The 72,089-nt window shown below is 42.2% G+C and overlaps 2 protein-coding genes and 2 pseudogenes across 4 annotated transcripts; 2 read left to right on the top strand and 2 right to left on the bottom strand.

Annotated features, from left to right (window-relative positions):
- Window positions 1-5,206: 5,206 nt before the first annotated feature.
- Window positions 5,207-41,137, bottom strand: LOC120966774 (uncharacterized; annotated as a pseudogene).
- LOC109760460 (alpha/beta-gliadin A-II-like) lies at window positions 22,338-23,361 on the top strand (annotated as a pseudogene).
- Window positions 41,138-45,131: 3,994 nt separating the features above from the next.
- LOC123494310 (26S proteasome regulatory subunit 10B homolog A-like) lies at window positions 45,132-49,196 on the bottom strand. 3 transcript variants are annotated; one of them, XR_006664954.2, is made up of 5 exons: window positions 48,800-49,196; window positions 47,996-48,082; window positions 47,498-47,635; window positions 45,781-46,020; window positions 45,132-45,560 (listed from the first exon to the last, which is right to left on the bottom strand). XR_006664954.2 is itself a non-coding variant. In XM_045229585.2 (4 exons), exons 1-4 carry the CDS (start codon window positions 48,917-48,919, stop codon window positions 45,513-45,515), a joined length of 393 nt encoding a protein of 130 aa, XP_045085520.1. In that variant the 5' UTR covers window positions 48,920-49,196; the 3' UTR covers window positions 45,132-45,512. The 3 variants fall into 3 exon arrangements, 2 of the variants coding, with proteins under 2 accessions (XP_045085520.1, XP_045085521.1); XM_045229585.2 differs by lacking the exon at window positions 45,781-46,020; XM_045229586.2 differs by having other exon boundaries at window positions 45,132-46,020.
- Window positions 49,197-57,311: 8,115 nt separating this feature from the next.
- Window positions 57,312-58,520, top strand: LOC120971008 (alpha/beta-gliadin MM1). Its single transcript, XM_040397765.2, has one exon. It carries the CDS (start codon window positions 57,451-57,453, stop codon window positions 58,354-58,356), a length of 906 nt encoding a protein of 301 aa, XP_040253699.2. The 5' UTR covers window positions 57,312-57,450; the 3' UTR covers window positions 58,357-58,520.
- The last annotated feature ends 13,569 nt before the right edge of the window (window positions 58,521-72,089 follow it).

Raw genomic sequence — 72,089 nt, forward strand, 5'->3', positions numbered from 1 at the left:
ATAAATCACAAACGGTCTGCAGCACTTGTATGTGTGCGAAGAGGCTCCTGAACCGTTTGTGATAGAACATTATCGTAGACGATAATTGTTGGCAAACGTGTGCGAGGAGTCTAGCATGGCAGACAGGTTACGCAGAAAACTCGTGTGCGATGGGGCACAAATCGCACACAGTTCATATGTTGGCCCGTGTGCCTTACATACTATTTCCCAAACGGTTTGTTACGACAGACCGTATGGTTTCAGTGCGTCATTAGAAACGCTTAATCACCGATACCACACGTGCGAAAGAATTTAGTGTGTGCTTCATCGCACACGATTACATTTTGGAAGGCCTCTGGATCACTGCTCCATATCCCCGACGGTTTCTGGGTCGTGTGGGAAGTACACCCTATCGCACACACTCACTTGGCGACGGTTCCAAATGCCATCGCGGAAAGGGGTTGAAAACAGTTTGTTTAGAACCGACGCGTACCATTGTCTATCTATCTATCTAACTATCTATCTATCCATCTATCTATCTATCTATCTATCTATCCATCTATCTATCCACCTATCCATCTATCCATCTATCTATCTCTATCCATCTATCTATCTATCCATCTATCCATCTATCTATCCATCTATTTATCTATCTATCTATCTATCTATCTATCTATGTATCCATCGATCCATCTATCCATCCATCGATCCATCTATCCATCTATCCATCCATCTATCTATCCATGCATCCATGTATCCATCTATCGATCTATCCATCTATCCATATATCTATCCATCTATCCATCTATCCATCTATCGATCTTTCCATCTATCGATCTATCGATCTATCGATCTATCCATCTCTTCATCTACCCATCTATCCATCTATCCATCTACCGATCTATCTATCCATCTACCTATCTATCTATCCATCTATCTACCTACCTATCTATCTAGCTATCTAGCTATCTATCTATCTATCCATCCATCTATCTATCCATCCATCTGTCCATCCATCCATCTATCTACCTACCTACCTACCTACCTATCTATATATCTATCTATCTATCTATCTATCTATCTAAAGGAAATATGCCCTAGATGCAATAATAAAGTTGTTATTTATATTACTTAAACTAGCAGAGTCACCCGCGCATTTGCGCGGCTAGATTGACTACATATATTGTTATATTTGGGATTATTTTTCTATGCCAACTTTATGGCCTCTTACTCAGATATTATCTAATTTAATTTACCACCACCATATGTTATATCCATAGATTATAATTAAAAGGCAACTTGCGACGAAACATGGTCAGATTATTGAGTGCTCAGAAGACGGGCGCAATATCATATATAGACTTCTATACCAATCTTCATGGTTCCCATCTTTGATCCTCTCCTCGTCCCTTGGTATCTATCTTTGCACCCAATATGTCTTTGGAGTTCCAAGAATTGGATCTTAGCATGAATGGCTTCAAAGTGTACCAAATGTTCTCTTGTTCCTCCCAAATTAATTACTGGTTGCATTCTTAGTTGCTTTGACATTCTTGGTTAATGCAATGTCTTGCCTACCAATATATGCATCCACACACGATCATATTTATATGACCACTTACCTCTGTATTCTGGTATTTGTGCTTCAGAATTTTTCTCTCATTCAGTTTATTCATAGATTAGAAACGTCGATCGTTTCTTTATTGGTTTGCATTATCTTGTTTGCCGAATGTAAGCATCCACACATGCTCGTCATGATATGATTGGTCATCATTGTATATTTGTATTTGTGTGTTGATAGCTTAAGGATTTTCTCGGATTCACTTCATAGTTTAAGGATTTTCTCGCGTTCAATTTATTCTACCTTATTCATTTTCATGTTTCTTTATTGTATTCATATCCATTCTTACAATATATTTTCCAAGATATGAACTCAACTACTAATTACGTAGTTTTTCATGAAATTTTACATGTAAAAGTGGTACAAATGCATAAACCCAATTTTTTTTTTAAACACGTTGACTTACAAAAAGGACAATTCAAGCTGCATGTACGTCCGACTCATGTTTACCTGACAATGTCGATGTTGATTTCAGCAGTAAATGAGCTGTGTGTGACCTTTGCGCTTTCCGGTATTCTTCTAACCTGTGTGCTTTATGATCAGTTTGTTGTGCTTAGTACTGGACACTGGAGTATACTATCATATTTGATACAAATAAATCCGAACTGCTATAGTTATGATCCACTGTATAGTTAATGGTGGTGGTAATTAATATATGTGGTTAAATACTTGCGCTCCTTAGGTGGGGAGTTGGATTTGTATTTGCCTAAAATGAATTTCAGATTTCGTATCAGTGGTGAAGCCAGCCGGAAGAACCTCTGCGTCATTATTAATTTTGGTGATATTTTTCATCATAGTGTAGAATAATTTTAGTGCTTATTCCGCAAAAAAATGGCCTCAACTGACCCCATAGCTTGTATGTTGCGCCACCACTGTTTCGTATATCTTATTACATCCGTTGTTTTTAGATCTTGATGCATAACTTTGACAATTTTTAATAGATATGTGTCTGTATAAAAAATTATAAATGCTATGATAATTTGATTAATTATGATGAATAAAATGGTATTGCTTTGACTTGATCCCTCTAACAATTTATAGGAATGCTCTTAAATATTTCTGCTTCATTTGATCTCATTATAGCCTGCCTAAATTACATGGCTTAATCGCCTTTTTTCTTTTATCTTAGTTCATTTCCGTAAATTCATTTGTACTATATATGCTCCCGTAAATTCATTTTTTTAATTGCTCACATTTTTTTGAGGCATTTTGAGTTTCTCACGTACGCTCAAACGCCCAAGAAAACACATATAGTGTTCGCTACGCCCAAGAAAACACATTGAGGCAGTAATTTCTTCAGGCAAGATCGATCGGCAGCTAATTAAGTAGGCTGGATGGCATTGAGAAATCCAAAAACGATTTACATACACATGGTAGATCGTCTCTCTCTCTCCTTCCACCCCTTCCTTTCATGGCCATCGTAGACTGCACCATGTGGCATTCAAACTTTTATCAAGGGGAGAGTTTCCTCACACACACACACACACACATGCACATACGCAAGCACACGCACACACGTGTAGTACAAACTTAGAATTTTTGGAAATAATGGGAGGCCGAGCAACGGCCATGTGAAAATATGAGGTATATAGCTTGTGGATTTCCTTTCAGTGTACAAGGCCTGCATGAGGAATGGATAAAAAATTATATCTTTGATTCCCTTAGTTAAATCTTATCCTTCATCGTCAATTATGACTAAGCATACATAGTAACCGCTAGTTTCTCTTATATGCTTCCGAGAAGATAAGACTGGATATTTTAGTTGCTATTAATTGTTTCCCTTCTTTCGCTAAATAGTAGTCAAACATGTTATTAATGTATTTTGTAAGGATAAGGTCGAGCATCATGGCCACTATGTTCTATATATACTGAATTTGGTGTTCAGTATGACATAACAAACACATATTGTGAGAAGGAGTAGTGTACATTGTTCTCTAGTGCACTTTGTTCAGCAAGTTGGGTGAAAATGTTGAATAGAACCATCAAGTTTTCATACTTTTTTTCATGGCACAGGTTTGCCTTCTCATGATGATGGCCGCACCGTTTGCACAAGCTGCTGGGAGGCCTGTGGCCTCCTTACCATGGGTAGCGGGGTGTTGCCCGAGGAACTATTTGTGTTGTGGTGTTGGTGCCGTTGCCCCGACATCCCATGCATCACAGACCACCTCTGTACCTTGAGTTATGGTTTCGCCTGATCTCCTCTCATAACATAGTTGATATAACATAGTAGCATCACAAAGGTTGCATGGTTTCATTGATTCATCTATTTTCTACTCCTTCAAACTTGTGATGCCACTTTTGAACAATGTCATTGCTATGTCTTCTTATAACTAATAAAATGGGAGGATATTTTCATCTTATTTGAATTGTGTTGTAACATTACCTACTAATGTGGATGATCTGAGTGGGACTACATAGATCGGATCTTCTAAAGATGTAATCTAGGACTTTGCGAGATGATGAAATTGTCCTTTATCTTGGTCGACACCTTTTCGTAGAAGTGTTGGTCGGCCGTCTGTGTCTTTTTGCGGTGCATGCCGTAGAATCCTCCATGTTTTGTAGTTGTACAATAACCTTTGAGGCAACCGGGGGTGGTACGTCTGAGGAAGTCGGTGGCCCAGGAATATTCATAATAAGATCTTGACCATGGATGCCAAGTAATTTGCCCCGTGCTGATGTCGTCGGGCGACCCGCTCACTTATGTTTTGACTCAAGGAGTCGCTATGTTCACCGAGTCGCGAGACAGCGGGAGGAAGGAGACGAAGGTCCCAAACGTCAGACCAAAAAGGTGGACTAGGGCTCGCCCTAGTTGTGCTCTCGGGTATTTTCAGTTACTAGTAGGAGTAAGAAGCATTGCAAATTGCTCCCTCTGTTCAATCCGTATATATGTAGTCCATATTCATATATTCAAAATATTTTATATTTGTGAACGAAGGAAGTAATTAATTGTAATGCAACAATTTCAGGGGAGGCCAGTCAACAGCTAACTAAATGTGCTGGATGAGACTGGAGAAATGTATAAACGATTTACACATGATAGAACTACTCTTTTCTTGTTAAGAAATGGAAGAATGGATGATTTTATCCGTTCGGAACAAAACCCAATATTCATCCAGTTAGACGTTGTTCTGAATTGTGACGCTTTTGAAAGTTTTCTCGCAGAAATATGTGTGTATTCCAGTTGTATCATTAGCAAACCAAGGTTGTATATATTATAGCACAAAGAATGTTTGGTTGATTCGTTCAGGCGAATCAGGTTTGTTGCTGACTGCCAAAGTCAGGCCAACTCCAGCGCACGACCCCAAACGGACATCTGTTTTGCCTGGATTCTGCCCGTTTGGATAGGGCAATGGGGTCGTGTCCGGGCCTGTCCTGTGATGCGGTGGCCGTGCGCACAACGCGCGGACGCATCCTTTGGCCTCATCATGTCCGCCACGGCCAAAAATGCCCATATATTCATATTTCAATGTTCAAAACTAGTTTGCACGTCCAAATATTAATTGTCTGAAAATAAAAAAAGTTTTTACAACCCAATCAAAATTGTCTCTAATAAAATAGTTGTACAACCAAATCGAAATTGTCTTGAATGAACATAATGAACCAATACATCTATTGGTTGCCAATGTGATTCCACATGTGCTCAACCAAGTCATTTTGAAGATCCAAATGAGTGTGCCAATCATGCATTTCACGATGAAATTGGGCAAACTTCTCAAACGTGGCCGGTTCTTGGTGCAGGGGCTGAACATTTTCACCTTGAAAATCAAATCCTTGGTCGAAGATGCTGTTATCACGCTCGTCCTCGATGATTATGTTGTGCGTGATCACACAATCAGTCATCACCTCCCGAAGCTTCCCTTCATCACATGTCAATGCAGGGTTTCAAACGATACCCCATCGGGATTGAAGCAAACCAAAAGCACGTTCCACATCCTTCCTAGCACTCTCTTGCATTTGGGCAAATCTCTTTCTCTTCTCACCTTGGGGGTTCGAGATTGTCTTCACAAAAAGTTGACCACTGAGGATATATACCATCAGCTAGGTAGTATCCCTTGTTATACTGGTGGCCGTTGATCTCAAAGTTGCCAGGTGGGGAGTGGCCTTCTGCAAGCCTTGCGAAGACTGGAGAACGCGGCAGCACGTTGATATCATTGTGAGAACCTGCCATGTCGAAGAAAGAATGCCATATCCAAAGATCTTGCGAAGCCACCGCTTCTAATATGATAGTGCAAGCTTTAACACGCCCCTTGTACTGGCTCTGCCAAGAAAATGGACAGTTCTTCCACTCCCAGTGCATACAATCTATGCTACCAATCATGCCTGGAAAGCTCTAGCTGCGTTGGTCGCCAACAAGCTTTCTGTATCAGTGGCATTTGGCTGCTGAGGGAGTCCTGGATTAAGGGGTCCTCGGGCGTCTGGGCTGTGTAACATGGGCTGGACTAATGGGCCGCGAAGATACAAGATGGAAGGCTTTCCCCCCATGTCCGGATGGGACTCTCCTTGGCGTGGAAGGCAAGCTTGGCGTGCGGATATTAAAGATTCCTTTCCCTGTAAACCGAGTCTGTACAACCCTAGCCCCCTCCGATGTCTATATAAACCGGAGGGTTTAGTCCGTAGAGGCAAGGATAATCATACAGGCTAGATATCTAGGGTTTAGCCATTACGATCTCGAGGTAGATCAACTCTTGTAATCCCTATACTCATCAAAGTCAATCAAGCAGGAAGTAGGGTATTACCTCCATTAAGAGGGCCCGAACCTGGGTAAACATCGTGTCCCCTGCCTCCTGTTACCCTCTATCCTTAGACGCACAGTTCAGGCCCCCCTATCCGAGATCCGCCGGTTTTGACACCGACAGCTGCCTCAAGTACTCAGGGCCAAACACTGCCACCACAGCCTTGTAGAACTTGTAAAGTGACAACAGACATGTCGACTCACTCATGCGCATGTACTCATCCACCAGATCGCCTGGAATTCCATATGCAAGCATGCCGATGGCCGCGGTGCACTTCTGGTAAGAGGAGAATCCAAGCTTGCCAAGGGCATCCGTCTTGCACTCGAAGTATGGGTCATGAGCAAACACTCCCTCTCGGATACGATTGAACAGATGCCTTGCCATACGAAAACGGCGACGGAATTTATCCGGCTTGAAGAGCGAGGTATTCGCAAAGTAATCGGCATAGAGCAAGGCGTGGCCTCTCTCTCTATTGCGTTTCAGGTTGGGAGCACGGCCAGGGACTGACCCCATGTACCGAGGAAGCTGCCCAATGTGATCGTGAACGACCAGTGCAACCACCACCAGATCTTCGTCATCCGAGGACGAATCATCCGATGAATAAATGAAGTGGTGGAAGAAAAATTCATCTCCACTGTCCATACCTTTGTGGGCAAAGTGTCCAACACCTTGCGGTCGTGGTGGCAAAGAGGCCGCGATGATCATCTCGATGCAGCAGGGGTGGTTGGCGGCCGGCTACTGGCCGCTCTAGAGCACCCGGCGGAAGCTGCCGTGGTCCATATCCGTCGCCGGTGGTCGTATCCCCTCTGGCACCGGCTACAATGGCGACGGCCAAATCTCCTCCAAGCGATGGCCAGAACTCCTAGAAAGCGCGGGCGTTGTGGCGGCCGTGTCGAGACGTGGTTTGGTATGGATGGGCAGGGGGAGGGAGCAGTGAGGAGGCGGTCGGAGAATACTGGCGGCGCCGGTGGCGGGATGCGGCGGAGGAGAGCGGGTGGAGGCGTTGGAGGCAAATGGAGTGCTAGTGTCCCCGACAGGCGGGCCACGGGGAGGACAAGGGCGTGTGTCCAGCCCGTCCGCGTGATGTCCATTTCACCCCAAACTCGGCACAAGTTTGGGCCGGGAATGGATAAAAAACGGACGAAATCCGGACATTTGTCTATTTGAAGCCGCGCCTTGAGTCATGCTATTCGTCTGTTCTATCCTAAACGGACGCACCAGAACGGAATGGGGTCGCGTGCTGGAGTTAGCCTCACGGCCGTTTCTGCCTTTGGCGCAGACAAGAGATTCTACACTGTAAAGGAAAAAGCTGAAAGCTCTCTTGTCTCGTGTGTTTCTCTTCTCTTGCACCTTGTCGGAAAACAGTGTGCACCAGGGACGCTCGATTCCATGGCAGGCATCAGTTCAATCGATCATGCTACAGGGAACCGGCACTATCTTCTTTTTCTTTTTCTTTTTCTTTTAGGTCGTGAACGCAAGTCATTTGAGATATTCACATAGGACTTACATAATTGGTACGTTGTGACAAAACTGGACGCACACGATGAAATATATAAATATTCCTATGGTAGATTTATCAGCATCAGTGTGGAGCTAAAGTGTTTGATGTTTTGTATGAATGGTTTGGTCTGAACAATAAAGCCGACCACTCAGGACCTACTTTTGGGCTCTTTTTTTTTGTATTATTCTATACTAGCAAAAGGGCCCGTGCGCGGAGAAAAAAATTATAATCTTGAATGACCATGATCACATTTTTTTTCATCACCGAGATACACTATCACTTTCAACTTCGGGAAATCATGTACATTTTTTAAACTTGTGAACATTTTTCACATTCATGAACACTTTTACAAATTTGCAAACATATTCTAAAATCAAGAACATATTTTGAATTCATGAACATTTTATAGTATTTACAAACATTTTTAGAAATTACGTTTTTTAACAATTTTCTTGAATAGGCAAACAATTCTAAAATGGACGAACATTGTTTTAGAAATCGGTGGAATAATTTTTGAAATTCCCGAACATTTTCTTGATTTTACAAACATTTTTTGAAATGCATGATCATTTTTGTATAAACTATTTTGTATGTCACGAACAGTTTTTCAAATATTTGGTTATTTCCCCATTCATGAACATTTTTTGAATGGTGATATTTTCTTAAATTTCATTAACATTTTTTGTACACGAATTTTTAAAAAGTCATGGACGTATTTTGGTTTCATGAACATTTGTTTTCAAAATTTCAAACATTTTTCGAGCCAGATTCTTTAATAAAATTGCAAATATTTTTTGAATACATAAACATTTTATGATTTATTAAAACTTTATTTGGAAATTATTTTAATTTTGAAATATTTTTTGTATTCCGAATTTAATTAAAGTAGAAAAACGGAAAAAGATAAAAAAGGAAATGTTAAAAACAGGCTGCCCGGACATGGGCCGGCCCAAATGGGCGGGCCGCGCCTTATCCCTTCGCGCAGAGCCCAGTATGGCAGGTCGCTACTACATGGGCCAGTCCAGACGGGGATTCCCCTGTGTGAAACATTTATATCACTTATACGTGACATTTGGATCCCCTCTAGTTAGGGTTTTCTCTCCTCCCGGCGGCGCCTGGCACCGACGTGGAGACCGCGATCCCCTGCGTCTCCTAGACCACTGATCGCCGGCGGCTTCGGACGTCGGGCTCGTGTGCGCGCTGGGCGATCTGTCTAGGGTTCTCCCGCCCGCGGAAACCGACTTCTCGGGCAAGAGATCTGATGGAAGGCTCAACGTCAGCGTCAGCCGCAGCGATGAGCGACATGGAAGCTATGATGAAGGAATTGGGCCTGAAAGAAGATGATCTGGAGGATGTTGTGGTTCAGGATGGCGACATACCAGAGGAAGCGGCGCGGTGGATGGTGATCCTGCGGGTGCACATGGATAAGCCATACAGTCAGTATTGGTTTTTTCGTAACATGCGGGTTGCATGGGATCTAGCACAAGAAGTCAAGTTCCGCCCTCTAGAAGGCAACCTCTATACTCTGCAATTCTCCTACCTGGGTGATTGGGAGAGAGTCATGGAGGACGGCCCCTGGACATACAAAGGAAAAGCTGTCGTAATCGAGCCCTATGATGGTTTCACCAGACCATCGTCTATTGTTCTTAACAAGATTGAGATGTGGATCCAGATCCATGATCTCCCTGAACTGTTCTTCCACTTGATTAAATCGCTAGCATCTACTGTTGGTGACTTCATATTTGCTGAGCCCAAATCCCAGGACTTTGAGGGGAACTTTTTTAGGGTTCGGGTGAAAGTGGATGTCACAAAGCCGCTCAAGAACGCTGTATCGCTGGTGATCAAGAAGAGGAGAGAGATATTCAGGGTGAAATATGAGAGGCTACCAGATTGGTGTGCTGTCTGTGGGATGCTAGGTCATCAGTTCAAAGAGTGTGGCGATGGGATCCATCCCCAATCTGCGCTTGTGTTCAAAAATCTGAAAGCTGACTGGTTCAGGAGCCCAGGCCGTGGACCAGGTGCTGCAAGAGGCTTTGAAGGTGGTCGAGGGAGAGGTAATGGTCGTGCAGGTCATGGAGGCCGGGGCTCGGGTTGAACACAACAAGATAACTTTGACCAGGCTGTTGATCTGGATACAGACATGGAAGAAGGAGACGGGAACCGCAAGAGAGGAGCTCATGCAAACACACTCTTGCTTACTTCTTCATGGACCAACCCATCATCTTCGATGGAACCCCAAGCCCTCGCTACAGCCACCGTTCCACAGAGTCCCTCGTCGAAGCAAGACCTCAAAAGAACAAAGACCAACCCCCGTCAGTTGGAGAAGAACCCAGGGAAGAACAAGTCATCAAACATCCAAAACAATGCGCAAATGGCGGGCCCTATCAACGGGTCGCGCCTGGCGCAATGAGTTGCCTAGTTTAGAACTGTCGCGGGGCTGGCAGACCTGCGACAGTTCGTGAGCTTCGAGATCTATCGAAGCTACTTGCCCCCTCTATTGTATGCATTCTTGAAACCCAGATAGAGGGCTCGCGTGCCGAGAATCTGGTAGGAACTTTAGGTTATAATAAAAGCTTTGCTGTAAGCAGCTCCGGCAGGAGCAGTGGACTAGGCATTTTTTGGAATGAGGAAATAAAACTCAAAGTTATCGGTTATTCTGAGTACCACATAGATGTTCTTGTTGAGCAGATGGTAGAAACTAAAACCAGAATCACCTTTGTGTATGGTGAGGCCCAAACAAGTGAAAGGTACAAAACTTGGGACATGTTGCGCGGAATTGCTGGAACTAGCAACGACCCATGGGTAGTGATTGGAGACTTTAACGAAGTACTTCATGCCCATGAGCATGATGGAACCGGCCAACGAAGCCAGGCGCAGATGGACGCCTTCCGAGATGCTATTGACACATGCGGCTTATCAGATATTGGTTATAAGGGGCAAAGCTGGACTTTTGAAAAGAAGGTGATGGGCGGTACGTACACCAGGGTGCGCTTGGACCGGAGCGTGGCTAATCCTGCATGGGCTTTGGCCTTCCCAGATGCATCCCTTGAGCATCTCACCGCAGCTACTTCTGATCATGTCCCGTTGTTGCTTCGGCTTCAAGCAATGCATGCATGCAGAAGGGGACCACGGCCGTTTAAATACGAGTTGTGTTGGGAGCGCGACCCAACACTGGAGACAATGGTGCATGCGGGGTGGAATCAGCATCCTGGGGATTCGGTGGACCAGGTGAAGGCTAAACTCCAAACACTGTCGGGCGACCTGTCGACGTGGGATCGGCAACATTTTGGAAGCGTGCGCAGAGAGATAGCCGAATTAAAAAAAGGAACTACAGGTGTTGCGAGAATTTCCAGGAAGATCTGGCCCCTCTCGACGGGAGACAAAAATCTGCGACCGCCTGGTTGAATTGTTTCATCGCGAGGAGATCTTGTGGAGGCAGCGAGCTAGGATTGATTGGCTCATGCATGGCGACAAAAATACTTATTTCTTCCACATGAGAGCGAGTAGGCGTCGACGGAAAAACCAAATTAAATCCTTGCAGCGAGCTGACGGGCAGGTAACAGAGAATGAACTGGAGATGGAAAACATGACGACCTCCTTTTACAAGGACTTGTACACGACAGAAGGGGTTGGTGATATGGCACAGGTGCTAGAAACAGTACCATGCAAGGTTACGCATGCAATGAACGCCTCATTGAATGCCCCATATAGCCCGGAAGAAGTCAAGACTGCCCTTTTTCAAATGTTTCCCACCAAGGCACCGGGACCAGATGGCTTTCCCGCTCACTTCTTTCAGAGGCACTGGGAGACGTGCGGAGACGAAATCACCAGAGTCGTTCTTAAAATTGTTGAGGGCACAGAATCTGCAGCATGTATCAATGAGACAGTCTTGGTGCTAATCCCTAAGGTAAAAAAAACCCAACCCTCTTGAGCCAGTTCCGACCCATCAGCTTATGTAATGTTCTTTACAAAATAGCGTCCAAAGTGATCTCTAACAGGCTGAAGGTGATACTACCTGACATTATATCTGAGGAACAATCTGCCTTTGTCCCTGGTAGACTTATAACTGACAACATCATCACTGCCTACGAGTTCCTACACTTTATGAAAAGAAATAAAGCTAAAAAGCACCAGTCGTTTGCTCTGAAGCTAGACATGATGAAGGCTTATGACAGGGTGGAGTGGCTATACCTGAAAGCAATCATGGTGAAACTAGGGTTCACTGAGAGATGGGTGGACATAGTTATGGGACTGGTTACCACTGTTAAGTTTTCTGTCATGTTTAATGGGAAAAGATTGGAGGAATTCGAACCTTCACGAGGAATCAGACAAGGGGACCCAATATCTCCGTACTTGTTCTTACTAGCAGCAGAGGGCCTGTCGTGCCTGTTAAAATCAAAGAGTGAGTCATCCAATCTGGGTGGTGTGCAATGGCTCCTACGGCGCCGCCAGTTAGCCATCTATTATTCGCTGATGACAGCCTGCTGTTCTGTAAGGCAAATTGTGCGGGAGCTAATGAGGTGAACCTAGTACTGAATACATACTGCCAAGCATCCGGTCAGCGAGTAGCAAGGGAGTGCCGGAAGCTACGAGGACAGAAATAAAAGGTTTACTCAATATTCCCAATGAAACTTTAAATGAGAAGTATCTAGGGATGCCGTCAGATATTGGGAGTTCGAAGAACGGGGCCTTCAAATACGTCAAGGATCATTTATGGAGTAAGGTACAGGGCTGGGTGGAAAACACCATGTCATCCGCAGGCAAGGAGGTTTTGGTGAAATCAGTTGCCCAGTCCATACCTGTATTCTCAATGTCATGCTTTAAACATCCAAGGGGATTATGTGAACACCTTAATATGCTTATTAGGAAGTTCTGGTGGGGGAGCAAAGATGGCAAAAGGAAACCTCACTGGGTATCTTGGAAAAGTATGACACAGCCGAAGGGAATGGGAGGACTAGGGTTCAAAGATTTTGAACTCTTTAATATGGCGATGCTGGCAAGATAGGCTTGGAGATTAATCCAAACACCAGAGTCCCACGCTTGTTGAAGAGCATATACTTCCCTGATTCTACCGTCTTGGAGGAGACCTTGTGCAACCATCCCAATCAGATATGGCGAGCCATCATCGAAGGCAGAGATACACTCAAACAAGGTCTCATTCGTAGAATTGCCAATGGTCAATCTACTCGTATTTGGGAGGATCCGTGGCTGCCAAGAGATGAGATGTTACGGCCATATGGGAGCATTCACCCCAATCCACCAACCTTGGTTTCGGAACTGATCGATCACACTAGCGCTTCATGGAACAGTCAGCTAATCAACCAAGTGTTTATGCCCATGGATGCTTGTACCATTATGGGGATCCCGGTGTGCACTCGCAATCTCCATGACTTCTGGAGCTAGATCTTTGAAACGAGTGGCAACTTCACGGTCAAATCTGCTTACCGCATGCTTGTAGCGACAAGACAGCGCCGGGAGGCATGGCTTGAGGGCACTGCTGGAACATCAAACAGCACGTCGGAGGAGGGGGCTTAGAAAACGTTGTGGAAGACCCAGGTTCCTGCAATTCTATGGCGTTTATCAAAGCACTCTCTCCCAACGGAGGACGTCAGGGCTCATCGGCATATGGCAGATAACGCTACTTGCGGTTTATGTGGCTCGGCTGATTCGTGGAGACACTCTCTGGTTAACTGCACTAGCTCGAGATGGTGTGTGGGCTTTAGTTGATGAGGAGCTAGCACAAAACCTAGTCTCAACCACGGAACCCAACGCCAAGCAGTGGCTCTTCACCTTCATGCACTCGCTATCACACGATCAGTTTGTATTGCTTGCGGTCACTCTCTGGGCGATCTGGACAGCGCGGCACAAGGCTATTCATGAAGGAATAGTCCAATCACCTCAGGCAACTAACAACTTTCTCAGACGCTTCATAGCTGAACTAAACATGATTAAAGTGGAAAGGCCTATGAGGGGAGGAGCTCAATCTATGGGCCTGTCACGAGCTGCACGCCCCAAAGCTCCCCCGATCGGCTACGCCAAGATTCATGTGGACGCGGGAGTAAGAGCAAGGAAAGGTGGATCAGCAGCTGCTGTATGCCGGGACAGGCAAGGCAATTTCCTAGGCAGCTCCGCGTTGGTGATCGCCGGTCTAGAGGACCCAGCCATACTAGAGACTATCACTTGTAGAGAGGCATTGGCGCTGGCGGAAGACCTTAATCTGCATAATTTTGTCGTTGCATCTGATTCCAAGCAAACAGTGGCTGACATCTTAAGTGGAGGCAGAGGCAAGAGTGGTACTATTATCCAGGAGATAAACACTAGAGCAACTCTTTTTCATTGTAATTTTTCTTTTGAAGGCCGTGCTGTTAATGTCGAAGCACATAGACTAGACAAATATTCGCTTAATATCGGTCCGGGGCGCCACCTCTGGTTAGGTCAGCCCCATGACCCGAGTTGTATCCCACCCATTGTGGTCTTTGATGAATAAAATTTGGCTTTCCCCTCAAAAAAAAAAACTTATACGTGACATTTGTGGGTAATTTGTACGACGTGCCATAAGAAGAAATAGCCCCTTTATTATTATTAGCAAAAGTGTCCGTGCGTTGTAACGGGAGAAATAAAATCAAAATCTCCAATGACCATGACCATATTTTGTTGCATCACCAAGACGCCCCTATCACTCTCAATTTCGTGTAATCATGAATAATTTTTGAAATCACGAACATGTTTTAAAATTATTACACATATTTGAAATCGTGAACATTTTTCAAATTCATGAACACTTATACAAATTTCCGAACATTTTCTAAAATCAAGAACATTTTTGGAATTGATGAACATTTTATACTATTTGCAAACACTTTTTAAAGATTCCGAACATCTTTATAAACAATTTTCTTTAATCGAGGAACATTTTTATGGAAATTGATGGAACAATTTTCGAAATTCACAAACATTTTTTGATTTAACTAACAGTTTTTGAAATACATGATCATTTTTTGAATCAGTGGACATTTTCTGAATGACTAAACTATGTTGTAAGTCACGAAATAGTTTTTGAATTTTAGGATATTTCTCCATTCATGAACACTTTTTTAATTGGCTATTTTTTCAATTTCATTAACAATTTTTGATAGAAAAACTTTTTAAAAAATCATGAATTTTATTTGATTTCCCAAAAAATTGTTTTTAAAATTTTGAACATTTATTGTGTAAGCAATTGTTTTTTACAAAACAGCGACCATATTTTAAATCCACTAACATTTTATGATTTATGAAAATTTTATGTCAAAATACTCATTTTTTTAATTTTCGAAACTTTTTTGAAATCCCAAACTATTTATTGTAGAAAAGAACGAAAACAGGAAAGAAAAATGAAAATAGAAAACAAAATCAAAGAAACAGGCCAGCCTGAAATGGGCCGGCCCAAACATACGTGTAGCTTCTTCTCCCAGCGTGCAGAGAGCATTATAGGAGGTCCCAACTGCAGGGCCGGCCCAGATGGGGGAATTCCCCTGTGTGAATTTTTTGTATCACTTATATGTGGCATTGAACTCATGAAGCATGCGCTATCCCTTCCAGCTCGCCGCCATGTCTGGCTCGGACAACCAGATGGACTTTCTTTCGTCCCTGTAAACGTTATGACGATATAATAAAAAGCTTCGGAATTTGTCTAAAAAGACTTATAAGTGGCATTGGTGGGTAATATTTTGCAACTTTAGAGGTAATTCCATGACGTACCACCAGAAGCACAATAGCCCCTTTACTATTATTAGGTACTCTTTTTTCCTTGTGGAGCTTTGGAAATGAGAGAATTTGAATATAGTAACTCTCGGAAACTCTTATTGGATGAGAGAGATTTAATATGATATTGGCATGGGTTCTACCAACTAACGAAGAAGTATTTGACTGGATAAACAGACAATTTCCTTTAATGGACGAACATTTTTATGAAAATTGGTGGAATAACTTTGGAAATTCATAAATATTTTTTTAGTTAACGCACATTTTTTTAACTTAACGAACATTTTTTGAAATACATGACCATTTTTTTGAATCTGTGAACGTTGTATGAATGAATAAACTAGTTTGTAAGTCATGAGCAGTTTTTCAATTTTTAGGATATTTTTCCCTTCATGAACATTTTTTCAATTGGTGAAATTTTGTTCAATTTCGTTAACAATTTTTAGTGCACAAACCTTTTTAAAAAATCATGAACATGATTATTTACCAAAGAAGCAAATTGTTTTTTACACAATCGTGGACATTTTTTTAACCCAGAAACATTTTATGATTTATGAAACATTTTTTTCAATACACAATATTTTTAATTTTCGAATTTTTGTGAAATCCTAAATTATTTAAAGTAGAAAAATCAAAAACAGAAAAGAGAAAGGAATAATAGAAAACAAAGTTAAAGAATAGGCCGACCGAACATGGGCCGGCCCAAACGGGCGCACTGTATCTTCAGCCAGCGCCTAGAGCGCAGTATAGGAGGTCCCTACTGCATGGGCCGGCCCAAGCGGGAGATTTATGTATCTCCCCCCCCCCCCCCCCCCACCCACATGTTGTAGTTTTTTTACAAAAAATATCTGTCATTACACATTTAGATTTATGCATCAGTCCCCCCCCCCCCCCCCCCCCCCCCCAAAAGTTACATTTCATGGTGGAAAGTTTGTATTGTCTGATACTGAACACCAATGTTTTCCCGTAAAAGAAAATAATGCCTATGCATATGCTTTTATATTATTATTATTGTTTCAAATTTATTCATATATTATTTTCAATTGTACAACCATAATTTTTCTTATCTCTCTCGTTCCACTACATGCTCCTAGTCAAAGATTTTTTTTAATAATGGGTGTTTTTATTAACTCAAAATATAGCATCAAGCGGATACAAAACATAATGAGCCACACCCAGTCTATGCATAACTAAGATGCACACAGCCAAAAGCAGAAGTCTGACAAAAATAAGATAAGAAAATCGACATATCGACAACAGTGAGTCATATAGTACCGACACTATGCCTCTGTCGAAGGAGGTGGTGGAGCGATCTGGAGATTATGCTGCCATCCATGTTGAGTAAATATCTCCGTGGCCACTTGCTCCAACCGCATAGACGCCGCCATGAACAACGGTTGATACTCCATTCGGTGTAGCATACACCATACTAGAGGCTGGGGCGCCACCTGAGGCGGGCCTATGCACACTTATTTTGTCTGGGCAGTTCGGTTGTCATGTTTGGTCATCAGTATCACTTATGTACATCAATATGGGCGTATGTTGTATTGTTTGAGTTCATTAGGATCTATCAGTATCACATCAATCAAACTACATATACTATGTTATTTGAGTTCAGAACCATCATAGGCAATGATACGTCTAACAAGGATATATAACATTTAATTCGAAAGGAAAGACAAAGTAGAATTAAGTGCTTCAGTTTGGCCGAAGAAAGGAACCTCATGATGCCATGACCAAGGAACCAAATATAAAAGAGCACCTTTCAGAGTACTCCAGAGGTATGACATCATCCATTTCCACATCAGAATCATCGGAATTCTCCTGATCTTCATTTCGATGTACCCAACACAAATGCTACATGGATTTTAGTCAGCTGCACTCCCCACTACTTCTACACTTCCCCTTTTTCACACCGAGGAGCAGAGACTGATGCAAGTTGATCGAACACAGAACAACATATAATTGCCTAGAGATGCGCTAGGCCTGAACAACATATAATTTACAAAATTAAAGTAAATTGAAAAATAGGATAAAACATAAAAGGAAAGACAAAATAAATAAAAGCAAAAGGGGGCAACCCCTCGCTGGGCCTCGGCCTAGCTGGCCACTGGGCTAGCTAGGCCGGCCCAGCCGCCTCCCTTAACCCCCCACTCCCCATCGAACCCTGGCCCGATCGCCCCACTTCCCCCACACCCCGTTGTCAGCCTCCCCACCTGTCGATCCCATCTGGATCGGGGAGGGGATCGCCCCCATCAACCCCGTCGCCGTCTCCGGATCGCCCGCTCGCCCATCGCCCGCCGGAGTCGCCGGGCCTCCTCCCTGCCGCCCGTCTCCGACTCGCCTCCTCTCTCGCTCCTCTTCCCTGACCCAATCTGGATCGGGAAGGGGCAATGCGCCCGACGCCCCCCTTCACCGACGCCGTGCGCCAACACCGCCGCCCGAAGACCTCGCCGTCGCCGGACCTCGCGTCGCCTCCTCGTATCCCTCCCCGACTCGCCTCCTCAAGCCATGACGACCCCCTTCTCGGCAACGCTGTGAGCCGCCCCCGTTTCCCTCCTCCTCTTTCCACCGCGTTCACCGTGTCGCCCGCCGTGCCCCTCGCCGCGCGCTCGCCCACCACCGCGCCAGCCCCGGTCCGCGCCCTCTCCTGCATGCTGGCGTGCGCATGACCCTAGCCGCGCCTGCGCCGTGATCCCCTTATCCGCCCCGCCTTCGTCCCGCGCTCGCCGCGGTCCCCATGCTCCCCGGCGCCCTCTTTCGGGGGTGCCGTCTGCCCCTGTCCCGCTGCTCGCTGCCGCGCCTCCCTCCCCCGCGCCTCGCCACCGCTCTGCTACTACGCTACTACTGCGCTGTGGCCGCCGCCGCTTCCCGCTGCTCTGCCAGCGCCGAAGCTCCCTGTTGGCTCCGCCGCTGCTCGCGTTTAACCGCCGGCCTAAACGGCCTACCCCCCCCCCCTCGCTAATGAACCCCCACTGACCCGCTGACACCAAGACCCACATCCCCTAATTAACCATTTAATAAATTTAAACTCTTAAATTAACATTAGTGTATGACATGTGGGTCCCCTATTAATTAAACTAATTTAATTAAAATCTATTAACTTCAAGTCTATGACATATGGGCCCCACTGAACATTTGACCAGTCAACGGTCCAGTCAAATGCTGACTGGATAGTTGACCAGAGGGCCCCACCAGTCAGCCTCTGTGCTGTTCTCCTGGGTACCTTTCTGAGTACACCTAGCATTTTGCATTTACAATATTTGTTTTAAAATAAATTAGAATAATTTCAAAAAAATGATTGAAACTTTTAAAATTAAAAAAAAATATCCGTAACTCGGATGAAATTACTTTATACATGGAAGTTGCTCAAAAAATGAGACGAATCCTAATACACAGTCCGTTCTTCTGCCACACGTCCCTAGCATAGCGAACATGCAACCACCCCCCTCCGGTTTGACTGTTCGAAAATGTCAAACACCGGGAATACTTTTCCGGATGTTTCCCCTTCACTAGTAGCACCTAGTACCGCGTGAGGCATACCTAGCACCACTTATTGTAATGTCATGCATCGTCATGCATCTGTTTGAATTGTATTCATTGTTTCTTGCTCCTCTTCTCTCCGGTAGACTACGAGACTGACGCCGGTGCTGCCCCGGTCGACTACGGTGTCCATGACCCCTCCTTGTCAGCAGAGCTTCCAGGCAAGCAAACCCCCTTGATCATCCCGATATCGCCTACTCTTTCCTCTACTGCTTGCATTAGAGTATTTTTACTGTTTGTCGGTTTGATCCTATACTGCTGCATGGCCTGTCTTTGATACTACTTATGTGTTATTTGTTAGTACGCCTGGAGAAAATGCCTTTGATTAGGGCATCTTCAACAGCGACCAGTAAATTTCGTCCCGTGTTCGTCCACGAATAGGGGATCAGTCCGCGGACACGGATACAGGAATTGGCCATCCAACGCTGTCCGCATATATTTAAAACACTTAAAAAAATAGGATGAAATTCATGCAAACACAGTGGATTTCATACAAACCGGACAAAATGTTTACATTTTGGACATATTTTTTTTACTAAAAACTCTACAGCCGGCGCCGGCGAATATCCACTCCGGCAACATGGATACCCTTGACTAGTCTACTGCCGGCCGCAGCAGATCTCCAATGTCGTCCCCATGTTCGGCAGCTGTGAGCCCTAGAGGTATATGCTTCAGCGCAAAGAGCGGCTCGCCTCCTACCGCTCATCGGAGTGGAACAACCAGTTGATGCTTCTGCCGATGGGGAAGGGTCCCTACGCTACACGGATTAGAGTTGGTTTTGGGTTGGGAACGGTGGTGGCCTGTCAGAGGGCAAGACACCGACTGTGTACGCTGGTGTCACCTGGTGTGGCATTCATGGGACCCAAGCGGCAGCGCCTCCTCAATGATGGCAGCGAGCGCGGACGTGTTGGACACCACCTCGTCGATGTCCGTGCAGCCCGCTTCTTTCTCTGTAGGAAGGACGCGGTTACGCTCGTGTTGACATCGGATGACTCGGTCACATGCACGAGAGGGGCGGTACAACATGGCACCGTCAATGGCAGCCATGATGCCCGCGCCACCGTGGTCCCTCCCAGTGCCGACCTGGAGCAACTTGCCACTCCTCGGCTCGTGACCGGCGGGCTTTACGGGCCACCTAGCCATTTTTTATGCCAGCCAACTCTTCTTCCTGCTCGTCAGATGTCATGGAGAAAACTGTTCAAGGAGGAACATGATGAGTGGACGCGTGATGCGCTTCTTGCCCAACATCTGACATTGTTTAAATAGCGAGGGGACACGAGAGGAGCCAACCGGCATTCTGTTCAATGCCAACTGGCTCGCGAACGAACATGTGGCCGGAGTAATTATCCTGGCACACACGCGGGTTTAATGGTGGAAGGCGGGCAGTCTGCAGGAATGAGGCGAGGATGTGTGTTTAGCCGGCGTGCAGCGGGCAGCGCCCTCGGCCGGCGTGCTGCTTCCATTGCGGAGGCAGTGAGAGGTCGCGTCCGCTCTGCAGCGCATGAATGCGGGCAGCTGGCGCAGAGCGGGAACGCCTGCGGGCGAGGGAGGAGGGGGTTTGGGTGGGCACGGGTGGTGAGAAGAGGTCATGGGTGTTGTCCGAACACCTGGAAAGCCCCCCTCCATGTTTGTCTCCGGTTTACGGGAGAAAGTACGTCCGGACCGTCTGATGGACCAATACAGGCCCGCATTGGATGGCACAACACGTCCGGACCATGTGGTCCGGATGGTTGTGGACAGTTTAATTGAGGGTCGACGTTGGAGATGCCTTAGAGTTTATGAATCCATTGTGTTTTTTAATCATAAAAAGCACTTATAACAAGTTATAAGGAAAGATACGTTTATATGTTAGGTTCGGACTCCAGCTTTCCTCTTACATATTCTTTATTCTGATCCGACTGATTCCAATAGAGTGAGCCTAGCGTTGTTTTTCTGGAAACATGCGGGATAAGGAGACATGCATACACATTCTTTCAAGCAAATCACATCCATTCTTTTTAACTCATTTTTCTTCTTTTAATAATATAATAGATCATTTATATTTTTATCTCAAACAGTTGATGTGTAATTTATACTGTAATCTGAGGATAATGTTTGGATTTACTTTCAAATATATTTGAAATGGCCATGATGGAATCACATCCATTTATTTTATTATTATTTGAATTTGATCCAAAAGATAAATAATGAGTAGAGGTCATGTCAACTTTTCTGAGAACTTTGCTAATCAAAATATAATTTGTATTTAAAAACATCTTTTTAGCACGCATGAAAAACATAACGCGTATCTTTTCACACATGATGAACGGTTGTCATAAGAACTCATGGCATGCCACAAGCTCCCTCCGACCCTGCCAACATTGTTACAGCTGCACTCGCAAGCTTTATCGTACATGATCATTTATACGATTTGCGTAAATCAAAATAAGATCTACAAACGAATAGAAGCTAGAACGTACCTTGGCATGCACACACATTGCAAGCCATACTAAGCTGATAAGTGTTAATAACTTGTACAACATATACAACACTTAAGACAAGTAAAAGCAATTTGATGAGTCATGGTCTATCAAAGGCACATTACTAGTCTAATCCATCTTAACAGGTCACACATGATTAAAACCTTGTTTGTGTGCAAGTCAAGCTTATCTAGTTTACATGTAACAACTTGTAGAACATTACAAAATTTATGTTTGCTAATAACCTCTAGAACACTACAACACTTGACATGTAAAAGGAATTTGATGAGTCATGGCCTACTAAAGCAAGTTATATTACTAGTCTTATCTACCTTAACAGGCCACACAAGATTACAAACTAAGTTCTGTGCCAGCCATGCTTATCTAGTTTATGCGTAACAATTTGCAGAAAATTACAAACTTAGTTTCAGAAAAATAGGCAATCTAGATTAGTGTTTGAGCTGTAAAGTGAATAAGATGAGTCATGTGTGTTATCACACCTTTTTGGTTGTGGAATGATAGTGCAACAACAAGGAACTTTAATGACCAGTCCAAGAATACACTTGTAAGTAGTGCCACCGAACACAACATACCAAATTATGATTTTGAGAAGCATCCAAACACTTCCACACAAGCAAATGCCAATTGTGAAAGAGATCATGCCATGGCAGCTATAAATAGGCCCGTAGCATGACGATCATCCTTCCTCATCCATCATTCTCATAAGTAGAGCACATCATTTAAGCCAAGCAAGCAGTGCTCAATACAAATCCACCATGAAGACCTTTCTCATCTTGCCCTCCTTGCTATTGTGGCGACCACCGCCACAACTGCAGTTAGAGTCCCAGTGCCACAATTGCAGCTACAAAATCCATCTCAGCAACAGCCACAAGAGCAAGTTCCATTGGTACAACAACAACAATTTCCAGGGCAGCAACAACCATTTCCACCACAACAGCCATATCCGCAGCCGCAACCATTTCCATCACAACAACCATATCTGCAGCTGCAACCATTTCCACAGCCGCAACTACCATATCCGCAGCCGCAACCATTTCGACCACAACAACCATATCCACAACCACAACCACAGTATTCGCAACCACAACAACCAATTTCGCAGCAGCAGCAACAACAACAACAACAACAAATCCTTCAACAAATTTTGCAACAACAACTGATTCCATGCAGGGATGTTGTATTGCAACAACACAACATAGCGCATGGAAGCTCACAAGTTTTGCAAGAAAGTACTTACCAGCTGGTGCAACAATTGTGTTGTCAGCAGCTGTGGCAGATCCCCGAGCAGTCGCGGTGCCAAGCCATCCACAATGTTGTTCATGCTATTATTCTGCATCAACAACACCACCACCACCAACAACAACAACAACCGTTGAGCCAGGTCTCCTTCCAACAGCCTCAGCAACAATATCCATCAGGCCAGGGCTCCTTCCAACCATCTCAGCAAAAGCCACAGGCCCAGGGCTCTTTCCAGCCTCAACAACTGCCCCAGTTTGAGGCAATAAGGAACCTAGCGCTACAGACGCTACCTGCAATGTGCAATGTGTATATCCCTCCATATTGCACCATTGCTCCATTTGGCATCTTCGGTACTAACTGAGATGAGAAGAACTCTAGTAGTAGATATATGATACACCGTTTTCTTAGTCCATGGTTTGGTCATTGTAGCGGTGAAAAAATAAAGTGACATGCACTATCATGTAAGAACCCGAACTATACTATTTCAAACTTGGGAATAAAAGACAAACACAGGTCTTGTCTACATATGATTGTTTGTTTGAGTTCCACTCATGTGCCCATTCACAAGTTCACCCCTAATTATATATATTATGCATTAAGTAGATATTTATGTTGCATTAATCTAAAGATAACAAAATGAGTCTGAAATTTGAGTTAAATTGAAGTATTTCCTTGGACTTTCAAATGGAGTATTATTAAAGTAGTAAGGACTATCCACATCCTTGGCTTGCCCTTGATCAATTATTTGCTGAGAAGCATTCAATTCGTCAATCAATTACATTGATTTTTGTGGCTGGTACTTCTCCTCAACATGATTATATTCATCGTGGCTACTCCAAATCGGCATGAATGAGGTACCGGTGCTCTGGAGCACTAGTACCTAACTGCTTCTCATGTGAAGGGGTGCGGGCGCGGGAGAGGTGTTTTTGGTGGGTCAGGGGAGTAAGAAGCGGCCGTGGCAGCGGTCCAGACGCCCACAAAGCCTCGTAGTTTGTTTTTTGGTTTACAGGAAAATGCACATCCAGACTAGCCTGCGGGCCGATATAGGACCGTATTGGATGGCAAAACATGTCCAGATGGTGTGAGCAGTTTGAGGGTTAGCTTTTGTAACGCCCGGTTAGTTATGCTATGGTAGTTCCCTGCTAATGATGTCACGTCACCACGATTACTGTTGTTAACCTCACAATGATTCAATCCCATTCAAATCCAAATTTAAAATAAAGGCAAACATCAAAAGTTTCAAACATTAAAACTAAAATCTTCGAGAGGTGAAAAATAATGCATAAGTAATTATGGTGGAGAAACCACACTTTTATAAAATGTTTAAATACTCTAAAAGGAATAAAACAGTGGCTTAAACTATTATTTAAATTCTTTTAAAATAGTAAAAATGTTCTAACTAAATTAATTGGGTACCAAACTTTTGGTGGCAGTGGTATATTTAGTAGAAAAAATTTAGATGCTAATTATATAATTTACAAAATTAAAGTAAATTGAAAAATAGGATAAAACATAAAAGGAAAGACAAAACAAATAAAAGCAAAAGGGGGCAACCCCTCGCTGGGCTTCGGCCTAGCTGGCCACTAGGCTAGCTAGGCCGGCCCAGCCGCCTCCCTTAACCCCCCACTCCCCATCGAACAATAGCCCGATCGCCCCACTTCCCCCACACCCCCTCATCAGCCTCCCCACCTCTCGATCCCATCTGGATCGGGGAGGGGATCGCCCCCATCGACCCCGTCGCCATCGCCGAATCACCCGCTCGCCCATCGCCCACCGGCGTCGCCGGGCCTCCTCCCCGCCGCCCGTCTCCGGCTCTCCTCCCCTCTCGCTCCTGTTCCCCGACCCGATATGGATCGAGAAGGGGCAATGAGCCCGACGCCCCCCTCCATCGACGTTGTGCGCCAGCACCACCACCCGAAGACCTCGTCGTCGCGGGACCTCGCGTCGCCTCCTCGTATCTCTCCCCGACTCGCCTCCTCAAGCCACGCCGACCCCCTTCTCGGCAACGCTGTGAGCCGCCCCCGTTTCCCTCCTTCTCTTTCCACCGTGTTTGATAAGTCTCCAACGTATCTATAATTTTTGATTGTTCCATGCTATATTATATTCTGTTTTGGATGATTAATGGGATTTATTATACACTTTTATATTATTTTTTGGACTAACCTATTAACCGGAGGCCCAGCCCAAATTGCTGTTTTTTTGCCTATTTCAGTGTTTCGCAGAACAAGAATATCAAACGGAGTCCAAACGGAATGAAACCTTCGAGAATGTGATTTTCGGAAAAAACGTGATCCAGAGGACTTGGAGTGGACATCAAGCAACAGACGAGGAAGCCACGAGGTAGGGGGCGCGCCTACCCTCCTGGGCGCACCCTCCACCCTCGTGGGCCCCTCGTGGCTCCACCGATCTACTTCTTCCTCCTATATATACCTACGTACCCCCAAACCATCAGAAGCGACCACAAAAACCTAATTCCACCGCCGCAACCTTCTGTACCCGTGAGATCCCATCTTGGGGCCTTTTCCGGCGTCCTGCCGGAGGGGGCATTGATCACGGAGGGCTTCTACATCAACACCATAGCCTCTCCGATGATGTGTGAGTAGTTTACCTCAGACCTTCGGGTCCATAGTTATTAGCTAGATGGCTTCTTCTCTCTCTTTGGATCTCAATACAAAGTTCTCCTCGTTTCTCTTGGAGATCTATTTGATGTAACTCTTCTTTTTGCGGTGTGTTTGTCGAGATCCGATGAATTGTGGGTTTATGATCAAGATTATCTATGAACAATATTTGAATCTCCTCTGAATTCTTTTATGTATGATTGGTTATCTTTGCAAGTCTCTTCGAATTATCAGTTTGGTTTGGCCTACTAGATTGATCTTTCTTGCAATGGGATAAGTGCTTAGCTTTGGGTTCAATCCTGCAGTGTCCTTTCCCAGTGACAGCAGGGGCAGCAAGGCACGTATTGTATTGTTTCCATCGAGGATAAAAAGATGGGTTTTATATCATGTTGCATGAGTTTATCCCTCTACATCATGTCATCTTGCTTAAAGCGTTACTCTGTTTTTATGAACTTAATACTCTAGATGCATGCTGGATAGCGGTCGATGTGTGGAGTAATAGTAGTAGATGCAGAATCGTTTTGGTCTACTTGTCACGGACGTGATGCCTATATACATGATCATACCTAGATATTCTCATAACTATGCTCAATTCTATCAATTGCTCGACACTAATTCGTTTACCCACCATAATACTTATGCTCTTGAGAGAAGCCACTAGTGAAACCTATGGCCCCCGGGTCTATTTTCCATCATATTAATCTTCCGTCAACAAGCTATTTCTATCTTTATTTACCTTGTAATCTTTACTTTTACTCTTTATCATAAAAATACCAAAAATATTATCTTATCATCTCTATCAGATCTCACTCTCGTAAGTGACCGTGAAGGGATTGACAACCCCTTTATCGCGTTGGTTGCGAGGTTCTTATTTGTTTGTGTAGGTGCGTGGGACTTGAGTGTGGCCTCCTACTGGATTGATACCTTGGTTCTCAAAAACTGAGGAAAATACTTACGCTACTTTACTACATCACCCTTTCCTCTTCAAGGGAAAACCAACGCAGTGCTCAAGAGGTAGCAAGAAGGATTTCTAGCACCGTTGCCGGGGAGTCTACGCACAAGTCAAGACATACCAAGTACCCGTCACAAACTCTTATCCCTCGCATTACATTATTTGCCATTTGCCTCTCGTTTTCCTCTCCCCCACTTCACCCTTGCCGTTTTATTCGCCTCCTCTTTCCCTTCGCCTCCTTTTCGTTTGCTTCTTGTTTGCTCGTGTGTTGGATTGCTTGTTTGTCGCGATGGCTCTACCTAGATTTGGTGATCTTCCATTAAAAGGTTAGAAGAGATTGAAAGCAACGTCAGAAGTTTCATGACTTTACAATTTGAGCATAACAATTTCTTTAGAAACGAGCTTAAGGAACAAAAAAGCTTTATGGGTTACATGAATAAAGAGCTCAACGATATGTCTAAGGAATTTTATGGTCTGAAATCTTAGATTTCTCATCTCGAAAAATTAATTGCTGAAATTTCGGATAAGCAGGCCACCTTAGTTAATAAGATGGCCGCTAAACCGGTAATTTTTATGAGAATAAAGATGAAGATCTAAAAGTTATTGATGTGTCCCCTATTAAATCTTAGTTTTGCAATATGAATCTTGATAATGATGTGACTGGAGATGAGTCAACTTTAGTTAAAAGGCGTCCCAAAAATTCGGAGTTTTTAGATCTTGATGCAAAATTTGGTAAAAGTGGGATTGAAGAGGTCAAAACTTTAGATATCAATGAACCCACTATCTTGGATTTCAAGGAATTTAATTATGATAATTGCTCTTTGATATATTTTATTTCCTTGTTGCAATCCGTGTTAAATTCTCCTCATGCTTATAGTCAAAATAAAGCTTTTACTAAACATATCGTTGTTGCTTTGATGCAATCTTATGAAGAAAAACTTGAGTTGGAAGTTTCTATCCCTAGAAAACTTTATGATGAATGGGAAACTACAATTAAAATTAAAATTAAAGATCATGAATGCTATGCTTTGTGTGATTTGGGTGCTAGTGTTTCCACGATCCCAAAAACTTTGTGTGATTTGCTAGGTTTCCGTGAATTTGATGATTGTTCTCTAAATTTGCATCTTGCGGATTCCACCATCAAGAAACCTATGGGAAGAATTAATGATGTTATTATTGTTTCAAATAGGAACTATGTGCCCGTAGATTTTATTGTTCTTGATATAGATTGCAATCCTTCATGTCCTATTATTTTTGGTAGACCTTTCCTTAGAACGATTGGTGCAATTATTGATATGAAAGAAGGAAATATTAGATTCCAATTTCCGTTAAGGAAAGGTATGGAACACTTTCCTAGAAAGAAAATAAAATTACCTTATGAATCTATTATGAGAGCTACTTATGGATTGCCTACCAAAGATGGCAATACCTAGATCTATCCTCGCTTTTATGCCTAGCTAGGGGCGTTAAATGGTAGCGCTTGTTGGGAGGCAACCCAAATTTTATTTTAGTTTTTTTGTTTTTTTGCTTCTGTTTAGGAATAAATCTTTGATCTAGCCTCTGGTCAGACTTGTTTTTATGTTTTAATTAGTGTTTGTGCCAAGTTAAACCTATAGGATCTTCTTGGATGATAGTTATTTGATCTTGCTGAAAATTCCAGAAACTTTCTGTTCACGAAAACAATTGTTAAAAATCACCAGAACGTGATAAAATACTGATTCCAATTGCAGTAGATCAATAAACAAATTATCTAGGTCTTCCTATTTTGGTAGATTTTTCTGAGTTACATAAGTTTGTGTTAGTTACAGATTACTACAGACTGTTCTGTTTTTGACAGATTCTGTTCTTCGTGTGTTGTTTGCTTATTTTGATGAATCTATGGCTAGTAAAATAGTTTATAAACCATAGATAAGTTGGAATACATTAGGTTTAACACCAATATAAATAAATAATGAGTTCAATACAGTACCTTGAAGTGGTGTTTTGTTTTCTTTCGCTAACGGAGCTCACGAGATTTTCTGTTAAGTTTTGTGTTGTGAAGTTTTCAAGTTTTGGGTAAAGATTTGATGGATTATGGAACAAGGAGTGGCAAGAGCCTAAGCTTGGGGACGCCCAAGGCACCCCAAGGTAAATCTAAGGACACCAAAAATCCAAAGCTTGGGGATGCCCCGGAAGGTATCCACTCTTTAGTCCTCGTCCATCGGTAACTTTACTTGGAGCTATATTTTTATTCACCACATGATAAGTGTTTTGCTTGGAGCGTCTTGTATGATTTGAGTATTTGCTTTTTAGTTTACCACATTCATACTTCCTGTACACACCTTTTGAGAGAGACACACATGATTCAGAATTTATTAGAATACTCTATGTGCTTCACTTATATCTTTTGAGCTATATAGTTTTTGCTCTAGTGCTTCACTTATATCTTTTAGAGCACGGTGGTGGTTTTGTTTTATAGAAACTATTTTTCTCTCATGCTTCACTTATATCATTTTGAGAGTCCTACATAACAGCATGGTAATTTGCTTAAATTGAGAAATTAGTCCTAATATGATAGGCATCCAAGATTAGTAAAAACTTTCTTATAAGTGCGTTGAATACTAAGAAAAGTTTGATGCTTGATGATTGTTTTGAGATATGGAGGTAGTGATATTAAAGTTGTGCTAGTTGAGTAGTTGTGAATTTGAGAAATACTTGCGTTGAAGTTTGCAAGTCCCGTAGCATGCACGTATGGTAAACGTTGTGTAACAAATTTGAAACATGAGGTGTTCTTTGATTGTCCCCCTTATGAGTGGCGGTCGGGGACGAGTGATGGTCTTTTCCTACCAATCTATCCACCTAGGAGCATGCGCGTAGTGCTTGGTTTTTGATGACTTGTAGATTTTTGCAATAAGTATGTGAGTTCTTTATGACTAATGTTGAGTCCATGGATTATACGCACTCTCACCCTTCCATCATTGCTAGCATCTTCGGTACCATGCATTGCCCTTTCTCACCTTGAGAGTTGGTGCAAATTTCGCCGGTGCATCCAGACCCGGTGATACGATACGCTCTGTCACACATAAACCTCCTTATATCTTCCTCAAAACAGCCACCATACCTACCTGTTATGGCATTTCCATAGCCATTCCGAGATATATTGCCGTGCAACTTTCCACCGTTCCGTTTATCATGACACGTTTCAACATTGTCATATTGCCTTGCATGATCATGTAGTTGACATCGTATTTGTGGCAAAGCCACCGTTCATAATTTTTCATACATGTCACTCTTGATTCATTGCCCATCCCGGTACACCGCCGGAGGCATTCATATAGAGTCATACTTTGTTCTAGTATCGAGTTGTAATCATTGAGTTATAAATAAATAGAAGTGTGATGAACATCATTCATAGAGCATTGTCCCAAAAAAAGGAGAAAGGCCAAATGAAAAAAAGGCCCAAAAAAAGGGGCAATGTTACTATCCTTTTTCCATACTTGTGCTTCAAAGTAGCACCATGGTCTTTATGATAGAGAGTCTCTTGTTTTGTCACTTTCATATACTAGTGGGAATTTTCCATTATAGAACTTGGCTTGTATATTCCCACAATGGGCTTCCTCAAATGCCCTAGGTCTTCGTGAGCAAGCAAGTTGGATGCACACCCACTTAGTTTCTTTTGTTGAGCTTTCATGCATTTATAGCTCTAGTGCATCCGTTGCATGGCAATCCCTACTCCTTGCATTGACATCAATCGATGGGCATCTCCCTAGCTCGTTGATTAGCCGCGTCAATGTGAGACTTTCTTTTCTTTTTGTCTTCTCCACATAACCCCCCATCATCATATTCTATTCCACCCATAGTGCTATATCCATGGCTCACGCTCATATATTGCGTGAAAGTTGAAAAAAGTTTGAGATTACTAAAGTATGAAACAATTGCTTGGCTTGTAATCGGGGTTGTGCATGATGAGAGCATTCTTGTGTGACGAAAATGGGGCATGACCAAACTATATGATTTTGTAGGGATGAACTTTCTTTGGCCATGTTATTTTGAGAAGACATAATTGCTTAGTTAGTATGCTTGAAGTATTATTACTTTTATGTCAATATTAAACTTTTATCTTGAATCTTTCGGATCTGAATATTCATACCACAAATAAGAGAATTACATTGAAAATTATGCTAAGTAGCATTCCACATCAAAAATTCTGTTTTTATCATTTACCTACTCGAGGACGAGCAGGAATTAAGCTTGGGGATGCTTGATACGTCTCCAACGTATCTATAATTTTTGATTGTTCCATGCTATATTATATTCTGTTTTGGATGATTAATGGGCTTTATTATACACTTTTATTATTTTTGGGACTAACCTATTAACCGGAGGCCTAGCCCAAATTGTTGTATTTTTTTGCCTATTTTAGTGTTTCGCAGAAAAAGAAAATCAAACGGAGTCCAAACGGAATGAAACCTTCGGGAACGTGATTTTCGGAACAAATGTGATCCAGAGGACTTGGAGTAGACGTCAAGGAATAGACGAGGAAGCCATGAGGTAGGGGGGCGCGCCCTCCACCCTCGTGGCTCCACCGACCTACTTCTTCCTCCTATATATACCTACGTACCCCCAAACCATCAGAAGCGACCACGAAAACCTAATTCCACCGCCGCAACCTTCTGTACCCGTGAGATCCCATCTTGGGGCCTTTTCCGGCGTCCTGCCGGAGGGGGCATTGATCACGGAGGGCTTCTACATCAACACCATAGCCTCTCCGATGATGTGTGAGTAGTTTACCTCAGACCTTCGGGTCCATAGTTATTAGCTAGATGGCTTCTTCTCTCTCTTTGGGTCTCAATACAAAGTTCTCCTCGTTTCTCTTGGAGATCTATTTGATGTAACTCTTCTTTTTGTGGTGTGTTTGTCGAGATCCGATGAATTGTGGCTTTATGATCAAGATTATCTATGAACAATATGTGAATCTCCTCTGAATTCTTTTATGTATGATTGGTTATCTTTGCAAGTCTCTTCGAATTATCAGTTTGGTTTGGCCTACTAGATTGATATTTCTTGCAATGGGAGAAGTGTTTAGCTTTGGGTTCAATCTTGCGGTGTCCTTTCCCAGTGACAGCAGGGGCAGCAAGGCACGTATTGTATTGTTGCCATCGAGGGTAAAAAGATGGGGTTTATATCATATTGCATTAGTTTATCCCTCTACATCATGTCATCTTGCTTAAAGCGTTACTCTGTTATTATGAACTTAATGCTCTAGATGCATGCTGGATAGCGGTCGATGTGTGGAGTAATAGTAGTAGATGCAGAATCGTTTCGGTCTACTTGTCACGGACGTGATGCCTATATACATGATCATACCTAGATATTCTCATAACTATACTCAATTCTATCAATTGCTCGACAGTAATTCGTTTACCCACCGTAACACTTATGCTCTTGAGAGAAGCCACTATTGAAACCTATGGCCCCCGGGTCTATTTTCCATCATATTAATCTTCCGTCAACAAGCTATTTCTATCTTTATTTACCTTGCAATCTTTACTTTTACTCTTTATCATAAAAATACCAAAAATATTATCTTATCATCTCTATCAGATCTCACTCTCGTAAGTGACCGTGAAGGGATTGACAACCCCTTTATCGCGTTGGTTGCGAGGTTCTTATTTGTTTGTGTAGGTGCGTGGGACTTGAGTGTGGCCTCCTACTGGATTGATACCTTGGTTCTCAAAAACTGAGGGAAATAATTACACTACTTTACTGCATCACCCTTTCCTCTTCAAGGGAAAACCAACGCAGTGCTCAAGAGGTAGTAGTGTTCACCGCGCCGCCCGCTGTGCCCCTCGCCGCGCGCACGCCCACCACCGCGCCAGCCCCCGCTCAGCGCCCTCTCCTGCACGCTTGTGCGCGCATGACCCTAGCCACGCCCGCGCCGTGATCCCCTTGTCCGGCCCGCCTTCGTCCCACGCTCGCCGTGGCCCCCATGCTCCCCCGTGCCATCTTTCCGGGGCATCGGCTGCCCCTGTCCCGCTGCTCGCTGCCACGCCTCCCCCGCCCGCGCCTCGCCACCGCTCTACTGCTACGCTACTATTGCGCTGTGGCCGCCGCCGCTTCCCGCTGCTCTGCCAGCGCTGAAGCTCCCGGTTGGCTCTGTCGCTGCTCACGTTTAACCGCCGGCCTAAACGGCCTAACCCCCCCCCCCCTCGCTAATGAACCCCCACTGACCCGCTGACACCGGGACCCACATCCCCTAATTAACCATTTAATAAATTAAAAATCTTAAATTAACATTAGTGTATGACATGTGGGTCCCCTATTAATTAAACCGATTTTATTAAAATCTATTAACTTTGAGTCTATGACATATGGGCCCCACTAAACATTTGACCAGTCAACGGTCTAGTCAAATGCTGACCGGACAGTTGACCAGAGGGCCCCACCAGTCAGCCTCTGTGCTGTTCTGCTGGGTACCTTTCTAAGTACACCTAGCATTTTGCATTTACAATATTTGTTTTAAAATAAATTAGAATAATTTCAAAAAAAGATTAAACTTTTAAAATTAAAATAAAATAATCCGTAACTCGGATGAAATTACTTTATACATGCAAGTTGCTCAAAAAACGAGACGAATCCGAATACACAGTCCGTCTGTCTGCCACACGTCCCTAGCATAGCAAACATGCAACCATCCCCCTCCGGTTCGACTGTCCGAAAATGTCAAACACGGGGAATACTTTTCCGGATGTTTCCCCTTCACCATTAGCACCTAGTACCGCGTGAGGGCATACCTAGCACCACTTATGGTAATGTCATGCATCGTCATGCATCTGTTTGCATTGTATTCATTGTTTCTTCCTCCTCTTCTCTCCGGTAGACTACGAGACCGACGTCGGTGCTGCCCCGGTTGACTACGGTGTCCATGACCCCTCCTTGTAAGCAGAGCTTCCAGGCAAGCAAACCCCCTTGATCATCCCGATATTGCCTACTCTTTCCCTCTACTGCTTGCATTAGAGTATTGTTACTGTTTGTCGGTTTGATCCTATACTGCTGCATGGCTTGTCTTTGATACTACTTATGTGTTATTTGTGTAGATTTGTCAAGGCAAAATGAGTCTATAGCCTAATAAATGAAGTGTTGCATGTTACCACACATATGTTAATCCCCACTATAGAGGTAGTAACATAGACTAGTAACATGTGCATGTTACTACCCATTGTGGCCAGTCTATGTTACCACTTTCCTCTCTTTCTTCATTTATTGCTTGCCACATCATCTATTTTATCTAGGTATGTGTGATATTACTACCTATGTTACTCCCACTGTGGGTAGTCTAAGCAGGCTATAAGGAATAGAATAATATATATGTGCTTATTAGTTGGAGGAAAGAGAAGAGAAGCGGGCTCTTGGTTAGTAGAGCCAGCTACAACACGAGACCCAAGCACTTTGTGAGGATGTAAGGTGGCCAACTATTGATAAACTAGTACGTATATAAAAATTATTATTGCACATGGCCGCTAAGAGGTTGGCTGTATATGACATGACAACTTCTTATAGCCGACCCTTGGCTGTATTATTAACCATGCTCTTAGTGAGGTAGCTAGTATATCATAGACGACTAGCTAGTATCAGACTAGCCAAAGTGGGAGTAACTTCAGCAGTAACATCGACTCCAACTCAGCAAACTTGCTTATGTGGGAGTAAACCGTGCCCAATGCAAAATACAATCCCAGTCGTAATTTTTTCAGGAAACGTGTGGGATCCCAAACGAAAAGTACATGTCACTCTTGCGGCAACCGTCGGTGATACCCAATAAATAACAAACGGTCTGCAGCACTTGTATGTGTGCGAAGAGGCTCCTGAACCGTTTGTGATAGAACATTATCGTAGACGATAATTGTTGGCAAACGTGTGCGGTGGAGTCTAGCATGGCAGACAGGTTACGCAGAAAACTCGTGTGCGATGGGGCACAAATCGCACACAGTTCATATGTTGGCCCGTGTGCCTTACATACTGTTTCCCAAACGGTTTGTTACGACAGACCGTATGGTTTCAGTGCGTCATTAGAAACGCTTAATCACCGATACCACACGTGCGAAAGAATTTAGTGTGTGCTGCATCGCACACGATTACATTTTGGAAGGCCTCTGGATCACTGCTCCATATCCCCGACGGTTTCTGGGTCGTGTGGGAAGTACACCCTATCGCACACACTCACTTGGCGACGGTTCCAAATGCCATCGCGGAAAGGGGTTGAAAACAGTTTGTTTAGGACCGACGCGTACCATTGTCTATCTATCTATCTAACTATCTATCTACCTATCTATCTATCCATCTATCTATCTATCTATCTATCTATCTACCTATCTATCTATCCACCTATCCATCTATCTATCTATCCATCTATCCATCCATCTATCCATCTATCTATCTATCTATCTATCTATCTATCTATCTATCCATCGATCCATCTATCCATCCATCGATCCATCCATCTATCCATCCATCTATCTATCCATGCATCCATGTATCCATCTATCCATCTATCGATCTATCCATATATCGATCTATCCATCTATCTATCCATCTATCCATCTATCGATCTATCCATCTATCTATCTATCTATCCATCTATCGATCTTTCCATCTATCTATCCATCTACCTATCTATCTATCCATCTATCTACCTACCTATCTATCTATCTATCTATCTATCTATCTATCTATCTATCTATCCATCCATCCATCTATCTATCCATCCATCTGTCCATCCATCCATCTATCTACCTACCTACCTACCTACCTACCTATCTATATATCTATCTATCTATCTATCTATCTAAAGGAAATATGCCCTAGATGCAATAATAAAGTTGTTATTTATATTACTTAAACTAGCAGAGTCACCCGCGCATTTGCGCGGCTAGATTGACTACATATATTGTTATATTTGGGATTATTTTTCTATGCCAACTTTGTGGCCTCTTACTCAGATATTATCTAATTTAATTTACCACCACCATATGTTATATCCATAGATTATAATTAAAAGGCAACTTGCGACGAAACATGGTCAGATTATTGAGTGCTCAGAAGACGGGCGCAATATCATATATAGACTTCTATACCAATCTTCATGGTTCCCATCTTTGATCCTCTCCTCGTCCCTTGGTATCTATCTTTGCACCCAATATGTCTTTGGAGTTCCAAGAATTGGATCTTAGCATGAATGGCTTCAAAGTGTACCAAATGTTCTCTTGTTCCTCCCAAATTAATTACTGGTTGCATTCTTAGTTGCTTTGACATTCTTGGTTAATGCAATGTCTTGCCTACCAATATATGCATCCACACACGATCATATTTATATGACCACTTACCTCTGTATTCTGGTATTTGCGCTTCAGAATTTTTCTCTCATTCAGTTTATTCATAGATTAAAAACGTCGATCGTTTCTTTATTGGTTTGCATTATCTTGTTTGCCGAATGTAAGCATCCACACATGCTCGTCATGATATGATTGGTCATCATTGTATATTTGTATTTGTGTGTTGATAGCTTAAGGATTTTCTCGGATTCACTTCATAGTTTAAGGATTTTCTCGCATTCAATTTATTCTACCTTATTCATTTTCATGTTTCTTTATTGTATTCATATCCATTCTTACAATATATTTTCCAAGATATGAACTCAACTACTAATTACGTAGTTTTTCATGAAATTTTACATGTAAAAGTGGTACAAATGCATAAACCCAATTTTTTTTAAAACACGTTGACTTACAAAAAGGACAATTCAAGCTGCATGTACGTCCGACTCATGTTTACCTGACAATGTCGATGTTGATTTCAGCAGTAAATGAGCTGTGTGTGACCTTTGCGCTTTCCGGTATTCTTCTAACCTGTGTGCTTTATGATCAGTTTGTTGTGCTTAGTACTGGACACTGGAGTATACTATCATATTTGATACAAATAAATCCGAACTGCTATAGGTATGATCCACTGTATAGTTAATGGTGGTGGTAATTAATATATGTGGTTAAATACTTGCGCTCCTTAGGTGGGGAGTTGGATTTGTATTTGCCTAAAATGAATTTCAGATTTCGTATCAGTGGTGAAGCCAGCCGGAAGAACCTCTGCGTCATTATTAATTTTGGTGATATTTTTCATCATAGTGTAGAATAATTTTAGTGCTTATTCCGCAAAAAAATGGCCTCAACTGACCCCATAGCTTGTATGTTGCGCCACCACTGTTTCGTATATCTTATTACATCCGTTGTTTTTAGATCTAGATGCATAACTTTGACAATTTTTAATAGATATGTGTCTGTATAAAAAATTATAAATGCTATGATAATTTGATTAATTATGATGAATAAAATGGTATTGCTTTGACTTGATCCCTCTAACAATTTATAGGAATGCTCTTAAATATTTCTGCTTCATTTGATCTCATTATAGCCTGCCTAAATTACATGGCTTAATCGCCTTTTTTCTTTTATCTTAGTTCATTTCCGTAAATTCATTTGTACTATATATGCTCCCGTACATTCATTTTTTTAATTGCTCACATTTTTTTGAGGCATTTTGAGTTTCTCACGTACGCTCAAACGCCCAAGAAAACACATATAGTGTTCGCTACGCCCAAGAAAACACATTGAGGCAGTAATTTCTTCAGGCAAGATCGATTGGCAGCTAATTAAGTAGGCTGGATGGCATTGAGAAATCCAAAAACGATTTACATACACATGGTAGATCGTCTCTCTCTCTCCTTCCACCCCTTCCTTTCATGGCTATCGTAGACTGCACCATGTGGCATTCAAACTTTTCTCAAGGGGAGAGTTTCCTCACACACACACACACACACATGCACATACGCAAGCACACGCACACACGTGTAGTACAAACTTAGAATTTTTGGAAATAATGGGAGGCCGAGCAACGGCCATGTGAAAATATGAGGTATATAGCTTGTGGATTTCCTTTCAGTGTACAAGGCCTGCATGAGGAATGGATAAAAAATTATATCTTTGATTCCCTTAGTTAAATCTTATCCTTCATCGTCAATTATGACTAAGCATACATAGTAACCGCTAGTTTCTCTTATATGCTTCCGAGAAGATAAGACTGGATATTTTAGTTGCTATTAATTATTTCCCTTCTTTCGCTAAATAGTAGTCAAACATGTTATTAATGTATTTTGTAAGGATAAGGTCGAGCATCATGGCCACTATGTTCTATATATACTGAATTTGGTGTTCAGTATGACATAACAAACACATATTGTGAGAAGGAGTAGTGTACATTGTTCTCTAGTGCACTTTGTTCAGCAAGTTGGGTGAAAATGTTGAATAGAACCATCAAGTTTTCATACTTTTTTTCATGGCACAGGTTTGCCTTCTCATGATGATGGCCGCACCGTTTGCACAAGCTGCTGGGAGGCCTGTGGCCTCCTTACCATGGGTAGCGGGGTGTTGCCCGAGGAACTATTTGTGTTGTGGTGTTGGTGCCGTTGCCCCGACATCCCATGCATCACAGGCCACCTCTGTACCTTGAGTTATGGTTTCGCCTGATCTCCTCTCATAACATAGTTGATATAACATAGTAGCATCACAAAGGTTGCATGGTTTCATTGATTCATCTCTTTTCTACTCCTTCAAACTTGTGATGCCACTTTTGAACAATGTCATTGCTATGTCTTCTTATAACTAATAAAATGGGAGGATATTTTCATCTTATTTGAATTGTGTTGTAACATTACCTACTAATGTGGATGATCTGAGTGGGACTACATAGATCGGATCTTCTAAAGATGTAATCTAGGACTTTGCGAGATGATGAAATTGTCCTTTATCTTGGTCGACACCTTTTCGTAGAAGTGTTGGTCGGCCATCTGTGTCTTTTTGCGGTGCATGCCGTAGAATCCTCCATGTTTTGTAGTTGTACAATAACCTTTGAGGCAACCGGGGGTGGTACGTCTGAGGAAGTCGGTGGCCCAGGAATATTCATAATAAGATCTTGACCATGGATGCCAAGTAATTTGCCCCGTGCTGATGTCGTCGGGCGACCCGCTCACTTATGTTTTGACTCAAGGAGTCGCTATGTTCACCGAGTCGCGAGACAGTGGGAGGAAGGAGACGAAGGTCCCAAACGTCAGACCAAAAAGGTGGACTAGGGCTCGCCCTAGTTGTGCTCTCGGGTATTTTCAGTTACTAGTAGGAGTAAGAAGCATTGCAAATTGCTCCCTCTGTTCAATCCGTATATATGTAGTCCATATTCATATATTCAAAATATTTTATATTTGTGAACGAAGGAAGTAATTAATTGTAATGCAACAATTTCAGGGGAGGCCAGTCAACAGCTAACTAAATGTGCTGGATGAGACTGGAGAAATGTATAAACGATTTACACATGATAGAACTACTCTTTTCTTGTTAAGAAATGGAAGAATGGATGATTTTATCCGTTCGGAACAAAACCCAATATTCATCCAGTTAGACGTTGTTCTGAATTGTGACGCTTTTGAAAGTTTTCTCGCAGAAATATGTGTATTCCAGTTGTATCATTAGCAAACCAAGGTTGTATATATTATAGCACAAAGAATGTTTGGTTGATTCGTTCAGGCGAATCGGGTTTGTTGCTGACTGCCAAAGTCAGGCCAACTCCAGCGCACGACCCCAAACGGACATCTGTTTTGCCTGGATTCTGCCCGTTTGGATAGGGCAATGGGGTCGTGTCCGGGCCTGTCCTGTGATGCGGTGGCCGTGCGCACAACGCGCGGACGCATCCTTTGGCCTCATCATGTCCGCCACGGCCAAAAATGCCCATATATTCATATTTCAATGTTCAAAACTAGTTTGCACGTTCAAATATTAATTGTCTGAAAATAAAAATAGTTTTTACAACCCAATCAAAATTGTCTCTAATAAAATAGTTTTACAACCAAATCGAAATTGTCTTGAATGAACATAATGAACCAATACATCTATTGGTTGCCAATGTGATTCCACATGTGCTCAACCAAGTCATTTTGAAGATCCAAATGAGTGTGCCAATCATGCATTTCACGATGAAATTGGGCAAACTTCTCAAACATGGCCGGTTCTTGGTGCAGGGGCTGAATATTTTCATCTTGAAAATCAAATCCTTGGTCGAAGATGCTGTTATCACGCTCGTCCTCGATGATTATGTTGTGCATGATCACACAAGCAGTCATCACCTCCCGAAGCTTCCCTTCATCCCATGTCAATGCAGGGTTTCAAACGATACCCCATCGGGATTGAAGCAAACCAAAAGCACGTTCCACATCCTTCCTAGCACTCTCTTGCATTTGGGCAAATCTCTTTCTCTTCTCACCTTGGGGGTTCGAGATTGTCTTCACAAAAAGTTGACCACTGACGATATATACCATCAGCTAGGTAGTATTCCTTGTTATACTGGTGGCCGTTGATCTCAAAGTTGCCAGGTGGGGAGTGGCCTTCTGCAAGCCTTGCGAAGACTGGAGAACGCGGCAGCACGTTGATATCATTGTGAGAACCTGCCATGTCGAAGAAAGAATGCCATATCCAAAGATCTTGCGAAGCCACCGCTTCTAATATGATAGTGCAAGCTTTAACATGCCCCTTGTACTGGCCCTGCCAAGAAAATGGACAGTTCTTCCACTCCCAGTGCATACAATCTATGCTACCAATCATGCCTGGAAAGCCTCTAGCTGCGTTGGTCGCCAACAAGCTTTCTGTATCAGTGGCATTTGGCTGCTGAGGGAGTCCTGGATTAAGGGGTCCTCGGGCGTCTGGGCTGTGTAACATGGGCTGGACTAATGGGCCGCGAAGATACAAGATGGAAGGCTTTCCCCCCATGTCCGGATGGGACTCTCCTTGGCGTGGAAGGCAAGCTTGGCATGCGGATATTAAAGATTCCCTTCCCTGTAAACCGAGTCTGTACAACCCTAGCCCCCTCCGATGTCTATATAAACCGGAGGGTTTAGTCCGTAGAGGCAAGGATAATCATACAGGCTAGATATCTAGGGTTTAGCCATTACGATCTCGAGGTAGATCAACTCTTGTAATCCCTATACTCATCAAAGTCAATCAAGCAGGAAGTAGGGTATTACCTCCATTAAGAGGGCCCGAACCTGGGTAAACATCGTGTCCCCTGCCTCCTGTTACCCTCTATCCTTAGACGCACAGTTCGGGCCCCCCTATCCGAGATCCGCCGGTTTTGACACCGACAGCTGCCTCAAGTACTCAGGGCCAAACACTGCCACCACAGCCTTGTAGAACTTGTAAAGTGACAACAGACATGTCGACTCACTCATGCGCACGTACTCATCCACCAGATCGCCTGGAATTCCATATGCAAGCATGCCGATGGCCGCGGTGCACTTCTGGTAAGAGGAGAATCCAAGCTTGCCAAGGGCATCCGTCTTGCACTCGAAGTATGGGTCATGAGCAACCACTCCCTCTCGGATACGATTGAACAGATGCCTTGCCATACGAAAACGGCGACGGAATTTATTCGGCTTGAAGAGCGAGGTATTCGCAAAGTAATTGGCATAGAGCAAGGCGTGGCCTCTCTCTCTATTGCGTTTCAGGTTGGGAGCACGGCCAGGGACTGACCCCATGTACCGAGGAAGCTGCCCAATGTGATCGTGAACGACCAGTGCAACCACCACCAGATCTTCGTCATCCGAGGACGAATCATCCGATGAATAAATGAAGTGGTGGAAGAAAAATTCATCTCCACTGTCCATACCTTTGTGGGCAAAGTGTCCAACACCTTGCGGTCGTGGTGGCAAATAGGCCGCGATGATCATCTCGATGCAGCAGGGGTGGTTGGCGGCCGACTACTGGCCGCTATGGAGCACCTGGCGAAAGCTGCCGTGGTCCATATCCGTCGCCGGTGGTCGTATCCCCTCTGGCACCGGCTACAACGACAACGGCCAAATCTCCTCCAAGCGATGGCCAGAACTCCTACGAAAGCGCGGGCTTGGTGGCGGCCGTGTCGAGACGTGGTTTGGTATGGATGGCCGGGGGGAAGCAGTGAGGAGGCGGTCGGAGAATACTGGGGGCGCCGGTGGCGGGGTGGGGCGGAGGAGAGCGGGTGGAGGCGTTGGAGGCGAATGGAGTGCTAGTGTCCCCAACAGGCGGGCCGCGGGGAGGACAAGGGCGTGTGTCCAGCCCGTCCGTGTGATGTCCGTTTCATCCCAAACTCGGCACAAGTTTGGGCCAGGAATGGGTAAAAAACGGACGAAATCCGGACATTTGTCTATTTGAGGCCGCGCCTTGGGTCGCGCTATTCGTCTATTCTACCCTAAACGGACGCACCAGAACGGAATGGGGTCGCGTGCTGGAGTTGGCCTCACGACCGTTTCTGCCTTTGGCGCAGACAAGAGATTCTACACTGTAAAGGAAAAAGCTGAAAGCTCGCTTGTCTCGTGTGTTTCTCTTCTCTTGCACCTTGTCGGAAAACAGCGTGCATGCTACAGGCAGGCATCAATTCAATCGATCATGCTACAGGGAACCGGCACTATTTTCTTTTTCTTTTTCTTTTTCTTTTAGGTCGTGAACGCAAGTCATTTGAGACATTCACATAGGACTTACATAATTGGTAGATTTATTAGCATCAGTGTGGAGCTAAAGTGTTTGATGTTTTGTATGAATGGTTTGGTCTTAACAATCAAGCCGACCACTCAGGACCTACTTTTGGACTCTTTTTTTGTATTATTGTATACTAGCAAAAGGGCCCGTGCGCGGAGAAAAAAATTATAATCTTGAATGACCATGATCACATTTTTTTGCATCACCGAGATACACTATCACTTTCAATTTCGGGAAATCATGTACATTTTTTAAACTTGTGAACATTTTTCAAATTCTTGAACACTTTTACAAATCTGCAAACATATTCTAAAATCAAGAACATATTTTGAATTCATGAACATTTTATAGTATTTACAAACATTTTTAGAAATTACGAATTCTTTTTAACAACTTTCTTGAATAGGCAAACAATTCTAAAATGGACGAACATTGTTTTATAAATCGGTGGAACAATTTTTGAAATTCACGAACATTTTTTTGATTTTACAAACATTTTTTGAAATGCATGATCATTTTTGTATAAACTATTTTGTATGTCACGAACAGATTTTCAAATATTTGGTTATTTCCCCATTCATGAACATTTTTTGAATGGTGATATTTTCTTCAATTTCATTAACATTTTTTATACACCAATTTTTAAAAAGTCATGGACGTATTTTGATTTCATGAACATTTGTTTTCAAAATTTCGAACATTTTTCGAGTCAGATTCTTTAATAAAATTGCAAATATTTTTTGAATACATAAACATTTTATGATTTATTAAAACTTTATTTGAAAATTATTTTTAAATTTCAAATATTTTTTGTATTCCGAATTTAGTTAAAGCAGAAAAAACGGAAAAGGATAAAAAAGGAAATGTTAAAAACAGGCCGCCCGGACATGGGCGGCCCAAATAGGCGGGCCGCGCCTTATCCCTACGCGCAGAGCCCAGTATGGGAGGTCGCTACTACATGGCCCAGTCCAGACGGGGATTCCCTGTGTGAAACATTTATATCACTTATACATGACATTTGTGGGTAATTTGTACGACGTGCCATAAGAAGAAATAGCCCCTTTATTATTACTAGCAAAAGTGTCCGTGCGTTGTAATGGGAGAAATAAAATCAAAATCTCCAATGACCATGACCATATTTTGTTGCATCACCCAGACACCCTATCACTCTCAATTTCATGAAATCATGAATAATTTTTGAAATCACGAACATGTTTTAAAATTATTACTCATATTTGAAATTGTGAACATTTTTCAAATTCATGAACACTTATACAAATTTTCGAACATTTTCTAAAATCCAGAACATTTTTGGAATTGATGAACATTTTATACTATTTGCAAACACTTTTTAAAGATTCTGAACATCTTTATAAACAATTTTCTTTAATCGAGGAACATTTGTATGGAAATTGACGGAACAATTGTCGAAATTCACAAACATTTTTTGATTGAACTAACATTTTTTGAAATACATGATCATTTTTTGAATCAGTAGACATTTTCTGAATGACTAAACTATGTTGTAAGTCACGAAATAGTTTTTGAATTTTAGGGTATTTCTCCATTCATGAACACTTTTTGAATTGGCTATTTTTTTCAATTTCATTAACAATTTTTGATACAAAAACTTTTTAAAAATCGTGAATTTTATTTTATTTCCCAAAAAATTGTGTTTAAAATTTTGAACATTTATTGTGTAAGCAATTGTTTTTTACAAAACAGCGACCATATTTTGAATCCACAAACATTTTATGATTTATGAAAATTTTATGTCAAAATACTCATTTTTTAAATTTTCTAAACTTTTTTGAAATCCTAAACTATTTATAGTAAAAAGAACGAAAACAGGAAAGAAAAATGAAAATAGAAAACGAAATCAAAGAAACAGGCCAGCCTGAAATGGGCCGGCCCAAACATGCGTGTAGCGTCTTCTCCCAGCGTGCCGAGAACATTATAGGAGGTCCCTACTGTAGAGCCGGCCCAGATGGGGGAATTCCCTTGTGTGAATTTTTTGTATCACTTATATGTGGCATTGAACTCATGAAGCATGCGCTATCCCTTCCAGCTCGCCGCCATGTCTGGCTCGGACAACCAGATGGACTTTCTTTCGTCCCTGTAAACGTTTTGATGATATAATAAAAAGCTTCGGAATTTGTCTAAAAAAACTTATAAGTGGCATTGGTGGGTAATATTTTGCAACTTTAGAGGTAATTCCATGACGTACCACCAGAAGCACAATAGCCCCTTTACTATTATTAGGTACTCTTTTTTCCTTGTGGAGCTTTGGAAATGAGAGAATTTGAATATAGTAACTCTCGGAAACTCTTATTGGACGAGAGAGATTTAATATGATATTGGCATGGGTTCTACCAACTAAACGAAGAAGTATTTGACTGAATAAACAGACAATTTCCTTTAATCGACGAACATTTTTATGAAAATTGGTGGAATAACTTTTGAAATTCATAAATATTTTTTGAGTTAACGAACATTTTTTGAAATACATGACCATTTTTTTGAATCTGTGAACGTTGTATGAATGAATAAACTAGTTTGTAAGTCATGAGCAGTTTTTCAATTTTTAGGATATTTTTCCCTTCATGAACATTTTTTCAATTGGTGAAATTTTGTTCAATTTCATTAACAATTTTTAGTGCATAAAACTTTTTAAAATCATGAACATTATTATTTACGAAAGAAGCAAATTGTTTTTTGCAAAATCATGGACATTTTTTGAACCCACAAACATTTTATTATTTATGAAACATTTTTTTAATACACAATTTTTTTAATTTTCGAATTTTTGTGAAATCCTAAATTATTTAAAGTAGAAAAATCAAAAACAGAAAAGAGAAAGGAATAATAGAAAAGGAAGTTAAAGAATAGGCCGACCGAACATGGGCTGGCCCAAACGGGCGCACTGCATCTTCTGCCAGCGCCTAGAGCGCAGTATAGGAGGTCCCTACTGCATGGGCCGGCCCAAGCGGGAGATTTATGCATCTGTTCCCCCCCCCCCCCCCCCCCCCCACATGTTGTATTATTATTGTTTCAAATTTATTCATATATTATTTTCAATTGTACAACCATAATTTTTCTTATCTCTCTCGTTCCACTACATGCTCCTGGTCAAAGATTTTTTTAATAATGGGTGTTTTTATTAACTCAAAATATAGCATCAAGCGGATACAAAACATAATGAGCCACACCCGGTCTATGCATAACTAAGATGCACACAGCCAAAAGCAGAAGTCTGACAAAAATAAGATAAGAAAATCGACATATCGACAACAGTGAGTCATATAGTACCGACACTATGCCTCTGTCGAAGGAGGTGGTGGAGCGATCTGGAGATTATGCTGCCATCCATGTTGAGTAAATATCTCCCTGGCCACTTGCTCCAACCGCATAGACGCCGCCATGAACAACGGTTGGTACTCCATTCGGTGTAGCATACACCATACTAGAGGCTGGGGCGCCACCTGAGGCGGGCCTATGCGCACTTATTTTGTCTGGGCACTTCGGTTGTCATGTTTGGTCATCAGTATCACTTATGTACATCAATATGGGCGTATGCTGTATTGTTTGAGTTCATTAGGATCTATTAGTATCACATCAATCAAAGTACATATACTATGTTATTTGAGTTCAGAACCATCATAGGCAATGATACGTCTAATAAGGATATATAACATTTAATTCAAAAGGAAAGACAAAGTAGAATTAAGTGCTTTAGTTTGGCCGAAGAAAGGAACCTCATGATGCCATGACTAAGGAACCAAATATAAAAGAGCACCTTTCAGAGTACTCCAGAGGTATGACATCATCCATTTCCACATCAGAATCATCGGAATTCTCCTGATCTTCATTTCGATGTACCCAACACAAATGCTACATGGATTTTAGTCAGCTGCACTCCCCACTACTTCTACACTTCCCCTTTTTCACACCGACGAGCAGAGACTGATGCAAGTTGATCGAACACAGAACAACATATAATTTCCTAGAGATGCGCTGGGCCTGAAAGGCAACATACCTAGCATGCGCATAAAATGTGAGAGTAACAATAAAAGAACATACCATTTACCGATATGATTATTATTGCTTGCCAAAATGATACGTTTTGATTACTATTGCATGCCAATATTCTTAATCACTCCAAGCAAATTTAACCTAAACTAAATATCTAAGAGTAAGCTCTGGTTTATGTATTTTACAGAAGTTTGGTTCAGCGAAACTTCGGAAGCAAATGTGTGAAGCTTTTATCATTCTAATTAAAGGCCTTTTGATTGTGCAAAACTTACACTACCACATGAGTTACTGACCAACATGAGATGCAAAGTAACAACGGCATGATAATTTTTTTTGAAGGCAGTCATATTCTAAAGCATTAAAAGATGAATTCCAATGCTTTGATTCTGTAAAGAATTAGATCGATCACTCAACAGTTCTATTGGCGCCACTAAAATTCTGAGTGCAATGTTGTGTATGTAGCTAAAATTCACCCATCAAAGACAACCTTAATAATAAGCAATGGTCAAAACAAGCAATTGTTGAAGTTAAATGTAATTAGATAGGAAGTCACATTTGATTCATGACCATCGAGCTGAAAATGAGACCGATAAAAGCTGATTCACCATGAAGAGAAACAACTAATGTGAACCTCGGGTTGTAAAACAAATAGGATGAGTCGTGTGCTGATTGCAAAAAATTGTACTTCTAACCAAATGACCATGCTTCATGAATAGATGACAATATAGTAACACGAAAGTGAAGTACGGTGAAATTTTGTAAGCTACTAAGGGCATAGGGCAAAGCTCACACTCCAGCTTGCACTCCTTGAAGAAATCAACCAAAAGCACCCAGAAAGATAAATGGCATTGTGGCATCCGATGAATGTTGATAACTGTACCATCACACTAATTTAATCTACAAAATTCATGTCAACATCACTAATCATGATGTATCAGGTTAGGATAAAATCATTGTTTTTTCCCAAAATAAAATAAAACAAGCCCAGTTAGAAAGAAATCATAAGCCTATCAGACAATCAGGCAATTCTGTTAGCATGTCAACAATCAGACAGAACAAAACCTATAGTCCTCATTTTTTTCTTTCTAAAAAAAGTGTAATGCTAGAAAAGAGAGTTAAATAAAATGCTACGCGAATCAGCATACAGAAAATTCATAGAAGCAATGAAGAAAATATGAACAAAATTTATGTCGAAACACCTATACTTTCCCCACGAGCAAATATGTGTAATGTTAGAAAAGGGAGTTAAATAAAATGTTAGGCAAATCCGCATCCAGAAAATTCATAGAAGCAATGAAGCAAAGATGAGCGACAAATTTAATCTACACACACACACACACACACACACACACACACACACACACACACACACACACACACACACACATTCAGGCAAACAAATTACTTCGATTGAATCCATTCCTTTGCATATATGGCATAAATGCATCTAAGGAAAAAAAAACTTGATGGTGTTAGTTTACCTTGCCAAGATCATGAAATCCATCTAAATGAATAAGAAGCTCCAACAGTGTCCGCTGGATCTCATGGTCGTCATTGGTTCCCTCACTAAATCTTCTCGCATCAATTGCATCGATTTCATCCATGAAGATAATGCATGGCTAGAAATAACAACTTGATGAAAATGAAACAAAATTTGCAAGCACCGTAAATAAACTAAATGGTGATATAAGCTAAAATGATCTCAGAAGTGCACTTTTACATATATAGAGATCAGTTTGATTTCTTCTTCTCAGGAAAAACTGATACTGAAATCTAAAGCTTAAAGTTTTTCTAGTGTTGAACCAGAATACAATTAGATGACATGACATCTGAGTCAAGGGAACTATCAAAGTCACAGCTTGAATCTCAACACCAGTAGATGCATAACCATCTGCCAACATACGTTTCTAACAGATAATAAGGGAATTAGGTTTAAGACCAATTGGCTTTGCAAAAAAGAAAGGCGGAGCAAAACTTACTTGGCGATCGCGTGCATAGCCGACCATTTCTCTGATTAAAAGCACACTTTCCCCGATATATTTGTCAATTATAGCACTTGACACAATCTGGTTTTTAGACAACACGTCAGTGTAATGTAATACTCACAGAATGAAAATACCAACTACCATCAATCAAGTGAAAACCACAGCTCCAAAAAGTTAGCATGAATGTTACTGGATATAGCCCTTGATAGTAATGGCTTCCCTGTAGAGTAGAACGCACTTGAAAAAGTTAAAGAAACATACACTGGCTCCCATATATTGATCTTGTATTTGACAAGTGGCCGGGCATCAACATTGTGCCTGCTGGTGTACCAATTCAGCTTGTAGCTGCCAGCTAATCTCCTTCTGAACAGTTATGCTGTCCTCACTCACGTGCTACGCCTATTCAAACTTGCTTAATTTAATTTGTTACTACTATGTTAATGCTGACATATTAACTGGCAGACCTCATGTACTAACAGTAAATCCCAGCATACTTTCTTAATTTGCTACTATCCGGATTTATTCTTTTAGCGAGAGGTCAGGTATCACTTGGAACAACTGAGTTTCTTTTTAATCTTTGTGGACACTACACTTGAACGCCACAACCACCTGGATATGTCAGGCAGGACGGGCAGCAGCGCATCATCAGTAAGTTTATTTAACAGAGTAAAATTCAGTCGCAATCAGTCAATCTCAATCAGGTTCAGATTTGGACGCGACCTTGAATAACGAAGCCCCAACTGGGAAGAACAAGGTTGCAAGAACAAGCAGATTGACGATGGGTTCATGGAAGCTTACCAGGCAGGCAGTCCGCCCGGCGGCTTGAGCAAGCTGCTGCTGGTACCCTACGCGCAGTCGCAGTCCGCACCGGCCAGGGCACACGAGCACTGACGCGCGTGCCGCCTGCCGCTTCACCATGCCCACGTTGTAGTCGCCACCGATTCACGGCAGGGAAGAGGGGCCTCGACCTCGTCCTCCTCCACATCATCATCGGCGATGCCCTTCCCCTCCTGACCCCAACACCATCATGCCCCCGCCGACTCATCTCCCTACAGCGACGGCGACTCCGGAGGCTCCGAGACCTGGGACACCGACATGAGTGGCTCGTCGGCATCGGATCTCCTCCACCCGACGGCCTTCTGGCGGCTGAGGCGTAGCAGCGGGCCCCGTGCTCCTTCTTTAGAGGGGGGGGGGGGGGGGGGGGGGGGGGGGTGGAGGCTCGAGCTTGGGAAGGGGGGAGGGGAACGAAGGGGTGGGGCTCCAGGCAATCCTCACCTCCAAAGACAACTTGACCGGCAACACGGGCAGGCTAGACCTCTTCTATGGCGAGGCCAACTTCGGCGAGGGGACGAGGTGGTGCGGGACCTTGGAGATATCTCCCCCGCGCGTGGAGCTTGTCCGGCGACGCCGCTGAAGATGCCACTGCCACGACCAGCTCGATCCTCCTTCGCTGGACTCCGATCTGGACGAGGACTGAGCTAGGAGGAGGGAAGCGGGAGAGGAGAAGGCGCAGGAGAAGCGGCTGAGCCGGCGGCGCAGGGACCAGGGAGAGAAGAAGGCGAACGAAGAGGGGATTGACAGAGTGGCGAAGAAGCATGCGGGCTAGGTTTCCTTTTCTTTTTCTCCCAGCACTGCACAGTTGCTTGTCTCGTAGCTTGCCGGCATGGCTATGGCGAGGGCTCGCCCTTGATGCGTAGGTTAATGTATTCGACTAGCGGGGCGCCTCTTGAGAGGAAGCTGAGCGGTGCTAGGTGGGACGCGCCCCTTTCCCTTTCCTGCATATACTATGTAATGTTATTGCATCAGATTTAAAGTAACATGCTCAGCTAAGTGCAAAGTGTGATGAATAAGTGAAACAGAAGGAAGCTGGTACATTGGTGTATGCCAAAAACTGAATATTATAACATAAACACATGAAGTCATCGACGTCTATGGTATGAAATGCACATGCACAAAATTAGAGTGCACATGAAGACAGAGCACTATAGTGTCCTGAGTTGCAAGTCTCTAAGCACTGAAATGATCTGCAATCATATGTACAAAGTAACCGAATAAGAACAAGAAATTTAGAGTAAATGAGCTGTAAAATTGTAAGTAATGAGCATTGGAATTAAGGCAGAGTCAGTGACAGTTGGGTGCACTTGACAGGAAAATCGGCGAGGCATAATATGAAATTAGAGTAAATGAGTGCGTGCACTTCTCTTGGTGGCACCTAAATGAAAAAAGAAACTATTCACCTCTCGATATATTCCCTAAGACCATATAAAATCAGGAAGGTACTGAAGAGAGATGCTCAAATTCGAAGTTGCCATGTCTAGGAATGCTTGAAGCTTCAAAGATTTCCTATAATACAGCATGCCTCTAACTATTCACAATAAGAAAAACATGTAAATGCGGAATCAACCAAATGATGGTAAATTGTAGTTGATTTTGGCCAAGCAAACGTCAGATGAAAGAAACATACATGAGTGAACATCACGATTGGATGTTTTATTCAAATTTAACAGGTTAAACTCACCAAATACATCTGGATATTTAGTATTAAACTTCAACAGATGGTCAGTTGTAGCTAGATTCACACCACTGAAGCAAAATTTCATCTGCCACGGTTACATCACACCATCTTTTCATCGTTACTATTTAAATTCCAAAAGCCTGCAACTCATTTTTTTTGTTACGATGTATGCATGATTTTTAACTCAAGAGGAAGAGGGGAAACTAAATCCAAGAAAAGAACACCAAGGAAGCATCCAAAATAGAGAAAGGAAAAATCCAAAATAGAGGCAGAATCGAAGGGAAGAAACCCCATAAAAAATAGGAGATCAAACGGTGAAAAAAATCTAAGAGTCAAACAATTCCAGGTAAGACCAAATTGACGGCAAAATAGCACAAGAGGGACTCACATTAACAGGTATACCAATTCAGAAAGAAGTGTAAAGCAAACAGTGCAATGGACCACTAGTATAAATTGGATGTACACAAACATGGGACTTAAACAGGAACTGCGAGATGCAGGGTTCACGTGCAAACCCAAAAAACGGAAAACTGAAACCCACAACAAGATTTTATCTTCATATATATATATATATATATATATATATATATATATATATATATATATATATATATATATTCAAGGCTCGCCCTATCTATTAGTTGCTTCTTCCGAATCCCCACCTATCAAGCGTTTTCTTTGAATAAACAAACACAATAGTATTCTCTGAATTATACTGTACAACGATAATTAACCAAGCGACTGGAATTAACAATATTATGAGCTATTGGCTTTTTAGTCAGGTAAATATCATTCTTAAGACTACGGAAAACAGCAGGCGGCGAAGAAAACATCTATTGATGAGAACTATACACATACTTAAGAAGGAAGTGACATCTATGGTAGCAGAACATATATCAAGCTGTTGCAGCTACATTAGCAGTTTAGCACAGTCCCTCCATAATACACAGGCTAGTGTAATTTCACAAATACAATAAGCTAACAATATATATTTGGTAGATGGAAATGGCTGGATCATGACCAATATACGATTACACATCCGATGATGCAAATAAAGAAACGAGGCCCAACAATAGTGGAAAATAAACCACAATAGAACATGTATTTGGCGAAACCTCCATACTGCAATATCAAACATGAATTGAAATTAACAATCTAGCAAAAAAACATGACAGATGCAGTCTTGGTCATTTTTTCTTTTGTGACATCCCCTAAAAAAAGTAAAAAGAATGTTGTTCGTATTTTACCAGAGATACACTGAGCTGGGACAAATCGGTCTGAAATAAAATATGATGGCTTCGGAGGATTCGGAAGGCAAGAAATTTGCTTTCTTCCAACATATATGGTCTGCTGAACTAAACTTTGTTTCAGCGAGCTTTGGCAAAAATCTGTAACTGCAAACATCAAACTTGTGTGCCCTTCCTACATCAAACTTTAAACCTGACGGATTAAATATTTTAGGTTAGGCTGAGATCAGTGTACTTTATGAGTGTTAAGTGTACTTTCTAAATAGCAGAGAAACCATAACATCTAAGCACAACCCAGCAACTTGTACAAGCTAACATCAAATCTGAAAGAGGAAATGTCGAGAACAGGTGAAGGTACCATGATCCATGACTGAGCAAAGTTATCTATAATCCTCGGTGAATATCATAAATTAGGATCAACAAAGCTGAAGAACAAACGGGAAAGGAACCTAGAAAGATCTTCTGCCGGTAGAATATAACTGATACACTATCCTCATTCTCGAGATCAAGGTCGTTTCTTGAATTGCAGTTTCCTCACTGTAGTATGGGGTCATTACACTGCGAAGAACAAAGTGTCATATGAATCATTTAGAGCCCAATCTTTTTCACTGAAACTCTTATGATCACATAACGAATTTAAACATAAGGTTTATTAGATATTTGTTGTTGTGAACTGATAATATATTTCTGGTGTTGACAATGTTTTGATTATGGATGCACTTCAAGATGGGTGGCACAGATTCTGTTGTACAGGCCTCCACCTGGAATTTCATCACTTGTTATTTTTGTTTTAGAATGTCTAGGTGCATTTTTCCTTTAAGGTGGAAACAGATGTACTTGTATAAGCAACAAGAATACAAAGCGCCACTGCCATACATTGTGGAAGTTCAATGCTTCTGTTTACAAAATCTGCTTCCCAAAACAGAAGGATTTATAATTTTTTATTACAATCAAGCGGACATGAGCTGATGAGTACAGATGTAAACATGTACTGAGAGCAGCACCCTTTCAAAAGTGGATCATTTACAAGTTGGATAGTTTGATGGTCTGAAATTAGTGGTCGTGTTTCAGAATTGTTATCGAATAGTAGAGGATATATATTAACTTCTGAAATTAGTGGCTGTTTGTCAGAACTGTTATCGAATAACAGAGCACATATATTAACTTCAATAAGTGGAGTAATATCTTTGGATTCGCTGTGAGGAAAGATTACCAAAACAAAACAGAAGTGAGTGCGACGACCCAGATGAGGGCGCTCTTGAGCCTCTTCCCGACCGACCTAGATGCAGGAGCAGAACACGGCGGATCTAATCAGCCAACGAATAAAGCCGAGGCAGGTAGAGGAAGTAAGGGAGGAAGAAGACTGACTTGTCCTGGTCGCCCTCGTAGTAGAACATGGTGAACGGGATGACGAGGAAGACGAGGACAGCGTCGAGGATGTAGACGACGAGCCAGAGCGTCTTCATGGGCAGGATAAGGGCGCAGGCCCCGTTGTAGGGGGCGTGCTTGCAGGTCTGGCGGTTGGCGACGTCAGCGGGGAGCATGAGGATGGAGAGGACAGCGACGGTGATGCCCAGCACGACGACGAGCTTGGGGAAGTAGGCCTGGTTGGCATCATCCGGGTGCTGGTAGTTGACGAGCATGTAGACGCTGACGAGGAGCACCAGGATGCTGACCACCGCCGCCACGATCACTAGCGCCACGTTAAAAACCCCATCTCCTCGGGGCTCCGGTCCCGGTTCCGGCCCGCCGCCTCGCCCCCGTTGGTCGGTCAGATCTCTCTGTCCCTAGAGGCGGGGGATACAGGCTAGGGTTTGGGCGTGGGCGGGGAATAGGCTGCTATGGTGCCGGCAGCGGGGCGGCCACCGGCGGGGAGGGCGGGATCCGCGCGGGGTGGCGGGATTTGGGCAGGCGGTGGGCTCGGGGGAGGGCGGTGGCAGCGAAGCAGCAGGGAGGGGCTGGAGGAGATGAAACGAAAGAGGTCGCGTGACACAGCGACAGCGTCGTCCAATCCCCTCGCTGCCGATTTAAAAAAAGGTAATGATAACTCCCGAACGTTCAGGAGTTAAGCATGGCAACCCGAACGGGTTTAGATGGCAAGTTTAGTTTGCGTGAGATTAGGGAAACATGGCAATTTTCTGACAAAAGAAATGAAAAAGGACGAAGTTGCCATCCCCTATCAACTAAAGTTGCCATCCCCTATGAACTAAAGTTGCCATGTAAAAACGTTCGGGATGAAATGCTCAAAATCCGAACGTTCGGAAGTTATTGGATTCAAAAAAATCCCCTTGCTGCCAATCGCTGGCCCGTTTCTTTTTTCGCCCAATCGCTAGGTGATGACGTGGCTATCACGGGAAGGCGCCCTTGATGCGTAGTCGAATGGTTTTAATTAATAGGAAGCGAGTGCTTACTCTAGTTACTGAATTATGTACACCAAATAAAGCCATTTACACGTAGTTAATGACAAAAAAAGTTGATGTTTGCTACGCAAACGTGTAGTACAAATTAAGAAGTGCAAGATAAAAAAAAAATGCTGGTCCTTGATTCGTTGTTGATCGTCAGCATGCCATCATCAATTTGTAGTTAATTATCATACAAATTGGCTCTTTCATAGAGTTGGAGGCTAGCTCCTTTGATCAGCACGCGCTTAAACATAAACAGCACGTATATGTTTTGTCTCCGGAGTTCAATTCTTCATCGGCCAGCAAAAATGGCCCGACCGGGTAGAGGAAAAGGCATGTTTGTTAGTACGCCTGGAGGAAATGCCTTTGATTAGGGCATCTTCAACAGCGACCAGTAAATTTCCTCCCGCGTTCGTCCACGGATAGGGGATCAGTCCGCGGATACGGATACAGGAATCATCTATCTAACGCTGTCCGCGTATATTTCAAACACATTTTTTTAAAAAAATAGGATGAAATTCATGCAAACACAATGGATTTCATACAAACCGGACAAAAATGTTTACATTTTGGACATATTTTTTTTACTAAAAACTCTACAGCCGGCGCCGGCGAATATCCACTCCGGCGACATGGAACCCTTGACTAGTCTACTGCCGGCCGCAGCGGATCTCCAATGTCGTCCCCATGTCCGGCAACTATGAGCCCTAGAGGTATATGCTTCAGCGCAAAGAGCGGCTCGCCTCCCTACCGCTCATCGGAGTGGAACAACCAGCTGATGCTTCTGCCGATGGAAAGGGTCCCTACGCTACACGGATTAGAGTTGGTTTTGGGCTGGGAACGGCGGTGGCCTGCCAGAGGGCAAGACACCGACTGTGTATGCTGGTGTCACCTGGTGTGGCATTCGTGGGACCCAAGCGGCAGCGCCTCCTCGATGATGGCGGCGAGCGCGGACGTGTTGGACACCACCTCGTCGATGTCCATGCAGCCCGCTTCTTTCTCTGTAGGAAGGACGCGGTTACGCTCGCGTTGACATCGGATGACTCGGTCACATGCACGGGAGGGGCGGTACGACATGGCACCGCCAATGGCAGCCATGATGCCCGCGCTAGCGTGCTCCCTCCCAGTGCCGACCTAGAGCAACTTGCCACTCCTCTGCTCGTGACCGCTGGGCTTGACGGGCCACCTAGCCATTTTTTATGCCAGACAACTCTTCTTCCTGCTCGTCAGATGTCATGGATAAAACTGTTTAAGGAGGAAAATGATGAGTGGACGTGTGATGCGGTTCTTGCCCAACATCTGACATTGTTTAAATAGCGAGGGGACACCAGAGGAGCCAACTGGCGTTCTGTTTAATGCCAACCGGCTCGCGAACGAACATGTGGCTGGAGTAATTATCCTGGCACACACGCGGGTTTAATGGTGGAAGGTGGGCAGTCTGCAGGAATGAGGCGAGGATGTGTGCTTAGCCGGCGTGCAGCAGGCGGCGCCCTCGGCCGGCGTGCTGCTTCCATTGCGGAGGCAGTGAGAGGTCGCGTCCGCTCTGCAGCGCATGAATGCGGGCAGCTGGCGCAGAGCGGGAACGCGTGCGGGCGAGGGAGGAGGGGGTTTGGGCGGGTGGTCAGAAGAGGTCGTGGGTGTTGTCCGAACGCCTGCAAAGCCCCCCTCCATGTTTGTCTCCAGTTTGCGGGAGAAAGTACGTCCGAACCGTCTCCAATGGACCAATACAGGCCCGCATTGGATGGCACAACACGTCCGGACCATGTGGTCCGGATGGTTGTGGACAGTTTAATTGAGGGTCGGCGTTGGAGATGCCTTAGAGTGTATGAATCCATTGTGTTTTTCTAATCATAAAAAAGCACTTACAATAAGTTATAAGGAAAGACACGTTTATATGTTAGGTTCAGACTCCAGCTTTCGTTTTACATATGCTTTATTCATCCGACTGATTCCAATAGAGTGAGCCTAGCGTTGTTTTTCTGGAAACTCGCGGGATAAGGAGACATGCATACACATTCTTTCAAGCAAATCACATCCATTCTTTTTAACTCATTTTTCTTCTTTTAATAATATAATAGATCATTTATATTTTTTATCTGAAACAGTTGACGTGTAATTTATATTGTAATCTGAGGATAATGTTTGGATTTTACTTTCAAATATATTTGAAATGGCCATGATGGAATCACATCCATTTATTTTATTATTATTTGAATTTGATCCAAAAGATAAATAATGAGTAGAGGTCATGTCAACTTTTCTGAGAACTTTGCTAATCAAAATATAAATTGTATTTAAAAACATCTATTTTTTAGCACGCATGAAAAAGATAACACGTATCTTTTCACACATAATGAACGGTTGTCATAAGAACTCATGCCATGCCACAACCTCCCTCCGACCCTGCCAACATTGTTGCAGCTGCACTCGCAAGCCTTAGCGTAGATGATAATTTATACAATTTGCGTAAAACAAAATAAGATCTACAAATGAATAGAAGCTAGAACGTACATTGGCATGCACACACATTGCAAGCCATACTAAGCTGATAAGTGTTAATAACTTGTACAACATATACAACACTTAAGACAAGTAAAAGCAATTTGATGAGTCATGGTCTATCAAAGCCACATTACTAGTCTAATCCATCTTAACAGGTCACACATGATTAAAATCTTGTTTGTGTGCAAGTCAAGCTTATCTAGTTTACATGTAACAACTTGTAGAACATTACAAAATTTATGTTTGCTAATAACTTCTAGAACACTACAACACTTGACATGTAAAAGGAATTTGATGAGTCAGCGTACTAAAGCAAGTTATATTACTAGTCTTATCTACCTTAACAGGCCACACAAGATTACAAACCAAGTTCTGTGCCAGCCATGCTTATCTAGATTATGCGTAACAATTTGCAGAAAATTACAAACTTAGTTTCAGAAAAATAGGCAATCTAGATTAGTGTTTGAGCTGTAAAGTGAGTAAAATGAGTCATGCGTGTTATCACACCTTTTTGGTTGTGGAATGATAGTGCAACAACAAGGAACTTTAATGACCAGTTCAAGAATACACTTGTAAGTAGTGCCACCGAACACAACATACCAAATTATGATTTTGAGAAGCATCCAAGCACTTCCACACAAGCAAATGCCAATTGTGAAAGAGATCATGCCATGGCAGCTATAAATAGGCCCGTAGCATGATGATCATCCTTCCTCATCCATCATTCTCATAAGTAGAGCGCATCATTTAAGCCAAGCAAGCAGTGCTCAATACAAATCCACCATGAAGACCTTTCTCATCCTTGCCCTCCTTGCTATTGTAGCAACCACCGCCACAATTGCAGTTAGAGTTCCAGTGCCACAATTGCAGCCACAAAATCCATCTCAGCAACAACCACAAGAGCAAGTTCCATTGGTACAACAACAACAATTTCCAGGGCAGCAACAACCATTTCCACCACAACAGCCATATCCGCAGCCGCAACCATTTCCATCACAACAACCATATCTGCAGCTGCAACCATTTCCGCAGCCGCAACTACCATATCCGCAGCCGCAACTACCATATCCCCAGCCGCAACCATTTCGACCACAACAACCATATCCACAACCGCAACCACAGTATTCGCAACCACAACAACCAATTTCGCAGCAGCAGCAGCAACAACAACAACAACAACAACAAAAACAACAACAACAACAACAACAGATCCTTCAACAAATTTTGCAACAACAACTGATTCCATGCAGGGATGTTGTATTGCAACAACACAGCATAGCGCATGGAAGCTCACAAGTTTTGCAACAAAGTACTTACCAGCTGGTGCAACAATTGTGTTGTCAGCAGCTGTGGCAGATCCCCGAGCAGTCGCGGTGCCAAGCCATCCACAATGTTGTTCATGCTATTATTCTGCATCAACAGCAACAACAACAACAACAACAACAACAACAACAACAACCGTTGAGCCAGGTCTCCTTCCAACAGCCTCAACAACAATATCCATCAGGCCAGGGCTCCTTCCAGCCATCTCAGCAAAACCCACAGGCCCAGGGCTCTGTCCAGCCTCAACAACTGCCCCAGTTTGAGGAAATAAGGAACCTAGCGCTAGAGACGCTACCTGCAATGTGCAATGTCTATATCCCTCCATATTGCACCATTGCTCCAGTTGGCATCTTCGGTACTAACTGAGAATAGAAGAACTCTAGTAGTAGATATATGATACACCGTTTTCTTAGTCCATGGTTTGGTCGTTGTAGCGGTGAAAAAATAAAGTGACATGCACTATCATGTAAGAACCCGAACTATACTAGTTCAAACATGGGAATAAAAGACAAACACATGTCTTGTCTACATATGATTGTTTGTTTGAGTTCCACTCATGTGCCCACTCACAAGTTCACCCCTAATTATATATATTATGCATTAAGTAGATATTTATGTTGCATTAATCTAAAGATAACAAAATGAGTCTGAAATTTGAATTAAATTGAAGTATTTCCTTGGACTTTCAAATGGAGTATTATTAAAGTAGTAAGGACTATCCACATCCTTGGCTTGCCCTTGATCAATTATTTCCAGAGAAGCATTCAATTCATCAATCAATTACATTGATTTTTGTGGCTGATACTTCTCCTCAACATGAGTATATTCATCGCGGCTACTCCAAATAGGCATGAATGAGGTACCGGTGCTCTGGAGCACTGGTACCTAACTGCTTCTCATGTGAAGGGGTGGGGGTGCGGGAGAGGTGTTTTTGGTGGGCCAGGGGAGTAAGAAGCGGCCGTGGCAGCGGTCCAGACACCCACAAAGCCCCGTAGTTTGTTTTTGGTTTACAGGAAAATGCACATCCAGACCGGCCTGCGGGCCGATATAGGACCGTATTGAATGGCAAAACATGTCCGGATGGTCGCGAGCGGTTTAAGGGTTAGCTTTTGTAACGCCCGGTTAGTTATGCTATGGTAATTCCCTGCTAATGATGTCACGTCAGCACGATTACTGTTGTTAACCTCACAATGATTCAATCCCATTCAAATTCAAATTTAAAATAAAGGCAAACATCAAAAGTTTCAAACATTAAAACTAAAATCTTCGAGAGGTGAAAAATAATGCATAAGTAATTATGGTGGAGAAACCACACTTTTATAAAATGTTTAAATACTCTAAAAATAATAAAACAGTGGCTTAAACTATTATTTAAATGCTTTTAAAATAGTAAAAATGTTCTAACTAAATTAATTGGGTACCAAACTTTTGGTGGCAGTGGTATATTTAGTAGAACTAATTTAGATGCTAATAAAACATAAAAGGAAAGACAAAACAAATAAAAGTAAAAGGGGGCAACCCCTCGCTGGGCCTCGGCCAAGCTGGCCACTGGGCTAGCTAGGTTGGCCCAACCGCCTCCCTTAACCCCCCACTCCCCATCGAACCCTAGACCGATCGCCCCACTTCCCCACACCCCCTCGTCAGCCTCCCCACCTCTCGATCCCATCTGGATCGGGGAGGGGATCGCCCCCATCGACCCCGTCGCGGTCGCTGGATCGCCCACTCGCCCATCGCCCGCCGGCGTCGCCGGACCTCCTCCCCGTCGCACGTCTCCGGCTCTCCTCCCCTCTCGCTCCTCTTCCCCGACCCGATCTGGATCGGGAAGGGCCAATGAGCCCAACGCCCCCCTCCATCGACGCTGTGCTCCAGCACCGCCGCCCGAAGACCTCGCCATCGCCGGACCTCGCGTCGCCTCCTCGTATCCCTCCCCGACTCGCCTCCTCAAGCCACGCCGACCCCCTTCTCGGCAACGCTGTGAGCCGCCTCCGTTTCCCTCCTTCTCTTTCCACCGTGTTCACCGCGCCGCCTGCCGTGCCCCTCGCCGCGCGCACGCCCACCACCGCGCCAGCCCCCGGTCCGCGCCCTCTCCTGCACGCTTTTGCGCGCATGACCCTAGCCGCGCCCACGCCGTGATCCCCTTGTCCCGCCCGCCTTCGTCCCGCGCTCGCCGCGGCCCCCATGCTCCCCTGCGCCCTCTTTTGGGGTCGTCGGCTGCCCCTGTCCCGCAGCTCGCTGGCATGCGTCCCCGCCCGCGCCTCGCCACCGCTCTACTGCTACGCTACTATTGCGCTGTGGCCGCCGCCGCTTCCCGCTGCTCTGCCAGCGCCAAAGGTCCCGGTTGGCCCTGCCGCTGCTCGCGTTTAACCGCCGGCCTAAGCGGGCTAACCTCCCCCTCACTAATGAACCCCCACCGACCGGCTGACACCGGGACCCACATCCCCTAATTAACCATTTAATAAATTAAAACTCTTAAATTAACATTAGTGTATGACATGTGGGTCCCCTATTAATTAAACTGATTTAATTAAAATCTATTAACTTTGAGTCTATGACATATGGGCCCCACTAAACATTTGACCAATCAACGGTCCAGTCAAATGCTGACCGGACAGTTGACCAGAGGGCCCCGCCAGTCAGCCAATGTGCTGTTCTGCTGGGTACCTTTCTAAGTACACCTAGCATTTTGCATTTACAATATTTGTTTTAAAATAAATTAGAATAATTTCAAAAAAATATTAAAACTTTTAAAATTAAAATAAAATAATCCGTAACTCGGATGAAATTACTTTATACATGGAAGTTGCTCAAAAAACGAGATGAATCCGAATACACAGTCCGTTCGTCTGCCACGTGTCCCTAGCATAGCGAACATGCAACCATCCCCCTCCGGTTCGACTGTTCGAAAAATTATTATTGCACATGCCCGCTAAGAGGTTGGCTGTATATGACATGACAACTTCTTATAGCCGACCCTTGGCTGTATTATTAACCATGCTCTTAGTGAGGTAGCTAGTATATCATAGACGACTAGCTAGTATCAGACTAGCCAAAGTGGGAGTAACTTCAGCAGTAACATCGACTCCAACTCAGCAAACTTGCTTATGTGGGAGTAAACCGTGCCCAATGCAAAATACAATCCCAGTCGTAATTTTTTCAGGAAATGTGTGGGATCCCAAACGAAAAGCACACGTCACTCTTGCGGCAACCGTTGGTGACACCCAATAAATCACAAACGGTCTGCAGCAGCTGTATGTGTGCAAAGGGGCTCCTGAACCGTTTGTGATAGAACATTATCGCAGACGGTAATTGTTGGCAAACGTGTGCGATGGAGTCTAGCATGGCAGACGGGTTACGCAGAAAACTCGTGTGTGATGGGGCACAAATCGCACACAGTTCATATGTTGGCCCATGTGCCTTACATACTATTTCCCAAATGGTTTGTTACGACAGACCGTATCGTTTCAGTGCGTCATTAGAAACGCTTAATCACTGATACCACACGTGCGAAAGAATTTAGTGCGTGCTGCATCGCACACGATTACATTTTGGAAGGACTCTGGATCACTGCTCCATATCCCCGACGGTTTCTGGGCCGTGTGGGAAGGACACCCTATTGCACACACTCACTTGGCGACGGTTTCAAATGCTGTCGCAGAAAGGGGTTAAAAACAGTTTGTTTAGGACCAACGCGTACCAGTGTCTATCTATCTATCTATCCATCTATCTATCTATCTATCTATCTATCTATCTGTCTATCTATCTATCCATCTATCCATCTATCCATCTATCTATCTCAATCCACCTATCTATCTATCCATCTATCCATCTATCTATCTCTCCATCTATCCATCTATCTATCCATCTATCCATCCATCTACTATCCATCTATCTATCCATCCATCTATCTATCCATCCATCCATCTATCTATCTATCTATCTATCTATCTATCCATCCATCCATCTATTCATCTATCTATCTATGTATCCATTTATCCATTGATCCATCTATCGATCCATCGATCCATCCATCCATCCATCTATCCATCCATCTATCCATCCATCTATCTATCCATGTATCCATGTATCCATCTATCCATCTATCCATCCATCCATCTATCTATCTATCTATCTATCTATCTATCTATCTATCTATCTATCTATCTATCCATCTATCGATATATCCATCTATCTATCTATCCATCCATCTATCGATCTATCGATCTATCGGTCTATCCATCTATCGATCTATCCATCTCTCCATCTACCCATCTATCCATCTATCCATCTATTCATCTACCGATCTATCTATCCATCTATCTATCTAGCTATCTAGCTATCTAGCTATCTAGCTATCTATCTATCTATCTATCTATCTATCTATCTAGCTATCTAGCTATCTATCTATCTAGTTATCTAGCTATCTATCTATCTACCTACCTACCTACCTACCTACCTACCTACCTATCTATCTATCTATCTATCTATCTATCTATCTATCTATCTATCTAAAGGAAATATGCCCTAGATGCAATAATAAATTTGTCATTTATATTTCCTTATATCATGATAAACTAGCGGAGTCACCCGCGCATTTGCGCGGCTAGATTGACTACATATATTGTTATATTTGGGATTATTTTTCTATGCCAATTTTATGGCCTCTTACTCAGATATTATCTAATTTAATTTACCACCACCATATGTTATATCCATAGATTATAATCAAAAGGCAACTTCCGACGAAACATGGACAGATTATTGAGTGCTCAGAAGACGGACGCAATATCATATATAGACTTCTATACCAATCTTCATGGTTCCCATCTTTGATCCTCTCCTCGTCCCTTGGTATCTATCTTTGCACCCAATATGTCTTTGGAGTTCCAAGAATTGAATCTTAGCATGAATGGCTTCAATGTGTACCAAATGTTCTCTTGTTCCTCCCAAATTAATTACTGGTTGCATTCTTAGTTGCTTTGACATTCTTGGTTAATGCAATGTCTTGCCTACCAATATATGCATCCACACACGATCATATTTATATGACCACTTACCTCTGTATTCTGGTATTTGTGCTTCAGAATTTTTCTCTCATTCAGTTTATTCATAGATTAAAAACGTCGATCGTTTCTTTATTGGTTTGCATTATCTTGTTTGCCGAACGTAAGCATCAACACATGCTCGTCATGATATGATTGGTCATCATTGTATATTTGTATTTGTGTGTTGATAGCTTAAGGATTTTCTCGGATTCACTTCATAGTTTAAGGATTTTCTCGCGTTCAATTTATTCTACCTTATTCATTTTCATGTTTCTTTATTGCATTTATATCAATTCTTACAATATATTTTCCAAGATATGAACTCAACTACTAATTACGTAGTTTTTCATCAAAATTTACATGTAAAAATGGTACAAATGCATAAACATGATAAAAATATATATCATATTCCATTGAGAGATCGCCCATTTAAAAAAAACACGTTGACTTACAAAAAGGACAATTCAAGCTGCATGTACATCCGACTCATGTTTACCTGACAATGTCGACGTGGATTTCAGCAGTAAATGAGCTGTGTGTGACCTTTGCGCTTTCCGGTATTCTTCTAACCTGTGTGCTTTATGATCGGTTTGTTGTGCTTAGTACTGGACACTGGAGTATACTATCATATTTGGTACAAATAAATCTGAACTACTATAGTTATGATCCACTGTATAGTTAATGGTGGTGGTAATTAATATATGTGGTTAAATACTGGCGCTCCTTAGGTGGGGAGTTGGATTTGTATTTCCCTAAAATAAATTTCAGATTTCGTAATAGTGGTGAAGCCAGCCGGAAGAACCTCTGCGTCATTATTAATTTTGGTGATATTTTTCTTCATAGTGTAGAATAATTTTAGTGCTTATTCCGCAAAAAATATGGCCTCAACTGACCCCATAGCTTGTATGTTGCGCCACCACAGTTTCCTATATCTTATTACATCCGTTGTTTTTAGATCTTGATGCATAACTTTGACAATTTTTAATAGATATGTGTCTGTATAAAAAATTATAAATGCTATGATAATTTGATTAATTATGATGAATAAAATGTTATTGCTCTGACTTGATCCCTCTAGAATTTTCCAAAATTTCACATTACAGTTGTAGTAGTGCATGCTACCTCTTGAGCACTGCGTTAGTTTTTCCTTGAAGAGGAAAGGGTGATGCAGTAAAGCAGCGTCAGTATTTCCCTCAGTTTTTGAGAACCAAGGTATCAATCCAGTAGGAGGCCACACACGAGTCCCTCGCACCTACACAAACAAATAAAATCCTCGCAACCAACGCAATAAAGGGGTTGTCAATCCCTTCACGGTCACTTATGAAAGTGAGATCTGATAGATTTGATAAGATAATATTTTTGGTATTTTTATGATAAAGATGCAACGTAAAGAAAGCAAAATAAAAACAGCGCTAGAAATAGCTTGTTGACGGGAGATTAAATATGATGGAAAATAGACCGGGGGGCCATAGGTTTCACTAGTGGCTTCTCTCGAGAGCATAAGTATTTCGGTGGGTAGACAAATTACTGTTGAGCAATTGACATAATTGAGCATAGTTATGAGAATATCAAGGTATGATCATGTATATAGGCATCATGTCCGAGGCAAGTAGCCCGACTCCTGCCTGCATCTACTACTATTACTCCACACATCGACCGCTATCCAGCATGCATCTAGAGTATTAAGTTCAAAAGAACAGAGTAACGCTTTAAGTAAGATGACATGATGTAGATGGATAAACTCATGCAATATGATATAAACCCCATCTTGTTATCCTCGGTGGCAACAATACAATACGTGCCTTGCTGCCCCTACTGTCACTGGGAAAGGACACCGCAAGATTGAACCCAAAGCTAAGCACTTCTCCCATCGCAAAAAGATCAATCTAGTAGGCCAAACCAAACTGATAATTCGAAGAGACTTGCAAAGATAACCAATCATACATAAAAGAATTCAGACAAGATTCAAATATTGTTCATAGATAAACTTGATCATAAACCCACAATTCATCGGTCTCAACAAACACACCGCAAAAGAAGATTACATCGAATAGATCTCCACAAGAGAGGGGGAGAACATTGTATTGAGATCCAAAAAGAGAGAAGAAGCCATCTAGCTAATAACTATGGACTCGAAGGTCTGAGGTAAACTACTCACACATCATCGGAGAGGCTATGGTGTTGATGTAGAAGCCCTCCGTGATCGATGCCCCCTCCGGCGGAGCTCCGGAAAAGGCCCCAAGATGGGATCTCACGGGTACAGAAGGTTGCGGCGATGGAATTAGGTTTTTGGCTCCGTATCTGGTAGTTTGGGGGTACGTAGGTATGTATAGGAGGAAGAAGTACGTCGGTGGAGCAACGTGGGCCCCACGAGGGCGCGCCCCCCTACCTCGTGCCTTCCTGGTAGATTTCTTGACATAGGGTCCAAGTCCTCTAGATCACGTTCGTTCCCAAAATCACGTTTCCGAAGGTTTCATTCCGTTTGGACTCCGTTTGATATTCTTTTTCTGTGAAACTCTGAACTAGGCAAAAACAGCAATTCTGGGGTGGGCCTCCGGTTAATAGGTTAGTCCCAAAAATAATATAAAAGTGTATAATAAAGCCCATTAATGTCTAAAACAGAATATAATATAGCATGGAACAATAAAAAATTATATTTACATTGGAGACGTATCAAGCATCCCCAAGCTTAATTCCTGCTCGTCCTCGAGTAGGTAAATGATAAAAACAGAATTTTTGATGTGGAATGCTACTTAGCATAATTTTCAATGTAATTCTCTTATTTGTGGTGTGATATTCAGATCCGAAAGATTCAAGATAAAAGTTTAATATTGACATAAAAATAATAATACTTCAAGCATACTAACTAAGCAATTATGTCTTCTCAAAATAACATGGCCAAAGAAAGTTATCCCTACAAAATCATATAGTCTAGCTATGCTCTATCTTCACCACACAAAGTATTTAAATTATGCACAACCCAGATGACAAGCCAAGCAATTGTTTCATACTTTTGATGTTCTCAAACTTTTTCAATCTTCACGCAATACATGAGCATGAGCCATGGACATAGCACTATATGTGGAATAGAATGGTGGTTGTGGAGAAGACAAAAAAGGAGAAGATAGTCTCACATCAACTAGGCGTATCAACGGGCTATGGAGATGCCCATTAATAGATATCAATGTGAGTGAGTAGGAATTGCCATGCAACGGATGCACTAGAGCTATAAGTATATGAAAGCTCAACAAAAGGAACTAAGTGGGTGTGCATCCAACTCGCTTGCTCATGAAGACCTAGGGCATTTTGAGGAAGCCCATCATTGGAATATACAAGCCAAGTTCTATAATGAAAATTTCCCAGTAGTACATGAAAGTGATATCATAGGAGACTCTCTATCATGAAGATCATGGTGCTACTTTGAAGAACAAGTGTGGTAAAAGGATAGTAACATTGTCCCTTCTCTCTTTTTCTCTCATTTCTTTATTTGGGTCTTTTATCCTTTTTTTATGGCCTCTTTTTTTTAGTCCGAAGTCTCATCCCGACTTGTTGGGGAATCATAGTCTCCATCATCCTTTCCTCACTTGGGACAATGCTCTAAAAAAATGATGATCATCACACTTTTATTTACTTACAACTCAACAATTACAACTCAATACTTAGAACAAAATATGATTATGTGAATGCCTCCGGCGGTATACCGTGATATGCAATGAATCAAGAGTGACATGTATGAAAGAATTATGAACGGTGGCTTTGCCACAAATACAATGTCAACTACATGATCATGGAAAGCAATATGACAATGATGGAGTGTGTCATAATAAACTGAACGGTGGTAAGTTGCATGGCAATATATCTCGGAATGGCTATGGAAATGCCATGGTAGGTAGGCATGGTGGCTGTTTTGAGGAAGGTATATGGTGGGTGTATGATACCGCGAAAAGTGCGCGGTATTAGAGAGGCTAGCAATGGTGGAAGGAAGAAAGTGCGTATAATCCATGGACTCAACATTAGCCATAAAGAACTCATATACTTATTGCAAAAATCTACAAGTTATCGAAGCAAAGTATTACCCGCATCATCCTAGGGGGATAGATTGGTAGGAAAAGACCATCGCTCATCCCCGACCGCCACTCATAAGGAAGACAATAAATAAATAAATCATGCTCCGACTTCATCACATAACGGTTCACCATACGTGCATGCTAAGGGAATCACAAACTTTAACACAAGTATTTCGCAAATTCAAAACTACTCAACTAGCATGACTCTAATATCACCATCTCCATATGTCAAATCAATTATCAAGTATCAAACTTCTCATAGTATTCAACACACTCATAAGATTTCTTTTACTAATCTTGAGTGCCTATCATAATTAAAGCAAATTACCACGCTGTTTTGTAGGACTATCAAAATAATCTAAGTGAATCATGAGAGAACAATAGTTTCTATAAAACAAAACCACCACCGTGCTCTAAAAGATATACGTGAAGCACTAGAGCAAAAACTATATAGCTCAAAAGATATAAGTGAAGCACATAGAGTATTCTAACAATTTCCGAATCATGTGTGTCTCTCTCAAAAGGTGTGTACTGCAAGGATTATTGTGGCAAACTAACAAATAAAGACTTCAAATAATACAAGACGCTCCAAGAAAAACACATATCATGTGGTGAATAAAAGTATAGCTCCAAGTAAAGTTACCGATGGAAGTAGACGAAAGAGGGGATGCCTTCCGGGGCATCCCCAAGCTTTGGCTTTTAGGTGTCCTTAGATTATCTTGGGGTGCCATGGGCATCCCCAAGCTTAGTCTCTTGCCACTCCTTGTTTCATAATCCATCAAATCTTTCACCCAAAACTTGAAAACTTCACAACACAAAACTCAGCAGAAAATCTCGTGAGCTCCGTTAGCAAAAGAAAACAAAACACCACTTCAAGGTACTGTAATGAACTCATTCTTTATTTATATTGGTGTTAAACCTACTGTATTCCAACTTCTCTATGGTTTATAAACTATTTTACTAGCCATAGATTCATCAAAATAAGCAAACAACACACGAAAAACAGAATCTGTCAAAAACAGAACAGTCTGTAGTAATCTGTAACTAACGCAATTTTCTGGGACTCCAAAAATTGACCCAAAATAGGAAGACCTAGACAATTTTTTTACTGATCAGCAGCAATTGGAATCAATATTTTATCACGTCCTGGTGATTTTTAACAATTATTTTCGTGAACAGAAAGTTTCTGGAATTTTCAGCAAGATCAAATAACTATCATCCAAGAAGATCCTATAGGTTAAACTTGGCAGAAACACTAATTAAAACATAAAAACACATGTAACCAGAGGCTAGATCAAATACTTATTCCTAAACAAAAGAAAAAAGCATAAAAAACTAAAAATAAAATTGGGTTGCCTCCCAACAAGCGCTATCGTTTAACGCCCCTAGCTAGGCATAATAGCAAGGATAGATCTAGGTATTGCCATCTTTGGTAGGCAATCCATAAGTGGCTCTCATAATAGATTCATAAGGTAATTTTATTTTCTTTCTAGGGAAGTGTTCCATGCCTTTCCTTAATGGAAATTGGAATCTAATATTCCCTTCCTTCCTATCAATAATTGCACCAGTCGTTCTAAGGAAAGGTCTACCAAGAATAATATGACATGAAGGATTGCAATCTATATCAAGAACAATAAAATCTACGGGCACATAATTCCTATTTGCAACAATAAGAACATCATCAATTCTTCCCATAGGTTTCTTAATGGTGGAATCCGCAATGTGCAAGTTTAAAGAGCAATCATCAAAATCACGGAAACCTAGCAAATGGCACAAAATCTTTGGAATCGTGGAAACACTAGCACCCAAATCACACAAAGCATAGCATTCATGATCTTTAATTTTAATTTTAATAGTAGGTTCCCACTCATCATAAAGTTTTCTAGGGATAGAAACTTCCAACTCAAGTTTTTCTTCATAAGATTGCATCAAAGCATCAACGATATGTTTAGTAAGGCTTTTATTCTGACTATAAGCATGTGGAGAATTTAGCACGGATTGCAACAAGGAAATACAATCTATCAAAGAGCAATTATCATAATTAAATTCCTTGAAATCGAAAATAGTGGGTTCATTAATATCTAGAGTTTTGATTTCTTCAATCCCACTTTTACCATTTTTTGCATCAAGATCTAAAAACTCAGAATTTTTGGAACGCCTTCTAGGTAGAGGTGGATCATATTCAGTCCCATCATTATCAAGATTCATATTGCAAAACAAAGATTTAATAGGGGACACATCAATAACTTTTAGATCTTCATCTTTATTTTCATAGAAACTAGAAGAACACGCTTTCACAAAACAATCTTTCTTAGCACGCATGCTAGCGGTTCTTTCTTTGCACTCATCAATGGAAATTCTCATGGCCTGGAGAGACTCATTGATATCATGCTTAGGAGAAATTCTATCAGCGTTCCTAGCCAATTCATCAACTTTAAGCAATTTTTCTTCAAGCAAAGCATTGAAATTGTTTTGCGAATTCATAAATTCTTTAACACTAGTCTCAAATTCAGAAGGCATCTTATTAAAATTTCCATAATAATTGTTGTAGGAATTACCATAATTATTAGAGGAATTACTAGGATACGGCCTTGGATTAAAGTTTCCTCTATACGCGTTGTTACCAAAATTATTCCGACCAACAAAATTCACATCCATAGATTCATTATTATTCTCAATCAAAGTAGACAAAGGCATATCATTAGGATCAGAAGAAACACTTTTATTAGCAAATAATTTCTTCTATCGCATGCACTTTTTTATTAGTGGATTTTTCGGTGTGCCATTGAGAATAATTAACCATAATATTATCTAGGAGTTTAGTAGCTTCTCCTAAAGTGATTTCCATAAAAGTGCCTCCCGCGGCCGAATCTAAAAGATTTCTAGAAGAAAAATTCAATCCGGCATAATTTTTTTGTATAATCATCCACAAATTCAAACCATGAGTAGGGCAATTACGTATCATTAATTTCATCCTCTCGCAAGCTTGTGCAACATGTTCATGATCAAGTTGCTTAAAATTCATAATATCGTTTCTAAGAGAGATGATCTTAGCGGGAGGAAAATACTTAGAGATAAAAGCATCTTTGCACTTATTTCAAGAATCGCTACTATTTTTAGGCAAAGACGAAAACCAAGCTTTAGCACGATCTCTAAGCGAAAAAGGAAATAGCTTCAATTTAACAATATCATTGTCCACATCTTTCTTCTTTTGCATATCACACAAATCAACGAAGTTGCCATGTCTAGGAATGCTTGAAGCTTCAAAGATTTCCTATAATACAACATGCCTCTAACTATTCACAATAAGAAAAACATGTAAATGCGGAATCAACCAAATGATGGTAAATTGTAGTTGATTTTGGCCAAGCAAACGTCAGATGAAAGAAACATACATGAGTGAACATCACGATTGGATGTTTTATTCAAATTTAAAAGGTTAAACTCACCAAATCCATCTGGATATTTAGTATTAAACTTTAACAGATGGTCAGTTGTAGCTAGATTCACACCACTGAAGCAAAATTCCATCTGCCACGGTTACGTCACACCATCTTTTCATCGTTACTATTTAAATTCCAAATGCCTGCAACTCATTTTTTTTGTTACGATGTATGCATGATTTTTAACTCAAGAGGAAGAGGGGAAACTAAATCCAAGAAAAGAACACCAAGGAAGCATCCAAAATAGAGAAAGGAAAAATCCAAAATAGAGGCAGAATCGAAGGGAAGAAACCCCATAAAAAATAGGACATCAAACAGTGAAAAAAATCTAAGAGTCAAACAATTCCAGGTAAGACCAAATCGACGGCAAAATAGCACAAGAGGGACTCACATTAACAGGTATACCAATTCAGAAAGAAGTGTAAAGCGAACAGTGCAATGGACCACTAGTGTAAATTGGATGTACACAAACATGGAACTTAAACAGGAACTGCGAGATGCAGGGTTCACGTGCAAACCCAAAAAACGGAAAACTGAAACCAGCAACAAGATTTTATTCAAGGCTCGCCCTATCTATTAGTTGCTTCTTCCGAATCCCCACCTATCAAGCGTTTTCTCTGAATAAACAAACACAATAGTATTCTCTGAATTATACTGTACAACGGTAATTAACCAAGCGACTGGAATTAACAATATTATGAGCTATTGGCTTTTTAGTCAGGTAAATATCATTCTTAAGACTACGGAAAACAGCAGGCGGCGAAGAAAACATCTATTGATGAGAACTATACACATACTTAAGAAGGAAGTGACATCTGTGGTAGCAGAACATATATCAAGCTGTTGCAGCTACATTAGCAGTTTAGCACAGTTCCTCCATAATACACAGGCTAGTGTAATTTCACAAATACAATAAGCTAACAATATATATTTGGTAGATGGAAATGGCTGGATCATGGCCAATATACCATTACACATCCGATGATGCAAATAAAGAAACGAGGCCCAACAATAGTGGAAAATAAACCACAATAGAACATGTATTTGGCGAAACCTCCATACTGCAATATCAAACATGAATTGAAATTAACAATCTAGCAAAAAAACATGACAGATGCAGTCTTGGTCATTTTTCCTTTTGTGACATCCCCTAAAAAAAGTAAAAACAATGTTGTTCGTATTTTACCAGAGATACATTGAGCTGGGACAAATCGGTCTGAAATAAAATATGATGGCTTCGGAGGATTCGGAAGGCAAGAAATTTGCTTTCTTCCAACATATATGGTCTGCTGAACTAAACTTCGTTTCAGCGGGCTTTGGCGAAAATCTGTAACTGCAAACATCAACTTGTGTGCCCTTCCTACGTCAAACTTTAAACCTGACGGATTAAATATTTTAGGTTAGGCTGAGATCAGTGTACTTTATGAGTGTTAAGTGTACTTTCTAAATAGCAGAGAAACCATAACATCTAAGCACAACCCAGCAACTTGTACAAGCTAACATCAAATCTGAAAGAAGAAATGTCGAGAACAGGTGAAGGTACCATG

This window comes from Aegilops tauschii, chromosome 6 (assembly GCF_002575655.3).
Source record: "Aegilops tauschii subsp. strangulata cultivar AL8/78 chromosome 6, Aet v6.0, whole genome shotgun sequence".
NCBI lineage: Eukaryota > Viridiplantae > Streptophyta > Magnoliopsida > Poales > Poaceae > Aegilops > Aegilops tauschii.

What these genes read in the sequence shown, in the direction of transcription:
- LOC120971008 (XM_040397765.2), top strand. Translation starts at nt 57,451, where the DNA reads ATGAAGACCTTTCTCATCCTTGCCCTCCTTGCTATTGTAGCAACCACC.
- LOC123494310 (XM_045229585.2), bottom strand. Translation starts at nt 48,919, where the DNA reads ATGGTGAAGCGGCAGGCGGCACGCGCGTCAGTGCTCGTGTGCCCTGGC. An exon ending in CCGGGCGGACTGCCTGCCTG is followed by an intron (nt 48,083 to 48,799) that starts GTAAGCTTCCAT and finishes TCTAAAAACCAG; the next exon opens with ATTGTGTCAAGTGCTATAAT. An exon ending in GATTTCATGATCTTGGCAAG is followed by an intron (nt 45,561 to 47,497) that starts GTAAACTAACAC and finishes CAAACAATACAG; the next exon opens with CATACGCCCATATTGATGTA.